This window comes from Leptidea sinapis, chromosome 13 (assembly GCF_905404315.1).
Source record: "Leptidea sinapis chromosome 13, ilLepSina1.1, whole genome shotgun sequence".
NCBI classification, from domain to species: Eukaryota; Metazoa; Arthropoda; class Insecta; order Lepidoptera; family Pieridae; genus Leptidea; species Leptidea sinapis.
In genome coordinates, this window is record NC_066277.1 from 11,987,060 (window position 1) to 12,045,201 (window position 58,142).

The 58,142-nt window shown below is 35.7% G+C and overlaps 2 protein-coding genes and 1 long non-coding RNA gene across 4 annotated transcripts; 2 read left to right on the forward strand and 1 right to left on the reverse strand.

Annotated features, from left to right (window-relative positions):
* The first annotated feature begins 554 nt into the window (after positions 1-554).
* LOC126967365 (facilitated trehalose transporter Tret1-like) lies at positions 555-11,815 on the forward strand. Its single transcript, XM_050811802.1, has 8 exons — positions 555-693; positions 2,845-3,074; positions 3,987-4,120; positions 5,410-5,596; positions 7,155-7,287; positions 8,710-8,933; positions 9,954-10,151; positions 11,568-11,815. The coding sequence occupies exons 1-8, from the start codon at positions 627-629 to the stop codon at positions 11,802-11,804; spliced, it is 1,410 nt and encodes a 469-aa protein (XP_050667759.1). The 5' UTR covers positions 555-626; the 3' UTR covers positions 11,805-11,815.
* Positions 11,816-12,615: 800 nt separating this feature from the next.
* LOC126967624 (zinc finger protein 436-like) lies at positions 12,616-47,182 on the forward strand. Of its 2 annotated transcripts, XM_050812182.1 has the most exons (19): positions 12,620-12,856; positions 15,563-15,694; positions 16,977-17,393; positions 18,687-18,806; positions 21,887-22,014; positions 26,537-26,611; positions 28,750-28,882; positions 30,154-30,254; positions 32,857-32,917; positions 34,378-34,500; positions 35,492-35,602; positions 36,937-37,055; positions 38,924-38,972; positions 39,067-39,089; positions 39,864-39,951; positions 42,119-42,241; positions 43,761-43,871; positions 45,037-45,152; positions 46,878-47,182. In XM_050812182.1, the coding sequence occupies exons 1-19, from the start codon at positions 12,746-12,748 to the stop codon at positions 47,047-47,049; spliced, it is 2,313 nt and encodes a 770-aa protein (XP_050668139.1). In that variant the 5' UTR covers positions 12,620-12,745; the 3' UTR covers positions 47,050-47,182. The 2 variants fall into 2 exon arrangements, with proteins under 2 accessions (XP_050668140.1, XP_050668139.1); XM_050812183.1 differs by lacking the exon at positions 43,761-43,871 and having other exon boundaries at positions 12,616-12,856.
* A 4,319-nt stretch (positions 47,183-51,501) lies between these two features.
* Positions 51,502-52,845, reverse strand: LOC126967682 (uncharacterized). The gene is made up of 3 exons (XR_007730063.1): positions 52,717-52,845; positions 52,249-52,363; positions 51,502-51,578 (listed from the first exon to the last, which is right to left on the reverse strand). It is a non-coding gene; the product is annotated as an uncharacterized LOC126967682 (long non-coding RNA).
* Positions 52,846-58,142: the final 5,297 nt, after the last annotated feature.

A 58,142-nucleotide genomic window follows, 5' to 3' on the forward strand; every position in this document is an offset into this window, starting at 1 on the left:
TGTACAACAAAGCGCTGGCACTCGTCACGTTAAAGATGGCCAGCAAGGTCAAAAGTTAATATAACATAATACAAGTCACACACTTTTTTAGAAACCCAACGAAAAAGTCCTCGTCCTGTTATCGTTTCACGCCACTTACAGTCACACACACATCACAAAATACACACTTGTAGTCTACACACACTACACGCATACATACATTCAACATAATCACAAATATACATACATACAACAGTTCGATGTCTCTTCAAACCTAAAGGCAACGGACTAATAGATAGATCGTTAGTGATCTTCTCTCCTACACGGCCCCCGCCCGGCCTCGCTGGAAAAGCTTTCGATCTACCAGCATAGAGGAGTCTTTAGTCTGTAGGGGGTGACCGCATAAGCGGGCCCAACATGGTCTATTTCAGGGTGTAAATACGCCAATGTATTTTCCCCCTCTCGAAAAAAAAACAACCAATTTGAAACATCAAAAAGGTATAAAACGCGCGGTTCATTTAACGATAGCTGTATGGAAATACATAGCCCGCCTCTCAGCTATCACAACGTTAATATAAGAAATCGTCGCAAATATTTTACATTTTAAATCAAGCCGTCATTTGTGTGTGTTCTATTATTCTTCAGCAATGAGTGAGATGGAAGAAAGAAAACAAACCGGACACACTTACGTACAATGGCTTGTAGCAATGTTAGGTAAATATTTAAATTTTAATACATCAATACTAATAAATGGGGAGACGTTTTTTTCTTCGGTTATACTGCGAACTGAATTGATCGGAATAATACTTATACCATTAGATGCATCGTGCTTCGGAGAACGTTTTAGTTATTAATAGTGATTATTATACTAACTTATTATAATATATTATTACTAATTATACCTTTATCTTTAACGAAGAAATCCCTATATATTCGCTATACAAATAATTCAGTCAATAACATTTCATTACGACAATTCATACAATGAGCGGGTGTGGGTACTTAATTTATATGGCAAAACAACGTTTGCCAGGTCATCCCTTGTATTATATAAACTATAATGGCATTATTATGGGTTCGCGTCACTGACATGCTCATGACTGGCGCACGCGACAGTTAATTAATTAAAAAAAAAATTAACCATAGATAAAAGTTAGAAACTTTTTGGATGGGTGAATTCTCGTGAGTTCGCGTCACCGAAATGCTTATGATAATTAAAATGAGTGCTGTACATCTTATAAGTGAAATTGAAATTGAAAATATCGTTTTTGTTTGAATTATTCATATAATTGAAAATAGGTTTTAAGAACAAATAGAAATTATCAATTTAATTGTTTTAAAAACATTATGAAATTTCAAATTTTAATAGTAAAAGTTCAAGTTCAAGTTTTCACATCTATCTGCAGTCTCTACAACCGACATTTCTTTTTAACTGAAGAAGATGGTGAGCAACGTGTTTATAGGACCTAATAGAGCCGAAAAGAAAGGAAAATCTCAATAACTTGCAATATACAAACGGATTACGAATTGAGACTTCGTCTGGAATACGAATCATATTCTACTTATATACAATATAGTACATATCCAGCAGATACTGCATATTCAATAGTTAAGAAAAGTTTAAAAATTCAAAACAAGCTCAAGATTTGTACAAATGTACAAAGTATCAATTTTTTTTCGTAGAGGAAGGGGTGGTAATTTGGAACCCTACTCTCTTTTCTCGAAAACTGAGTTTCTATACCATAAAACTTATTTACCAAATAAATCTTAAAACTGACCTGTCACTTTTACCCACCCTCTGTATTAATCGATGAAGATAAAAAAAATTAAAATATTAGCAAATTCTAAATTAAACGTTTGTGCGCGATCTGAAACTTGAACATTGTTTGAACCGTCAAACACAAAGCGAAGTTGACGTAGTGTCGATGAATATATTCAATCGTATCGGTTTTACGTAATAATGCACTTTTTCAACAGATGCCGCTATCTGTTTCTGAGATATTAAGGAGTTCCAAATAATTATCAGCATGACATGTATTTTTTAAACGCTTTTTAATAGTTTCACCTGTAGGTATGTACATATATTTGTTTGTAACCGACTCATTTGGGCGCGATGTTGAGCCACTTTAAACGGCTAGATTTCGTTCAAACTTCGTAGATTTATCGAGGACCGATGACAATACATTAATTTGATAAAATTATTCCATTTTTCAATTTGCAAAGTAAGATATTTGTTAATTTATATAATTTTCGAAAGCCTTTGATTCGATTGAGACCTGGGCGGTGCTTCAGTCTCTCCAGAGATGCCACATTGATGAGTGCAGCGCAGGACTGATCTTCGTGGAAATCTTTGGGGGAGGCCTTTGTCCAGCAATGGACGTCTTCTGGCTGATGATGATGATGATGATGAATGCAATTTTATCATTAGCTGTAGCTGTAAACCTTAACATTAATTTATTGAAGGTTATCACCGTGAAACCTTACGACTGTGAATAAATGTACTTTTTCTGACTAAATTGCAATTAACTTAAAATTTATGTTATACACCTTTTTGTGCAACTGAAAAATACCTCTTACAAATCCTTTTATCTTCCCGTTTCTATCTAATTTAAAGGGATAGAATATAGCGATCATATAAATATTAGATACAAAAAATCGACGCGTTGGCCGCGGCTAGCTAGCGACTGGCTTAGCATTAAAAAATACGTAGGTTTATTTAAATACTTATATTCAAAATGGGATTTTGAACTACAAAACCCACTACACATATGAAAAATATACCACAGAAGAAATTCACGGGTTCGCAGTTTCTTTTCTTAACTAGCCCATCTACAGTTCAAAAAAACATAATATTACATTTTTCAGTAAACTTGACTGTGTTCGCTTACGGAATCGAGAACAGTTGGATATCGCCCATGACCAAGAGTCTGCAGTCAGACCATTCTCCAGCTGGCGAGCCGCTATCAGACTACCAGATCTCCTGGATTGCCAGCCTTCTCTGCATTGCAGCTGTCTTTGGTGCACCTGTGTATTCGTACATAGCTGATAGGTTTGGCAGGAAGGCAGCTGTTATGGCTATCCTATTACCACAAGCGGTAAGTTTTTTCATTATATAGAAAGATTTATGATAGTAAACTTATCAAAAGCCAAAATATAATCGATATCTGTCCTCTTGTGTGGTAATTAAAGGGTTTATCGTTTAGTAGTTTATTATTTTTTACACAAATAAAATTTGAAAACATAATTTTATGAACGATGCGGGACTCGAACCCACGACCTCTCGCGTTCCGTGCGAGTGCTCTTCCAACTGAGCCAATCGTCATAAAATCTTGTATGCTTTGTTCAACTCTCAGGTTGTGGCTTCATCTACAGGATCTACTTTACAGTTGACAACCTGCTCAACCCCAATATTTGCATATTAGGAAATTGGCTTGAGATGTCGCTCTTGTAAATCTAAACAATCTGTTATAAACTTCTGGGATTAATACACAAATAAAATTTGAAAACAAAATTTTATGAACGATGCGGGACTCAGTTTGAAGAACACTCGCACGGAACGCGAGAGAGGTCGTGGGTTAGAGATTTTATTATTTTCTGTTCTGATGCCCTATGTTTTCATAACAAGATGATATTTTCTTTTATATTACCAATGGCTTTAGACGCATTCATATAAAAATCACAACTTTTATATTCTCTTTAAATAGAATACAGCCTGTCCGTCATCTACTAGAAATATAAAAATGTGATTTATGAACGAAAAATAATATAAAACGATAAGTAGTATATAATTATAAGTAGGTATCTATCAACTGGCTCGTTTAATATATTTTGTATTAAACGAATTGGCTAAATAAATGTCATTCAAGCTGTTTTGCGTTATGGCTCTTTCTAAGAGGCAACTCATAATATTTCACACTTCTCTACACAAATTCTGGATTTCTGCCACACCCCTTTAATCTCCTCCATAAACTACACAAATGTATCTATTCTTTCAATATAAACTTCAGATATCCAGTGCAATGAAACTGTACCCTACAATATACATGTTGACTGCTTCGAGAATAATCGCCGGTCTGTCTGCAGGGGGAATTTTCAACATAATTCCCATGTATGTCAAGGAAATAAGCCACGAGAATTTAAGGTGAGATTTTCTCATTGGTCCCAGTACGTCATTAGTAAGTAATATAACTACAATTTAGTAATTAAGACAATTTTACACATTAATGACCCTGAACCTTGATGGCGATGTTCATTGGTCCAGTATTCACGTAGCAATCGTAACATAATCGTCATTAATCTCTATTTACTACTGAATTGCATTTACACATACTAACATCTATTTTCCTAATTTGGTATCTAAAAGTATTTGCCCTTTATTACGTGTCCATGATTTAACAATGAAAAAGAATATGAAGAAATGACATAACTATGATATTAAATCTCATTAGCCTAGTAATGTCAAAACCTTTTTCAAACCAAGATACAACAATATTTGCAACTACTGCTCCATGACACGAAAAAGGCTCCGCTAGGGTAACTATGCTACTACTTACTACTCACCTAGCTGGAACCCTTCAAAAAAAACTTCCCATTCACATTAATTTCACATTTAGTAAATAATAGCAAGCTTTTAACAATTCCAACCAACTTAAGATACGTATTTATTAAAGACTACGCGTATACAAAAGTTAAGTTATTGGAACCCCACTCTGGGTATTGGCCTTGTCCTGCCTACTCCATGTATCCCTTTTTTGTGCTTTGCCTCTGCATTATTTTCCTGGTATTTTTCTTATTTCATCCACACATCTGTTCCTTGGGCCATTTTTTTTTTGGTCTTCCGAAATTGTCGTTTCAACTGTCTTTTGTACCCTTTAATACATAAGGACAAAAATTTGTGCAAGAGCATCACCATGTACGAAAATTATTAGATAAGACAGATCTAGTGAGCAATATTTATATATTACATAAATTATAACATATTTTCATTGTTGCGATGTGTTAAGATAATTTTATATAGTTGGCTTTAATTGTTTTGAGATAAATGGATTCACAGAGTAAATATTTTAGTGTCGTAATTAGGTCTCTGTCAATATTATTAGATGGGATTTAGTTTATTATAAATATACTATTGCTGATACTTGGCATAGTTTTTCGTTAGGTTACTCTTTAGGGAATTTCACCCTGGTGGCATCGAGAGGAATGGCGTGAGGAGGGGGAAAAATTTATTGCACCGCAGTCCACTTCAAATAAATTTCTGGGGGTTGTTAGTTCTAACATGTGAAGATTGGGGTCGTATTTTTCTCACGTGTCAAACTGACTTTAGTGCATAGTACAAATCTTGCGCTGAATCTATTCATGAACGCATATTGTGTGTCGTTGGCGGCTTAATTTTTTTCTTTCTAATCTATATTAAGATTTATTCTACACTAGGGGTATCCTGGGTTCCATACTAGTCATGGCTCAAAACCTGGGTGTTTTGGTGATGTATCTCCTTGGAGGATACTTAGACTACTACACGGTGCAATGGAGTATTATTGGCATTCCAATACTTGCTGCCATTGTGATGATTAAAGCGCCTGAAGCGCCTGCGTTCCTGGTGAAGAAGGACAAAATAGAAGTAAGTGAAATACTTATTTAGATACTTGTAGTAAATGCTAGTTATATTTTATGCAAAGTCCATTGCTTGTTTATTCTGTTGAATGAATGAATGAATGAATTTATGAATGAATGAATGAATGAAAACTTTATTAATAGCAAACACAAACCACACAGAATAATAAAAGTAAAAAAGAACTCACAGAGGTAAAAAAATTAAGAACTAATAACATAAAAATAATACAAATGACAAAAAAAAACAAGTATATGTATAATATTATAGGAATTCTGTTAATTTAAAAGTACTGTGTAGCAGTTATTGTTATTAAAAGGAGCTGACTCAGCGTCATGCTACGTTGGAATAATACCAACACAGCGCTGATTTTCAGCAGCCCCTTGGTTATTGCATCATTTTACATTTTAGATATTATATTGTAATTTGAAATGATTTGTAAATCGATGTACTTAGATGTAAATCTTGACATAAAAGAGTGGCAATGAGTTTCTTGCTACTTCTTCTCATTAGCTCAACCCTTTACGAAGTAGCGGTAGATTCAATAAGAAAAATATATATTTTTTTTGACAATCATAAGTGTCATTTCCGTGACCTACGTGAATAAACTGATTTTGATTTTGATTTTTTGATTTTGTTAAATAATAAAACTATTATGTAGATTCTATTCCTTTTCGTTGGGGTTGCTAGAAGTAAAGAGGTAAATTTTATTTTCACCATGGCCAATGGATAGCAATACTTCATTTCGTTTTCGGACATAACTAGTGGCATTTTGTGAGACTGTAAACTTTTTTGTTTTTTATGAAAATAAGACACGAGACAAGCTGGACGTTCAGCTGATGGTAATTGATACGCCCTGCCCTTTACAATGCAATGCCGCTCAGGATTCTTCAAAAACCCAATAAATTCTGAGCGGCAATACAATTGCGTTCCTCACCTTGAGACATAAGATGTTAAGTCTCATTTGTTCAGTAATTTCACTAACTACGGCGCCCTTCAGACCGAAACACAATAATGTTAACACATTTTTGCTTCACGGTAGAAATACGGCGCCGTACCCATAGTAAATATATATAACAGTAATCTAGCCGGCATTCTGTGCAAGGGAGCCTCCCACTGGTAAACTGAATAAGGAAGACTCAGACGAAGAGAAGGGGAGTATCAGACTTACAACTTAAGATCAGACAAGCGTGATTTACTATTGGTAGGAAATTATAGCGTATTCTTATAAATGATAACCATGAGTCGCAGAGGCCTAGAAAAAATAATGTATGAAAATCTGATATGTGATCGGTCGCCACGATAGATCACGGATAGGCTTTGATACCCAAGCTGATACTGTTGATATACAGAATTAAAATATGTGGATTCTAAATAAGTGCATAAAAAATCCGTAAAAATAATGTATCACAGAGATCTTTGTTTACCCTTTAGTAATTGAAATTAACTCAATAGAATTAATGAGGGTCAATGAGACCATTTTCGTAAGGCTATATGCTCTTATTGTTTGATTTTTTTTGATAATAAAATGCAGTGTACAAAATTCAATACGAAGTTGATATTGTAGGAAGCTATGCAGACGGTTGCGTTTCTTAGAGGCCTAAATAAAGATGACAAGAGGGTTCAGGACGAAATAGACTGCATGAGAAAAGAAGAGGAAGAATTCAAAAGCCTGCCTAATGTTGAACTGAAAGATCTGTGTAAGTAAAATTGTTAAAATAATACACCTTTTTAGTGTAACAATATCTATATTAATTTGGAAATACAGAACTTTATTTATTTTTATTAACCAAGGAAGCCATTCTTATCGATAATAATTAATAATAATACATTACGTATATATGTATATATATATATATATATATATATGTGACAAGATAAATGACAGTGACAGTGACAATGACGCATAAAGCCACAGAATAATAACATCATATCAAATGCATTTCTAACAAAAATATCCATAGAAATCTAAATAAAGTCAAAGTCAAATAAACATAATTAATTCTTCATACAATACTTTTATAATATAATTCTATTTTGTCGTAATAATAATCGTTGTCTAATTTGAAGATTTATTATAGAAAGTAAGAAGAAATATTTATTGTATAATAAGTCAGTATAAACATTTCTTTCAATTTTACTGAATCTACCATATGTTCGGAAAAAGTAAAGCTCGTGAGAAGAACATACAAGAAACTCGACCACTCTTTTAAATCAAATAAAGTATTTTGAGGATGTTATGCTCTGCAATTACATTACTTTACTAGGGAGATTTAAAAAAATATGATCTGCAATCTAAATGCTTAAAAATTTTGTAAAACGGTGTGAAGCTGCTCTCCACTTTAAATTTGCAACTTCTTCTAAAGTATTGGTGATATTTTTATGGCTCTTACAAGAAAAATAGCTACATTACTACTCTAAAAACTAAGCCTTTCTAAAGTTAAAAATAGCGTATACTTGGGCGTAATGAACATTCACTACTAATCACAAATTGTACCGAAGAGGCTGTACTCAAAGCTGTCGGAAATCGCCTGCTTACGAAAAATATATTTGACTGATAAAGGGAAAATTACCCTTATTATGTCCACCTAATAGGGATTTTTCACAAAAGTCAAACGAAGAAGATACCATAATATTAATAAAAATTGTGTATTTCCTTAAGATGACGTTAAAAATAAATATTACAGCTTCTGTGCGGCAACAGAAAAAAAAAGAAATGCGAGCTTAAATCACACACATTTTTTACTACATTTATAATAATACGAATAGATACAATTTCGCGCGCCATAATCGCTCGAAAATCAACGTAATGGAATCTGAGAAGGATCGATTTGCGAAGGGGAAAGGACTGAGTTTCAGATGAGCCGTACAGTTACAGTAAGTTTTAGATGTGCAGGATACGAAATGAATATTATTATATCTAGAAGAAGATCCGATTTGTAATTTTGTGGAACCTCAAAATCTAACCGGGAAATGTGGGTGCCTATATAACCTATGCGAAATTAATCAATTTTCTAGATAGAAAAAAATATAAACAATACTTTTACGTTTCATACTTTTTTTACTATAATTATACTTCTTTATTTATACTCTTTTTGAATTTTGCGTTTTATTTGGTACAGTTATGGACGAAAAATGGCGTCGCGGTGTCATCATAATATTGGTTGCGAGTACGGTCCACGCATGTAACGGTGCCTACGCGATTATCGTGTACGCGGTCACACTCCTCAACAAGGCAGGCGGTGAAATGGAGATCAGCACTGAACTGCAGTCTGTCAGCTTCCCCATCGTAATGATATTGGCTTGCGTCCTACTTGCCCTGTTCGTTGAAAGATTTGGCAGAAAGGTATGTATTACTGTTTCATTTGATTGCCTCAATTAGACCTTTAAGAGACACGTTGTTATAATATGACAAGTTGTTATATACATAAAATAGCGATAATATCCTAAGATTTTGATTTTGTAAGTCGATAAGTAGGATGAACCATAAAAGAGTCGTGTGATATTTTTGGCCAATATTTTTGATAGGAAACCACATGGTGGGCAAAATAGATTGAAAATGTTTACATCAACAATTATATAATAGTAATATCAATTAATTAGGTAAACATATTTTAACGTAACAATAATAAATTGCGTTCGAAATGAAAAATTTTAGACGAGTGATTTATTAATGCATAACGTGACGCTCGCGTACGGCCGGCGCGCGTACCGAGTACCCAATCAATGGGTGAAATTAATACAACTCAAATTGAAACTTTTATCAGCTGTGACTTGACGATGAAGATAGGATAAAAACCGGTCTGAACCGGTTTGCCCAATGAAACTAATAAAGAATAACCATTAACCGTAAGAAGTGGTTGTAGAAGAAAACCGAATATAAAATCTATGTTGTAGGTACAATTAACGTTAACCTATTCGAATTTTTTTTTGATCTTCCATCTTTGTTTTGTATAATGTTAATGTAGATAAAAATGATATACGTAATATGAAAAAATCAGGAATGGCCAAAGTAGATTAGGTATAACCGGCATTTTTAAGATATGATTGTATTACAATTTTAATATTACTCTAATTTTACCACCTTCACAGGTTCCACCACTAAGGTTCCTTTGCACAGGATGCCGGCATGATTATGGGTACCATAACGGCGCCTATTTCTGCCGTGAAGCAGTAATGTGTAAATATTACTGTGTTTCGGTCTGAAGGGCGACGTAGCTAGTGAAATTGTAGTGGCGCTCATAATTGTTGGGTCACTGCATTGTAATGAGCATGGAGTATCAATTACCATCAGCTGAACGTCCTGCTTGTCTCGTCCTTTATAATCAAATAAAAAAAATATTCCTATATTTATTTATTTTTTTAGCCTCTCCTGGCCGGCGCATACTTCATATCGGCTTTATCATTCGCTTCGATTGCCACTGCTATCCTGTTAAAAGAGACTGGGACATACGTAGCCCCAGCCTGGTTTCCTCTTCTAACCATGATTGTCTGCGTGTTTGCATACGCTGGAGGAGTTTCCTCGCTGCTGTACATCATAATGACGGAAATGTTTAACTTTCAGGCATGTTTCTTATACGTCGTATTTCCCATTCGTTTTATTATCTTGATACTATCTGCTGGAAAATATGAAAATAGGAGTTCGTCCAGGGGCGTGCATATCATATAGGCAATTAGGCAGTGCCTACCTCGTTATTAACCGAAATAAACATTGCACTAGTGTAAAGTTGATTTAGTTTAATTTGGTTACGTCATTTTATAATCAAACTTCTATTGAACACCCACTCATAAAATTTTTCTTTACGCTAGATACTAGATACCTACGGTAAGCAATCTTTGCATAAACCAAACCTCAATTACTGCTAGTTAGATCCACAGTGCCTACTTTGCTAGAAAACCAATGCACGCCCCCGAGTTCATCCCACAGTGTGTTTAGACGTTTGAAGAAAGGTGCTTCAAAACCGCATTGTAAATTAATGTCACAATTCCAGATGTAGAGAATGGTATTTTATTTTGTGGCGTAGGTAATATTAGATCTGGAGTCTTGCGGCAGGCATCAAGTAAATAGAGTTTTGAGATACTCTGCGTGATGAATGCAGAATGAAGCGATGTACCTTCATACTTATGTATAGGTATGTCACAGCCAACTGGTTAATTATAACACGAATGGTTAGTTACTAATGCATTCATTCAATACTGGCAATTAATGAAATCGCTGGAAATCAACAATCTAAGTCATTGAACGCAACTTCTACATGTCTTAATGTCGTTTAGACATTTGGGAAAATAGAATATTAATGAAAATTGTAAAATTTATAGAAGTTAGGTTAGTTGTTTGGTAAGGTTAATTTTGGGGTTATTCAAGCAACATAAAAAGACATTATTCGCTGTTTGAGATAGCGATGCAATATTCTTGTTTTTGATTACTACTCGCGCAGTAACAAATTCATTTAGTATTTACAAGGCTCACTCTGTCTCCAATTCCAACGTTCGCAACGCTCCTTTGGAAAAGCCAAATCTTAAACGTTGAATAGATAAAAATAGTTCAGAGAGGGTAAAATATAATATCATTCTCTGCGTTGAATTTATTAAATTTCTTAATATATATAAACTACGTGACACGTTGTTTGTCCGCGATGGACTCCTAAACTAATGAACGGATTTTAATGGGGATTACTTCATGGAGTACAGTTTAGTCCAACTTGAGAGATAGGATACTTTTTATTTCGATTGGGGACCCATTATTATTTTTATTTCCAATATTTATTTTGTATGGACATATTTTCTATGAGAGAATTAAGTGACGCATGTTTTGACAGTTCTGCTGTGAAACAATCTTATTAAAGCAACAATTTTCTGTGATAATTAATCATGCATTGGACATACTGTATGAAGTAACTACCAACACGCGTTCATATTAGTTTAAAAAGTAATATTTTATCTAACTGCTCCTAACGTCTTGCTATTTAATATGTTTCAGATTCGAGCAAAAGTGTTGGGTATCGTGGTAACATACATTTGGCTCCTAGAATCCATCCAGCTCTTGGTATACGCTCCAATATCCAACTTATTTGGCTTTCATACTCTTTTCTTCATCTTCGCAGCAATAAACCTCCTTGGTTTTACGTTCACTTGTATCTGTACACCAGAAACTAAAAGCCGAAGTGAGGAAGAGATTCAGAGGATAATCAGGGGGCATGTGAATAAAGATTGTTAACATTAAATTGATATTTTTGTATTATTTTCCTACGTCGTATAGTTTATTCTGATATTATTTAGCAGGCATTGAGAAAAAAATAATTTCTGTCTTTTGTTTATTATATAAAATGGATTCTACATTATAATTGCGGCGTCTACTATTGGGTTAAAACAATATGATAGATTAAAAATGTCTCGATAGAACAAAATCATGAATTACCTCTTATTTTCATTGTAGCTTGTTGAGTTATTGTTGTCTGACGTTTAGCAATTTTAGGAAATACTCTATATCTAACAAGTTATTGAAGTATGCTTTTGGCTCTTATTAATATTTTATACCATGAGCCACGCCGTCGCGTTTGTTTAATAAAAATTAGCATAATAATTAATTTGCTGCATGCGTAGGTACGTAGTGAGTAATGGCTACGCAATTTGTATCGCATGTTTGCTCTGATACTCTCTATATAATTATTAGCCTGTGCTAAATTGTATGAATAAACGAATAATAAATTGAGTAAATCATATTAATAATTTTATTATCGTATTGATATTTTATTATTAATTCAAAAGATAACATAACGTTCTAAATCCCAAATCCAGACAGTAAAATAGCAATTCTCGATTGCAAGTTTTATGGGCGTTGTTGAATCTTAGATACAATATCTAAGATTCAACAACGCTTATACACGACCCCATCCCTAATAACAGCGAGCTGTCAAAATTATCAACAAAATTCGTAACTTAAAAATCGAAGTTACCATGTCATTAGATTTAAAAAAAATCAACTAAAATTCATGCTCTTTGTAAATTTGACAGACCAAAATTCTAATAAATAATAAACAAATTTTTCTAGTCTAAGAAATTATTAAGAATTATGAATTAATCTGTAATCAGAATTCACAATATATTAATTAGTTCAATAATTAGTTTCTTTCACAACTTCAATTGTTATTGTTTAACATGACGTCTGAGCTAAAAATATGCAGAATATGTCTAGCGACAGATGTGAAATTTTTTCACTTCGACCAATATAAACTTCGATCATTATATGAAGAAACACTGGTTGTAAAAGTAAGTACTTAAAATAAATTCTTATAATAAAATATAACTCATTATGTATTCCTAGGAAGTAAGTAAATTATATTATAATATTTAATATAATTATTTATTTTGGCTTAAGCTTGTTATGGCTTTAGCCTAATATACATCTATTTAGGAAATTAATTGGTATCATTACAGTCGTTTGGCTAGTGGCTATCTCTCAGTTTATCAGACACAATGTTTGTATTTTCGCTTATGTAGCCACCACTCGTGGGATAAAAAGGATCTTAAATAGTACAGAGTAAATTATTGATACTATTGGTAATGAAGATTGTTGCAAAAAGTTATAAACTCCAGTTTTCATCATTATTCACAGAGATACACAATAATATTTGTTTATAAATAGGCCGTTTCACTTACAAATACCTTCAGACAGCTCATACAATAACAAAATGACTACAACAGAGTCATCTTCTTACCCTTCATACATTATTTCAAAACCATTTCATTTATCTCAAACATTATTTTTTATGGTAGTCTTATGGAGCAGGGTTCCAGGGGGGCTTATGTAAACAAAGTAGTTTAGTCAGGCTCGGTCAAGGAGACACCAAAGCTAAACTGAACAATAATCTGATTGTTAGTGGTCTGTTGTTAGTAGTGGCACCTGTAGGTTTATTGAAATGTAAATACCGCCTCTGGAATGTTCTGGCCCTGTGTGGTGAATTAGCTTACCTCCATTGGCTGGGATATACAACCTCATCTTATCCATGGCATCAACAGTTCCCAAAGTTCAGCCATTGATGTTTCACTATGTTGGAGGTTTATTTATATGACAATGCATTTTGGAGGAGGAAATGACATATTTGGACAGCAAAACTTCCATGTTTTTGCTGATGTACAGCTCTTCCTCATCCTTGTTGATACCTAAAATAATGAATTGATTAAAATAAAATAGGTTGAAAAAAGAGGGTTTTAAGATTTTACTGACATACAGAAGTGCATGTGTTGAATGTTGCTTTACCATGTTAAATCTGTACAGAAATAAAGCAAGTAGAAATGTGTCATGTGTTGAAAAGTGGGCTGTATATTGTTATAATAATTGCAAGCAAACTTGGCAGTGGCTGACTCCAGGTCAAATGTCTCAACAACTTACCTATAGAAAAGTGATGGTAACTGTTTGCTGATCACTTCATGGTGTGGTTCACTACAGTTTCCTCATTCGTTCATTAGGTATTTATTAACTCTTAGCTCAATAGGCCACAGGTACTAAACAAACCTGGCTAGAAACTTAGTTTATTTACTAGCTGACCAGACAGACATTGTTCTGGACATAATAAATAAAATACTGTTTTTTTTTATGAATTTATCAATAACATTTCATAGCATTAAGAATTATTTCCTAAAATATGCTTCCTGTTGTTATAATGTTTCACAGCAGAACTGTCAAACCGTGTGTCAATAAATTCTCTCATAGAAAATATGTCCATACAAAACAAATATTGGAATTAAAAATAATTATGGGTCTCAAATCGAAAAAAAAAAAAACTATCCTATCTCTCAGTTGGACTATACTCCACTCAATGAAGTAATCCCCTTTAAAATCTGTTCATTAGTTTAGTAGTCTATCGCAGACAAACAAAGTGTCACATAACTTATATATATTAAGAAAACTCAACATTCTACTTTTATTCTTTATTTTAGACTGTTGGCCATACTAAGTATGTAATTCTTTATCCTTTTTCTAAGAAGTTCTCCTCACTGTATTTGAAATACTTGAAAAATATTTTATATTAGTTTTGGAAATTATTCTATTTGCTCAGGTTGACTGCAATCAATTATATTATTTCTACCTCAACAGCAGAAATGTCTATATAAGAATTGAAATACAGTAAAAGCTCTTTATTCGCGGGGTATATGTTCCGTAAATATGCTGCGAATACAGAAACCGTGAATACGGAATGGTAATTTATACGAGATTATAGGGGTTACACTCCTAGGTGACCAAATAGAAAACAAACTTAAAAAAAAAACAATTTAATTGAAGTTTTTGACAATACTTATTAATTATTATCTTCAGGCTTAGGCAATGGCTCAAAGAATTTTGTAATTTTTTCTTGCTTGGTAGTTTTTAAAAGCTTTAGTTCAAACTGATATTCAGCAGTGGCATTGGCAATGTGCCTCTTAAAAATAAGACTTCATTCCATAGACGGATCAATTTTCATAAAGAAATCACAAAGCTCATTTGCCATTCTTAAACTTTCACTAGATTTGTCTAATTAAATGCCACATTTCCAGTGCATGTTGAAGCCTCTTCTTCAATGGTTTGTGAATTTAAGATATCCTCCAAGTTGATTTCAGTCAAATCTTCATCTTGCGATTCAAGCAACTCCTGAATGTCACTTGATTCTATCTGTTCAAACCCATCTCGTCCTATTCCATTCGCAATTTCGGCTATATTGGAATTCTTTTTATTAATATGCATATACTATGTACCGATTACATCCACGAATAGAGAAATCTTTACCCGCAAATGTAGGAATTGGTTCACAATTTTTTAATCCGCGAATATTGAAAACGCGAATAAGGAGCTTTTACTGTACCTACTTCAATTAAATATATTACAGTAAGAATGTTTCAACTTTTGAGAATTCAGCAGTAGTTCCATACTTAAATCCCTAATTAAATTTAATTATGAAATCAGTTTAATGTTTATGTGATGTATTTTGTGTATTATAGATAATAGAAGGAGATGAGCTCCCACATTACTTCTGTTATGAATGTGCATCTATGTTGCATAAAATTCAAAAATTTAAACAGAAGTGTCGCAGAGGATGGGACTTCCTTGGCAACATGCTCTGGAAAAGATCAGTGAGTATAAAATATTTAACGTTATTTAAGGATGAACCTCGGTTGGTTACGAAAATGGATGATTGTTGAAATTATTATCATTCATCACTTTCATTACTGCCAGAAAATGTCCACTGCTGGACAAATGCCTCGCCTAAAGATCGCCATGACGATCATTACTGTACTGCCCTCATGCAACCTATTCCAGGGATCTAGACCAGATAGTCGGTCCATATTGTGGGGGGCCTACCAACACTTTGTCTTCCGGTATGTAGTCGCCATTCGAGGACTACAGTCCGAACGACCATCTGTCTATCGAGCGATGTGCCCTGCCCCCTGCCATTACAGTTTCGCAATCATCTAAGCTGTTTATCCTATGGATCTCCTCATTTCTATTGCGATCTCGCAGGGAAACTCCTAGCATAGCCCTGTCCCAATGTCCTGGGAGTGACCATGAGCTTCCTCATAAGGCCCATTGTTAGTGTTGAAATAATTAATATCAATTATATTAAATAATTTATATTATTAAAAAATTTGGAATATTAATAATTCATTTCACATGTTGATACAATAACAAGATAATATCCTTATTTATTCATTGTGTGTAGGTTCTTATTCTTCTTATTATCAGTTGATGTTACTTTATCTGCTCAATTGCAGTTTGAAAATTTAAAAAAATTGTGAATTTTTTTTATCAGTAAAAAGGATATTTCTATACTTTTCACCTGCGAATCCGGACATGTTTAGTTGAGTCATAGCTGGTTTTATGTTTATGGTCTTGTAGCTTTAAATGTACTTTTGACAATCGCTGTCACTTTATTAAGTATCTACGTGTTAACACAACCTCTTTCTTTTTTTACACGGGTAATGCGTTAATAATCTTGAAGATGATCCTGACATATTTTCTTCTATGACTTTAACGTACCTACTGATAACGAACACGTTAACTTGTAACCTCTTGTATCTCGTCGGAACCGCAATTATATACCGGTATTAGGTATATAGTAGATTTCCATTTTTTCTTTCAAAGATGTCATCATCATCCTTTTCATCTCTTATGTGTGGCGTTCCTCCTCAGTGCGCTTGTCAAGAAACTTTCTTTTACGTAAAACCGTACTGTGGATTCCTTGCGCGGCATTTCCAAATCTAATCAACTTTAAAAAAGACTCGTACACTCGCCCAAAGGTCTGGCAACACCTATGTGATTCCTTAAAAAAACTTTACACTATGTTTAATGTATACTGATTATCTAGGTTTTATTTATTTTGCAGTCATTATAATAAACCCTACCCAACTATTTCAGCTGAAATATGAGACTGTAAAATCTTTGAACAGGAAATCATATAATCTCACCTCTTTGGAAGTGTCTAATATGATTTACTTGGAATTACCAGAATTAATAAAAATAAAACAAGAAAACGAAGAAGAAGTAATGAATGAAGAAGAAACTATAGAATCCGAAGAACATTATGAAATTGAATTGGATATTAGAGAAGAGGAAGTCAAACCGCTTAGTATACTTTCAGTGGCAGAGGTTGATATAAAAGTTGAGGAAGATGAGCTTAGACAAGTAAATGATACAGAAGAGCAATACGAGGAAATTAATAATAGGGAACAAAGATCAGTCGACAATAATTACAAAATTAAAAAAAATACTACAAACATTTATAGTTCGAAAAGTTGGAAAATTCTTATCTTGGATGAAGAAACTGCAAGACAGGTATTGTATTTATCAATCCCAAGAAAATTTATAAATTTAAATTAGAATACGAATTTTTACGACATGGTTGCAAGACATGATGAAGAGCCACAACATGGGGGTTGAACAATACATACCAAGATTTATGAACGATATGTCACTCAAACGGTTGGCTCAGTGGAAGAGCGCTCGGATGGAACCTGATAGGTCGCGGGTACGAGTACCGCATCTTTCATAAATTTTGTTTACGAATTTAATTTGTTTAAATAAACAGCAGAAGTGAGGGTATTCTATAAAAAATACAAATTGTATAGTTGCTATATTTTTATTGTGTTTGCTTTTAAAAATGAGAAATACTTCCATCCCTTATATTATATCGAGAAATTGAAATACAAAAACGTGCGATTGCACCGCCTGCCTCGACTTCGGTCTGTTTCTCGATGGTTCTGCGGCGCACCTCCCCTTAAGTTTACTTTAGTACCGGTACTATGTCGCGCTTATTACGTGACTGTTACTGTTAACGATAAAGCTTCTACCAACTTTTTTTAAATGAAAATAAGGGACGAGCAGGTCGTTCAGCTGATGCTAATTTATACGCCCTGCGCATTACAATGCAGTGCCGCTCAGGATTATTGAAAAACCCCAAAAATTCTGAGCGAGACTACAATTGTGCTCGTCACCTTGAGACATTAGATGTTAAATATCATTTGCCCAATAATTGCACTAGCTACGGCGCCCTTAAGACTGAAACACATTAATGCTTACACATTACTGCTTCATGGCAGAAATAGGCGCCGTTGTGGTACCCATAATCTAGCCGGCATCATGTGCAAAGGAGCCTCACACTGGTAACTTTTCAAGTCGGATCATGATTTGACCTATATTCGTGGTATGATCTGGTAAATCGCGCTGAAGGCCATGTTGACATGGCGTTAGTCATTCTAACAATCCACAAGCTTATAACTATAATAATTAAATTGAATTCACATATTATCAAGGGGATCATCATACGTCAAATAGCTCTCCGGAACACTCCCCGTTATTACTGAGGTAGAAGTCACACAATGAAGCGAAGGTTCTACGCAGCTCCAAGTGCCCGAGCCATTCAGACAGTGTTGGTTCGGCGACAATTCGAGCTCTGCATTGCACGAGGTCAATTGTTTCTCCATAGCCAATTTTGCTATGCCTTCGAGAGGACTGAGGGAGGAGAGGAAACTAAGCGATTCACTAGTCATTAGATCCTAATCATTAGGTGAGACGACAAACTAGGCATCGTTAATTAAGATCAACTCTAATATATTTAATTGTTTTCAGAATTTCACTGCCCAGAAAGAGGACAGCAAATATATAAGAAGGCCATTTAAATGCACAGATTGCTATACGAGTTTCGCAAGCAAAGAAATACTTAAGAAACATATGGTCAGATTGCACGAAGTAGGTTTTATTTTTTAATTTTATTGACAACTTTTACATATTATTATGTGTTTTCAATGAAAATCGCATTTTGAATGCGATAAGCTGCCCGTATCATATTATAACACCTCTCTATTTAAATAATAAGCATTTCTTTTAGGTCATTTAATAAACCGTAGTTTATAGTTAGATGATATTATTTTCAGACGTTCTCTCCATCTCTAACGGCCGTTCCCAATATTCAGTCTATCTCCGGTTGTGGCCTACTTGAGATAAAAATCGTAACTATCGTTGAATTTTCTGTCCCAATAAACTAATCGACGGTTATTCACCTTATCCGTACACGCTGTCTGTCAACGGGACGACGTATAGCTTACCAGAAATAGAAGTTTGTATGGAAATTGCAACAGGGTACTGACGATAAGTATGACTTATCGGGTATATTGGGACAGCTTCAGATTATTGACAGCTAATTACTGACCGTAGAAGGTAGTAATTTATCTCTATCTGTAGATAGTGTATTGGGAACGGCCGTAAGTGGACAAGTGGACTATAGTTCCGAGTGGCTATATACACTTCTACACACTATAAGATACACTACTATATTTCTTGGCAATACTCTTGATTCAAAATCACAATAAGCCCCATATTGTTGGATTGTCCAATAACAATTGGCTAGTTACAACAAAGAAAATAAACACTACATTTTTTTTACTAAAGAGAATTATATTGTGTTCCTTAAAACGAATGAAAGTCTACTTTTAAACTGTCAAACTTTAGGCAAAAGTTTTTCTTTTATGAAAAAAAGGGACGAGACGAGCAAGACGTTCAGCTGATGGTACTTGATACGCCCTACCCATTACAATGCAGTGCCGCTCAGGATTCTTCAGTCGGAAACACAGTAATGTTTGCACATTACTGCTTCACGGCAGAAATAGGCGCCGTTGTGGTACCCATAATCTAGCCGGCATCCTGTGCAAAGGAGCCTCCCACTGGTATATCTCGTCTGGTATATAGTATGTTCCTATATACTAATAACGGGTCAAATTTTATGTTTTGCATAATTATTTGCTGATTGTATGATTAAAAAATAAATTTTTTTTTTATATATTATCTTAATTTAGTTATTATAATATTAACAATTATTTTTGCGAGTAAACGAATAAATATATTTTACTGGTTAATGATCGGTTTTCTCAAAGCACTTACACAGATTACTAAACAGTGACTACTCTACGAATCTTTCACTTAACTGGGTGACCTTTTCGTAAACCCTATGATGATGAGAACTATTTTAGACTAGGGATAGTTTTAGGAAACGCTTAAACGTAAGAGTTCCCTAGCTAAGTGCCCGCTTAGAGCTTGTTGGTGAAAATAGATGTTAGCCGTTTCTCAGACCTACCTGATATGCACACAAAATTTCCTATAAATCGGTTCAGCCGTTTCGGAGGAGTTTGGTAACAGACACCGGGACACGAGAGTTTTATATAGTACTAGCTGACCCAGCAAACGTCGTATTGCCATATAACATATTAAAAAAAAAACAATTATTAAAATTTTGATGCAACCGATTCTCAGACCTACCAAATATAAGTTCTACGATTATTGTAATCGATTGCCATCTTGCAACCCTATATCGGTTTGGTGGATGGAACAGAATAATATAAAATCGTGATACAAAAATAGTTGTAGATCGTAGAAGGGCGAAAATTTAAATTGCTGAATAATAATAAAATAAAAATAAAAAATAAGAAAGAAAAAGAAAAATTTAAATTTTTTTTTTGAGGTGGACTTCCCTTAACATTTAAGGGGATGAAAAATAGATAGTAGCCGATTCTCAGACCTACTGAATATGCATATAAAATTTGGTAACATTGTGACACGAGAATAGTATATATAAGATTATTATTATTAGATTATAGGGATAATGCAATCGATAATAATACTATTTATTCGGTGCTGCATAGATGGCTATTCGTTCTATTTAAATACATTCAGTGTTCCGTGAACGGCTGGATCACTTGGCGTTGCGTAGAGACGTCGCTTTATTGTGTATCTTCTACCGCATTTATCACGGGGAGTGTTCCGAAGAGCTGTTTAACCTGATTCCTGCCGCCGAATTCCACCTTCGCACGACACGCCACAAGTTAGGATATCATCCTCACCATCTGGATGTGTGGCGGTCCTCCACAGTGCGGTTTTCGAGGAGCTTTCTTCCACGTACTACAAAGCTGTGGAATGAGCTTCCTTGTGCGGTGTTTCCGGGACGATACGACATGGGTACCTTCAAAAAAAAAGCGCGTACACCTTCCTTTAAAGCCGGCAACGCTCTTGTGATTCCTCTGGTGTTGCAAGAGAATGTAGGCGGCGGTGATCACTTAACACCAGGTGACCCGTACGCTCGTTTGTCCTCCTATTCCATAAAAAAAAATTGTTCCCGTTCAATATATTGCTAACTTTAACTGATTCGATGACCCGTATAGCCCAATGGTTAGTGACCCTGCCTACTGCGCTTGAGGTCCCGGGTTCGAATCCCGGTAGCTACAAACTTATATATGATGAATATGGATGTTTATCTTTATTTATGTATGTATATTGTGTTAAATATATCGTTGTCATGTAGCCATAGTACAGGCTATGCTTAGTTTGGGGCAAGTTAATTTGTGTAAAAGTCCGTCGATATTATATTTAGATAATATATAAAATTCTCATGTCGCGGTGTTTGTAGTTAAACTCTTTCGAAACGGCTTGACCGATTCTCATGAAATGTTGAGTGCATATTGGATAGGTCTGAGAATCGGACAACATCTATTTTTCATTCCCCTACATGTTAAGGGTGGTCCACGCCAAATTTTTGTTTTAATTTTTTTGACATTTTTTTTTTAAATTTGATTATGAGTCAACATTAAAAAATACATACAACTTCAAATTTTCACCCATCTACGATCAACAGTTACTTTTGTATCGCGATTTTAATATCGGCAATACAACGTTTGCTGGGTCATCTAGTTGTTATATAGTTATGGATATGCAGACATTGAAAGATTGCAACTGATTGATTTTATTATTATTAAATATGTTTCATATGAATTTGATGACAGATAAAACACGGATTTCAATGCGACTTTTGCAAGAGGCGTTTCAAGCTTAAGTGGGAAATGAGAAACCATTTGTTGAATCACTACAGACTGTTTGAATGTTTGCGGTGCGGATGGAAATGTCGCTTTATGTAAGTAAAACGTTTTTTTTTAAGATTTTTTTTATGATAATACGGGACGAGACGAGCAGGACGTTCAGCCGATGCTAATCGATACGCCCTGCCCATTTACAATGCAGTGCCGCTCAGGATTCTTGAAAAGCCCAAATATTCTGAGCAGCAATACAATTGCGCTCGACACCTTGAGACATAAGATGCATTTAGATAAATCTCATTTGCCCAGTAATTTCACAACCTACGGCGCCCGTCATACCGAAGCGGACTGCGGGGCAAAAAGTTTGCTCCTCCTCACGCCACTCCTCTCGATGCCAACAGAAATTACTGGGAAAATGAGTTGCCCAGTAATTTTACTAACTACGGCGCCTATCAGTCCGAAACACAGTAATGTTTGCACATTACTGCTTCACGGCAGAAATAGGCGCCGTACCCATAATCTAGCCGGCTTCCTGCGCAATGGAGCCTCCCTCTGGTAGAACTTTCAGTAAGTGATATTATGTACTATTTTTGAATAAAAATATTTGAATTTGAATTTCACTTGAGTGTCATCCATACTATATATATATTATATATATATTTATTAACGACCATCTTACAGCTCGGAATAAACAGCTCCTTTCACAGACCAAGGCACTAGCAAAGGAAAAAAACTACAAGTATATTTGGGTACAGCATGGCAAAATACTGGTGCGTTTCACCGACAGTTCTCCCCCTTTACATATAAGATCAGAGAAAGACTTATCAAAAATCAATTAGTATATTTAATTCTGTGTATAGTAACCAATAACCAACATTGTAATTCTTTTCTTCATGACTACTCGCATTCCTATTGAAGTTTTATTCAATCACTAACGATAGACACTTTATTTGGTAATCACTTCGTAATAATACAAACAATTCTTAATTTAATTTCTGGGTGCTTCTTTGTGTATGTGATTTTTATCCGTAAATATTATTTAAATCCGAATTTACTTTTATATCTATTATATTCATTGAGCGAGATTTCGTGTGTCGTAAACACTCGGTCAGATTATAAATCAGATAGTGAACTTATGTTACACTTAACGATGACTTTTTATGTTGTTAACAACTTACCATTCAAGACTAACGATCGTGCTATTTACCTAGTTGTCAGTGACCAGTTTTGTTATTATTATAGTAAATTATTTGTATATCCTTTTATTGCATTAGTCTGTTATATTAACACCTTATTTGAGTTTGTGTCATACAGCTATTATAATTTACTATTAAAATGAGTAACTTAAAGATATATTACCAAAATGTTCGAGGACTGCGGACAAAGACGGATGTTTTTTATCGCAACGTCTGTATGAGCGATTACGATATTATCGTCTTAACTGAATCTTGGCTCAACGATATGTTTTGTGACAGTGAACTTTTTAATGGAACGTATAATGTGTGGCGAAACGACCGTAACTACGATCTCACTCGTCAAACAAAGGGTGGAGGTGTACTCATTGCTGTTAAGAACACAATACATGCCCGGGGCAACCCGAGCTGGAGTTCATCAGCTGAAGATCTGTGGGTTACGTTATTTATACCTCGTACTCGAACAACCACAGCCACCCACATTCACTTATGTTCAGTCTACCTCTGTAATCAGGCGGAAGGTAATTCCTTTAATGTTCAGTTAGCAAACTTTCAAAACCAGCTACTCACACTTATTAACACCTACAAAGATGACAAATTTCTAGTACTGGGTGACTTCAATCTAAGTGAAACTCAGTGGGTTTCTTCATCTTCTGAGGATGGACTTATTCCGCATAACCAAACAGATTTACTTCGATTTTGCTGATAATATTAATATGTGTAGTTTGAAACAATATAATCACGTAACAAACAATATCGGCCGTATACTTGATCTCGTACTCTCAAATGACTCTGTATCAGTATTCCAGTGTGCTACTCCGCTTGTACCTGAGGACTCAACTCACAAAGCTATATGTGTAGTCCCTTCCCTGGATTTTAAGCCCTTATCACCTCAAAAAACCGAATTTTTCTGTTTCAAGCGTGCCAACTACGACAAAATTCGTAAAATATTGTCAGAGGTCGACTGGGAGGAAATTGTCTGTTCAGGCGACTGAAGGAGGATGAAGCACTTGACTCTTTTTACAAAATAATATATAAATTGCGAGATGAGTTTGTCCCTAAATGTAAGTCGCGCAATGTTAAATATCCCCCGTGGTATACTTCATCTCTAATCAGAATGATTAAAGAAAAATTCAAATTCTTTAGAAAGTTCAAAGTCTATGGAAACAAATCAGACGAAGCCTCTTTCAGAGTTCTCAGAGAACGTGTTGATGCAACTGAAAGGGAATGTTATGATAATTATATGAACAACATTGAGCAATCCATATGTACTAATCCCAAAAAAATGTTTTCATACGTCCTAGATAGGCGTAAGCGTGGTACCATTCCATCCATAATGACATTTAAAGACAAAAGTTGTACTAAAGGAGATGATATTAGTGAGCTGTTCTCAGACTATTTTTATACTACTTTTTTATCCAGTTCATCGCCTAGCTCTCAAATGCCTCCACCATCATCAAATCCGGCCTGTGAATTGGGGAACCTAGAAGTCAGTTGCAACAAGTATATGAACTCCTTAAGTCATTAGATCTGAAAAAATCTTCAGGACCTGACCATTTACCAGCTGAATTTATCGTGGCATGTGCCTTCGAGCTGTCATTACCAATATCATTATTGTTTAAGAGATCCTTCAACGAAGGTCTGGTTCCCCTCAATGGAAAACTGCTTATGTCTCTCCAATACATAAAAAAGGTTCCAGGGAAAATGTAGAAAATTACAGGCCAATATCCAAACTTAGCTTATTTGCAAAAGTTCTTGAGAGACTTATGTTCACGCAAGTTTACAAAACATTTAGTTCGGCTTTTGATCAATGTCAACATGGATTTTTAAAAGCACGCTCTACCGTCACAAACTTAGCAGTGCTAAATGACTACATATCTGAACAAATGGTACAGGGTAATCAAGTTGATGTTATTTACATGGACTATACGAAAGCATTCGACCGAATTGACCATTGTATTCTTCTCAAAAAGCTTACAGCACTTGGTATCCGTGACGATTTATACAATTGGTTTAAATCTTATCTCTCTGATAGAAAATAGGCTGTTGTTCTCAATGGCTACTGCTCTTCTTGGAAAAATATACCCTCTGGGGTCTGGGGTCCCTCAAGGATCATTACTAGGACCTCTGCTTTTTATAATTTTCATAAATGACATCGGACGATTCATTAAAAATTCGAATTACCTTTTGTTTGCAGATGATATGAAAATTTTTGGTACAGCAAATAATAAGACAGATACATTACGCATTCAAGAAGATTTGTATAGACTGGATGACTATTGTACCGTGTACAAATTTGACCTAAATGTATCCAAATGTTTCTACATGCATTACACTACTAAGCCTACCCCTTTCCCTCATACGTATATTTTAAAACACGAACCTCTATCCGTGGTAAACGAAACAAGAGATCTAGGTGTTGTCCATGATAGCAAAATAACTTTCGTACCACATATTGATCAGGCTATTAAAGCGTCTAAAGCACTAGGTTTCATAATACGTACAGCCAAACCTTTCAAAAGTATGAAAACATTAAAAGTTCTTTCGTTCGCAGCCATCTTGAATACGGTTCACAAATTTGGAACCCAATGTATGCTGAACACATTAATCGAATTGAAAGGGTTCAGCGGAAGTTTACACGATATCTAGGCTTTAAGTTTAAATTACCTAATGTAAGCTATGAAGAACGTTGCAAGCGCTTCCACCTTCTACCACTTAAAGCACGTAGAGATATTTCTGATATAATCACCTTAATCAAAATACTAAGAAGTATGATTGACTGTTCTATATTACTGACCAAAGTCTGTCTGGCAGCCCCTAGTAGAATGTTAAGACAACAGCATATCTTTGCTGTACCATTCTGTCGCACAAATTATAGAAGGAACACATTTATTTTAAGAGCTATGCAGTCATTCAATGATTTTTGTGACACGGATAATATTGATCTCTTTAACTCCAGTTTTAATTCAATTAGAGCCCATTTGGTAAAACAATTTAGCAGTGATTAACAAATTAACATTAGGAATGAAATTACTCTTTTTTGATCATGCTCTCAACTGGCGATAGGAGTGCGAGAAGATTTTATTTAATAATTTTATGAAGCTTTATTTAATAAGTTTAAATTATACTTGTGTTGTTTGTTTGTAATTAATATGTTACATTTAATAATAGTATACTTGTTCCTATGTACATGTGAAAGCCTATTATTAGCTCGAACGAATTATGTTTGTTAATCATTTTAGTGTATGTAAAACCAGCTGTTGGCTTTCTTAAAAATATTAAAAAAAATATCTATACCCTCCACAGCTATTATAGTTTTCTGCAAACAAAGTTGAAAATTACATATTTTTTGCGGATTTCTCAATATACAATAGGTACTTTATAAGTGCGACGAGACGTTTATACATACAAGTTTTTTAAATTTCAGAAGTACAGCGACGTTCCACGAAGAAATGCACACAGGTGTGTTGATGTCATGCAAACATTGTAATATACAATTTAGGTGAGAACATTTTTAGTTATTCATTTTTTTTCGGTTTTTGATTAATTGTGTTAAGCGGTTTGAGTTGAGTTAAATGTAACAACAATTATATTATAAAATCATCAATCAATAGTGTAGCTAATTTATAAAGTTGTAAATCCATAGAGGATGCTCTAGCACAGAGATTATTAAACTTATTTCTTTTATAGCTAATTTTATGTCATCATACAGGACACAAATATAAACTAATTAGAGCGTCTGTGCACTTATCCGTAAATCTTCAAAGTGGCTGTCATACAAAATCGTAGGTACATTCAGATCGTATTTTTTCATGGATTCGTAAAATAACGGATGAGTGCACCAACACCCTTATTTGAAAATTTAAATATAAAGTATCTAAATGACATTACAAATCAACTATCGCTCCCCAAAACCACGTCAATGATGCCCATTTTTTTATGGGCCCTTAAACGCCCCTCTCTAGGTCTATAATGCCCACAAGGTGGCGTTATCGCCCACCTTGAGAAAAACTGCCAGTCTAACAGCTATGACTGTAGAGCAAGTAGATAAGGAAAATATAGGGCTGCACACATCTACATATTTAGAAAAACCTTTTTATATCGTTTATCTCCTGATCCTCTTTACTAAAACTTAACTAAAATTTGAAGTATCATTAAAACTTAAAACACAACTAATAACCTGATTTCAGGAGGTCTACTCGCAAAATCGACAACGATACATTCCGAACGATACGATAATACTCCGAATATATCGCACCTACCCTACTCTAACAAATGCTCGTATTTGGTATCGTTTATCGTAACAACATCGTAACCATAGACAAATATTTTGATTTTTTTACGATATTAGACTGAATGAATTATGCGCAAACCTTGAAAAACTTAATATTAACTGTGTTATGTCGCTGTTAAGTGTCAAAAGTCAAAACATAGTTTAGACGCTAAGGACCATGCCAGACTCTGCACCACCAATTTGGTATCATTTACACAAAATGTAAATATTCAAAAATTATGTAATGAATATAATATGACCACTTAAAATTTAATAAATAATACAAAACTTGCAGATGATTAAATGTAAAAAAAAGTAACTCAACCCTTCTCGTCAACTTCCTATTTCTCAGGCGGCCATTTGCATTACTTTCTACGCATAAACGATCAACAAAGTGACTTAAATTACTTGGTAGAAAAAAAATCCTCTTGAATAGTAGTATATCACATATATTTATTTTAATTTTATTTATTAAGTGTGTATATTATATGGCAAATATGTGTGTATATTATATGGCAAATATAGCTATACAACTTGAAACGATAATAGAAACGACAGCCTAGAAGATGTTGTTGAGATTATCGTAAAAGTGACGTTTAATTGTTTGTCGAATTCGAATATTCGTCTCTGACATTTTCAACTAAGAGTAGGGTTAGGACCGATAATATCAAAAATGTTTTGTTTGTTCAATCATCGTTTCGACATCGAATACGATGTAACTAAGAGTAGGATTCGACACGACTAATGCCACGATATATCGAATATCGATTTTAGGAGTTTGCCCCCAGGATCTGTAAGCGAATAGGATCTCTACTTTAAATTAAAGATTATGGTTTGTAAATCGTAAATTAATATTATAAACAATACCGTTTTCATTATTTATAATTTATTTATCACCACCCTTTTGATTTTACTTCTTTTAAAGCCTCGCCGAGTATAAGAACACTGGGTCTTGAAATCTAGAAGGCAAAGCGAAAATGCGGAACCAGTGCTCTGCGAACGGCTCGATCACTTTAGCGTTGCATAAAGGCTTGCTTCATTTTATGTCTTCTACCGAATTTATCACAGGGATCAGTTCTAAGAGCTGTTTGACCTGATTCCTTCCTCCGAATACCAATTTTGCATTACACGCCACAAATAAAAATCCTCATCATTTGGATATGTGGAATTCCTATAAACTTTCCTAAAAGTCCGGCAACTATGATTCATCTGGTGTTGGAGGTGAAGGCGGCGTTGATCACTTAACAACAATAACCGTACGTTCCTATGTCCTCCACTTTAAAAATAATGCGTTGTGATCGTTGATTTGTTTGTACGTGAGCGAGCTGAAACAAATTTTTCATATATTTATAATTATCTGTCAACAGGAACAAGTCAACGTACTACAAACATATGCGAAAACACAGACCTCCTAGACATAAATGCACTATATGCGGCTCTTTCTTCAGCAGTGAACACAGACTTTTGCAACACAAACGAAAGCAACACGTCTTAGAGAATGTTAGTATTATATACTTATTTTGTAAAAAAAGGTGTAGCGTATTAACGATTTTCTAAATCTCACCTATGTCGATCAACCCCATGCTATTTAACTCAATAATCAATACAGTTTTCGTTAGGGAAGAGGAGAAACGAGGTATACATATCAGTCACATGATGATGATGAAACTAGAGGAATCACAAAAGAGATTATACACAAGGGGACATTCCGCTAGCTCGATACTAGATATTGTTAAATTATAACCTATGATAATTTGCAAGGTTCTCTTGGGGTCTTTACCAACTTATGCAACGCATTTGACTGTGTTTAACTATATATATCTGGCTGGGAAATTATACCAATACGTGTAAATATAATGCTCTGGATCTTTTAAAATCATATTGGAGTTGTAAGATTCAGAGTGCTGATGTCACTGACGTATGAAATCAGCAGGTTCAGTATTCACTATGAGCGTGGCACAGGGTTCAATTGTGGGTCCCCATCTTTATTATTTAGTGACTATATTATATTAATGACAATTGAAAATTGTGTTTTGACCAGGCGAATGAGGTTTTTTCTACGGTGGTCAATTGGATTAGTGTAAATAAACTTTTGCTTAACGGAAATAAATGTATTAAATTTAACAGCAACAGTTAGGAACTATTATTTATTTAATAATAACGCAACAAAATATAATTAAGTGGAATTGAAAATATTGTGAGGCTATAGCTGTTGATTCTTAGCTTTTCAACGGGGACCGCACATTGTTTATCAAATCAAAAAATATCTAAGTTCTGCAGCATATGCCATCAATAATTCAAGTTTGCTAGCATAGTTTATTTTAGTAAGTTTCATAGTGAAATTACCTACTTTAATATAAATATTTAGCTGACCGCTGACATAAATACTATAATTGCGCTGCAGAAACGGGCGATTCCGTAACAACTGTACTGTGGTAAGATGTCTCTGTCGGAGTCTCCATTAATATAGGTAATGCTTTCACGGAAACAAGTACTCACTTGTCCGCCAGATAATAGAGCAAGCAGAAGTCCTGGACTATTTGGAATGTCAAGTACGCTATATCTTTAAAAAGGTGACAGGTTTTTCATGAAATCTTCGAAACGTCTGTTATTGCAGATTTATATGATCACACAAATCATCAACTTGACGTGAGCCTAAGAGGCAAATTTATAGCAAATATATACAAAAATATACCATCAAATTATATAAATATCACCTTATATTATATCACATTATACCTTTTTTATCAATAATTTATCTACTATTTTAGGAGAATCAAGGTGATAAAGATAAGAGTACGTTCTGTGAGACGTGTAACACGACCTTCAAGACTCGCCGGGCGTACGAGAAGCACCTAACTTACTTTGACGAGTGAGTGACAATTTGTTAAGACCTTGTTATATCACATGTAGAATTATAATTTATCACCACAATATTAGCTGCTGCTAAACTAGGTTTTAAAAGCCTTGTATCTTTCTGCCTGTACGGGCGCGGAAATTGTGCCATTTCACTCGGTGCGAACCTTCTAACTTTGTTAATATTTGATATATAAAAACTTCGCGACGCTTCGGGCATGCATCAAGCACCACAGTCTCAGATATCATCACCACATATATCACAGAATCCCCTGCGATATATTATGTGGCGTCTCGCTTTCGGTACATCACCTTCTATATTGCTATCTCACAACCATACATTGGAAAAGTTTTTAAGACAGTAAGGGACGAGACTTGCAGGTCGTTCAGCCGCTTATAACAATGCAGTGCCGCTCAGGATTTTTGAAAAACCCAAAAAATTCTGAGCGACACTACAACTGCGCTCGTCACCTTGAGATATAAGAGGTTAAGTCTATAAGGTGTAAAGAAAAAAATTTTTCTCCTGTAAATCGGACGTTTGCTATTTTTGTATTTTTGCCTTTTCAGTGACGGTATGTTTTGCGAGAATATACTAATTCGTCCTTTTGATGAATTTTCGTATCTTCTCCAGCATCCATCTACGTACAACAAAGCTGTGGGATGAGCTTGCTTGTGCGGTGTTTCCGAGACGATACGACATAGGTATCTTCAAAAGAAGCGTGTACACTTTCCTTAAAGGGCGGCAATGCTCCTGTGATTCTGACACTTTCAATTAGATTGTTTCAGCGTCTTTCGAAAGCTTAAAAATTTAAATTGGATCGCAATGACCTTTCTTATTTTTTTTTCTGCATTTTTAAAAGATCGGTCGGATCGGTGTGTAGTAACGTACCGAGCAAAGCTCGAGTGTGCGTCACTTCTTGCTCGTGAGTCCCTACTGGCTGGCCTACTCTGTAGAGGCCGCCGCGCGTACTTATGATTTCGATACCTACGCGGGGTGTGAGACAGTGAGACAGGCCTGACCATACTGCAAAATATCAGTAGGTGCTTACTGCAATTCAGATAAATAATTAAAAATTTTTTCATTTACTTCGAGCATATAGTGTGTCATTTTTCATATGTCAAACAAAAATCTGGCTTCCTGTCAAAAAATAAATGTCATTCTACCTCTCAAAGTCAAAGTAATCGGTACTTCTAATTAAAAACACAAGTTGTACAGGGCGGCACTGAAAATTTCGGGAATCAAGGAAGTGACACAAAATTACTATTTAAAATGTATTTATTGCTTTTCGAAGTATTCTCCGCGAAATTTTTCCATACGATGGAACCAATCATTGAAGCAACCATTCCATTCGGAAGTTGGGGTCTCCAAAATAGCCGTTTTGTAGGCGTCCACAGCTTCTTCAGGTGATGAAAATCTCTGATCACGCAATTTATTCTTTATTTTAGGGAAAGTAATAAATCATTAGCGCTTAGGTCGGGGCTGTACGGCGGATGGTCTAATAATTCTATGTTTTCTTGCTCTAAAATCTTTTGTTCTGTGCGCGGTGTGAGAACCCGCGTTCTCGTGATGGAGGATGATGCGGCGGTTACAGTTCTCTTTGCGGAGTTCAGAAACGACCTGTGGCAAACAAATGCTAGCATACCATTCTGCATTAACCGTTCTTTGTCCCTCAAGAGGAATAGTCGCAACATGGCTGGTTTTGGAGACAAACGTGGCCACCATTTTTTTTGCAACACTCCGTGAACGAACAATTTTTGTAGGCTTTAACTCATTTACGAACACCCAAACTCGTGACTAGTTTTTTGTTTCGGGTTCGTACGCGTATATCCAGGATTCGTCACCTGATACGATGTTGTATATAGCATTTGAGGATCCTGCGTGGAATCTTTCGAGAGTTCTGACGCACCAAGTAACGCGAGCCGCTTTTTGCTCTTCACAGAGCAAATGCCGTATCCATCGGGAAAAGAACTTTTTTACACCTAATTGTTTATGCAAGATTATTTGTATATGACTCATGCCAATGTCTAAAGTTGCCTGAATTTCGCGGTATGTCACATGTCCATCTTCCTCAATCAGCTTACGCACAGCATCAACGTTTTCTTTGGTGACTGCAGTTTTTGGGCGACCTTGACGGGGATCATCACTGAGCTTGACACGTCCACGTTGAAATTCAGCAAACCAGCTGTAAATTGTGGTTTTGGATGGGGCTTCATCACCAAATGCAGAAATCATCCGGTCAACACACTGTTTTTGTGTTAAACCACTTCGAAAGTCATAATAAATCATCGCTCTAGAATTTTCTCGAGTCAATTCCATTTTCTCAACGACTAAACAAGTTTGACAAGACCTTGTGACGAGACCGAGAATCTTTTTTTAAATAAATAAATGGTATTCGATTTTTAAAGCCAACGAGTTTTCAATTAAAAAGATTTAATATGACAGGAACAGTGGAAATATTCCATTCCCGATACTTTTATTGCAGCCCTCGTTTATACGAGGTTTATACAGTAGATTATTCTACTGTTATGGACGGATGATGTCGCCTAACGTTATGTGGGTCATCTACTAGTTCTATTGCGTAATCCCTGAAATAAATTCAAGTGTGTGTTAATTTTAGGAATGCCAAACAGGGGGTCCGAAAGAAGAGGCCGAAAATAAAACCGACTACATGCTACCAGGTAGGGCATATTATTATATTAGTTCTATATTGTAATATTAATTTTGTATCAGCTGTTGTGTGAAAAAGATTATGATTTCATACATTCTCGGGCAGACGATGCTTAGTAGCGATCTTACTAGTATTGTGTACTACAGCAAGGAATATATAGTAGTACAAGTACAGAAGTCTCACTCTGCAAAATCAATTAAGGAAATAGGGCTCTTGCGGCCACACAATAAGGTGTAATTCAGATCGCACAGCGTTACTAACCTACATTTTTATTCTTCCTTGAAGTTGCCTCTCTTTCTATCACGTGTCTCTTACCTCTTCTGACGACATTAGAGATGTCTTCTTTACCAAAAACTGTACTTAGTATAAGGTCATCTTTTAAAATATTTATATATATAATTCATCTGTACGTGTGTGACCTCTTCCTAAACGGCTGGACCGATTTTGATGATCTGTTTAGAGTGTTCAATCTCAAATACACTATTTGAGATTGATTTAGATTCTCAATACAGTCGACATATAATTCTCCTAAGTATGTTAGTAATATCCTTCTAACGTCTGGACCGATTTTTCAAATTTAACACGTGTGTACAGGACAACGTCTGTCGGGTCCGCTAGTATATTATATAAATAGGTACGTAATAGTAATTTTAAAACAATATTCTTTCGTTGTTAAACCTAACAAAACCAAAAACTAATGTATTGTTGCATAGTCATTCTTACTTAGTATAAGAAAAAAAATAGCTACCTAGCTATCATGGTAATTTAATAATAATAATTATCACTATCAATTAGATTGTTTCAGGCGTCTTTCGGAAGCTTAAAAATTTAAATTTGGATCGCAATGACCTTTCATATTTTTTTTCTGCATTTTTAAAAGGTCGGTCGGATCGGTGTGTATTAACGTAGAGAACAATGCTCGAGTGTGCGTTATTTCTCGCTCGTGAGTCCCTACTGGTTGGCCTACTCTGTAGAGGCCGCCGCACGTACTTATGATTTCGATACCTACATGGGGAGTGAGACAGGTCTGACCATACTGCAAAATATCATCAATTCTTACTGCAATTTAGATAAAAAATTAAATATTGTTGTTTTGTTATATTACGAAACAGTAAAATGAAAACCTCAAAATCGACGATTCTGTGTTATGCTTTCTGTAATATTCATAAAAGAACATAATTACTTTTATTTACTTAGAAGTTTCAACGCATACTGTAAATTATCTATTTACGTCTAAGTCACACTACTGACGACGTCCATACTTTCGGATATTTTTGTTGCATTTGAACTGCAGAGAGAGACCACGGAATTCCATGTTTGAACATATAAGAAACTCAACGGCCACATGATAATACTTGATAAATTTTTATTGCATGGGCGGTAATTATCTATTGAAATAAGATGACAGTAAAACAGTTTATATTTCAATTTTATAAATCATAATATTCGCGTTTGCTTATTTGTTGACAGTGCGGCAAACACTTCGCGACGCTGCGGGCATGCATCAAGCACCACAGTGCGGAACACCCCTGGAAGTTGTTCCACGGACCGAGCGACCGAATCCCCTGCGATATATGTGGCGTCTCGCTTGCGGTACCTCACCTTCCATATTACTGTCTGACAACCATACATGGAAAAGTTTTTTTATGACAGCAAGGAACGAGACGAGGCGGAGGTTCTGCTGATAGTAATTGATACTCCATGCCCATTACATTGCAGTGCCACTCAGGATTCTTGAAAAACCCATAAATTCTGAGCGGCACTACAATTGCGCTCGTCAACTTGAGACATAACATGTTAAGTCTCATTTGTCCAGTAATTTCACAGGCGACGGCGTCCTTCAGACTGAAGCACAATAATGCTTACACATTACTGCTTCACGGCAGAAATAGGCGCCGTTGTGTGTACACATAATCCAGCCGACATCCTGTGCAAAGGAGCCACCCAAAGTTATCAATACCCGGCCGAATCATTCTACTTTTGTTCCTCCAGAATAATTTCAAATTAAATCAAAACAAATATTTTTCTTTTGCAAAATTAACCTTGTTCTATACATTTCTGCCTTTCCCTCGCAAAGGACATTTATCCCTTTGTGGAAGAATAAAAAGTCAGTGAAGGCATTTCGTATTGCTTTTTCAAAATAAAAAAGGCATAAAAACTCATTTATTTTCTCAAAATTGATGCTTTTTTAAAGACGTCTTACTACTTATTAGCCTAACTTACGTTTTTTTTCTTTTGGAATATCATTAGATTTGACTCAGACAAATACCTATTAATTATATTATTATATTATTTTGTATCAGACAAATACCTATTAATTGTATTATTATATTAATAATCTTTAATGCTATATTTTGTAAACGTTTCCCTGTATGTGCAGTGTTTGTCCCACATCTAAATAATTTCTTATTTTTAAGTGATATTCCTCACTTTTGAGATTAATTATACAAAAAGTCCCGCATCTTTTGTATAGTTTTTGTCCCAAATAAAAATTGATTTTACTTTATACTTTTTTTTTATCAAATTCGTTGTTTGTCGCGCAATATAGAAATATAATAAAAAGTGTGTAATATGTTTGCAATAGCCTCGCAGTATGACCGCTCACAAGAACCGACACACCAAGGAGAAGAGCTACCCGTGTCTGATCTGCGGCAGGGTGTTCTACACCAGCATGATTCTGAAACGGCATCAACTGGTAATTGTGAAATAATTTACCAAGCTCCTTAGGCTACCTTAGATAAAATGGCTTAGTTACTCACATTCACTCACACAACCTACTCACCATTTCATTTACTCAATATGGATGCGATTTCTTCTTTTCTTTCTATTTATTTTTTTTGTTGTAAGATTTTCTTAATTTTATGTAGTATTTTTCGTTTTTGTCTTAAACTACAAAATTTTTCACATACTACTATTGAACTGTTATTAGTATTCCTTTTAATTGGCGTATCTATAATATATAAAAAAATAGTTACCAACAAGATTATAGTTATTTATCTACACCCATGCTTTAAATCATCTATTAAAGGTTCTAACACAGCTAGCTTATTGCCAACATTAAAACACCCAATGTCCTTATAACCATCACATCAACCAAACGAGTGTTGTAATGAAATTCAGTACAACATTACATCATCCGTTTTCATAATAACACTCCTACGGATGATATTATGGTTACTAGTACTGGCTTTTTTAATGTTAGCAATAAGCTAACTGTTTCAGAATCTTTTATAGAGGATTCATATTATGATGTATTAAAGTCAATAAAGCGGTCTAATTTTGATCCGAATTACATGTCTTGAACATATACAACGTTTTCCAGCTATCAAACGGCAGGCACCGCGTAACTCCGAGCCAATATTTTTCAAGGGGTCGTTTACATTTTATTCCATTCGCAGCCACCGTCTCATATATTATTTATATTTGAATACTTATGAGTTTCTCCCTTTTAATGACATTTACGTACCATTGGAGGCATTCAATTCCGTGAAACTATTTTTAAACTGTAAGGATGTAGGAAGTTAGACCGTTGTATATCATACTGTAGTTTAGTTTGGTTCTCTCAAACAAGGTAAACGGGATAATTATATGTAGGTAATAAATACAAGACTGAATATTTTATGGCTTTAAAGAATCTGGCCTTTATAGGACCCGCCACGTGCGTCTAAAGGTTTGTCGCAACACCTTGGATGACTGTCCCGGACAAACAATTCTGTAATGAGCTTAGGTTAAGATCTATAGAGCGTACTCGGACTTTGCTCAGACTTCACTTATGTAAAACTTAGCTGAGTGTTCGCTACATAATCTTTAATTATTTTTTGTAGTCATTTGATAGATGAAATTATGCTGGGCTTAGACCGCCCAATGCAAAAGTCAAGTTCGCGTTTTATCCAAGCAAGGTGTTCCGCAAGTAAAGTCTGAGCAAAGAACAAGCACGCTCTATAGATCTCAGTCTGAGTCACAAAGAGAACATATCTCGATGAAACTAATTCACGGTAGCTGTTAATAAATATTATTGTTTGTATACAGACGCACACAGGCGAGAAGCCGTTCAAATGTACGTTATGTGACAAACGGTTCACACAGAGCAACAGTAGGAAGCTGCACCACAGACTCGTCCACCTCAAGGAACCTCACCCCTACAAGAGGTAAGAGCTGCGCGAATACGTGATGACAGATTTTGGATTACTCTTCTATAATGTCGATAAGCTTAGATCATTTTTACGTCTAGTTATACTGTAACAGCTGTGAAAACGTCGAAAAAAATTACGACGTTGACAGGTAACTTCTATTTTGAACAATGCACTCACACTAACACTAAGTGACATACACGTCGCGTGTGTACGACGCAGCTTGTCACGAACACTAAAGTAATAAACCTGGCCTGTTTTCGTTGGTTGTCTAGCAGCAAGAGACTCTATCTTGACGTATGAATTATCTAAGACTAACGAAAATTACTGTACTTTTATCAATCTACTAACTACATTGAACTACGCCCGATACGCAGGTATCATGGTGGCCGTTTATCGCCTATAACACGTAATATAAATAAAACTTCTAGTGATGCGGTCATGATAATTGAGAAGTGACGTCATGGCCATCAAGTAGACGCCCTTTATTTTGATTATCGCAAAGCTTTTGATAGGGTAAATAACGATATCCTTCTCAGTAATCTCAGTGCTATTGGTCTATCTCCTCAACTTTTTTACGTAATCGCTGACTATCGCTGACTGTCAGAAATTCGTTCGATATGGTATATATAAGTCTAAACCATATCATACGCGATCCGGTGTAAGTCAGGGTTCTATCTTAGGACCCATGTTCTTCCTCATCATGGTTAACGATCTTTCGGAATGTATTAAATATGTAAAATGTCTATTATATGCCGATGACCTAAAGCTTGTCTTCAAAATTACTTCTTGCCTCAAGTTGCAACGCAATCTAACAGCTTTATGTCACTGGAGTGAAACGAATAAAATGGAATTCAATCGTGACAAATGTTCAGTCATGACTTCAATCAGAGTTCGGCGTCCTTTCATATATGAGTACAAAATGGATGGAATTCCTATCCCCAGAATAGAGAAGATTTGCTTTGGAAGAAGCGCCATACAGGCCTTCAATATATCCAGGCTAACTGCCAGCCCTTCCCCCTTGTTTTCGATAACCGCCGCCCATCTATGTGTTAGGCATACCAGAAGATCGCCTGCCGACCGACCAAGGCGAAAGCCGTACTGTCTCTCTCAAGTGATGACCCTTTAGGTATATTGTCTCCTTTTTGGATCGGATGGACAAGGGCTTACTTCCATGCGTCATAGACTACGCCCTTTGAGTATGAGTGCCGGAATAAACTTGTTAGTACCGGCGTCAACTCAGGGGCGCACGATTGGAGAAATTTCATCCGGGACGCTTGACTTCCTTAGATCCAACGAAAACTCAGCTCGCCGAACTGTTTTCTTTCTGGCCAATTACCGTATTTTATACTTCTACTATATCGAATATTTTTTTTAATCCTTTCACCCTATTTTTTCTTAAAACTATCTATTATTTTGAGGACTAAATGCTTTAATCGGCTGAATCTGAATCTGCATCAACGGTCAGCTCTAGTCAACAAGCCTATTATTACAAGAGATGTTTTACTATTTTGAAGTAAAACTTGACTCGGGAACTCAGCTGGCGAATGCGTGACGAGAGCGTTACGCGAACGGTGATTTCTTGATTATTTTGTAAATTCATTTCGTTCATGAATAATTTTGTACATTAATGTTTTGTTTACTTCATTCGTATGGTCTAAAGCACGCTCTTTTTTTTAAATGACAGGGATTGGTGGATAAATATGTGAGGTTCACTCAACCACGGCGATACAATAATATGTCGCTGACTCACAATAGCTACACACAGTGTCCATAGATGTCGCTGTTTTAGGAACGGAAACAGAATGTTTATTATTTAAATTACTATCTATTCTAAGATTATTATTTAACAATCTTATCATAAAGCACTTCTGCATTTGTTTCAGAGGTGGAAAATATAAAAGAAAAGTGGTTGGGGATATAACACAAAAGACGGTAAGCGTCTTAAAATAAATCAATTTGTTTAGCGAGTGCTTGAGATAAATGTCATTTGTAACTGTTAAAATAAATTCCATGTGTTTTGTTTTAGATTTCGGAGCAGCCGAAAGAACTGTAAGTGAATACATAATTATTAATATTCTAGCACATAATATGTATCTAAAGCTTGTATCTTCCTCGCCTTATTTCTATTCTAGCCTTTAAACCGTAATGGTGTAGTCAGTAGCATATATAATACACTATATACTAGAGATTGATGTGCCACTGATGTTTTTGAGTTGTACCCAAGCTAAGAGATGGCGCTGCGTTATTATTACCCTCGTAGCGTAGGTACCATCGCTAGATGGCGCTCATTTTGTTTATAATATTGTTGACCGTATTGATTAATTGCAGTCAAAACAATTCAGGTTCCGCATAAGTAGGTAGCTAATCATCAACATATCATATACTAAAACCTACTCCGAAACACGCTGCATCTAATCGTACAAGTATTATTCCGATCGGTTCAGTGGATTTCGCAGTATAACCTAAGAATGCTCCCCATTTATTATTGTTATAAAATAATGTTAAAACCAATGGAACTTGTTTGTTTTACCTACTTCTCGGTTAAGTCGAGCTGATAAGTATGTACTGAATTTCAGTACAGCACTCGCTTTGATGATGAAATGGTTATTAGGACATTGGGTGTTTTAATGTTGGCAATAAGCTAACTGATTTAGAATCTTTAATAGAGGATTTAAAACATGGGTATAGATAAATGCTTTTACAATATGATTCCAGAAAATGTTCAAAACAAATGTGTTCCGAAATTGAAAAGAACTGTCAAAAACATTCGAGTGGCGGTAACCTTAAGGTTTTTATAGTAATAACTTTTTTTGGTTATTATAGGAATGAGTCTGAGGATACAGAGAGTATAACTGACAAACAAGGGCTCAGTAAGCGGCGCTGGAAAATAAAACCGACGACATGTCACCAGGTATGATATTCATATATTATGTTTGTTTTATAATCAAGGAACATAGTAAAAACTAAAATAAGGGGTAGTGCGGATGTTATTTTCAGATTTTTATATAATTCCGAAAAACATGATACATAATGCAGGTATGCCGTAATCCCTGCCATATTTTAAAGACTAAATTGTATATAATCCGCATATGTAGTTATTTACAATAATTACTGTCTTTGTTTCAACATGGTAGACCACTTGGTTAAAGATTACAATGACTTATGACTAGGTCCACAATAATTTATAAAATATAATACAATAAATGTGAGTACTTACTTAAAATTTAAATGATGCCTATTTTCACTGATATGAAAAATTACAATGTCATAAATATTATAAAAAAAATGTATGTATGCACGCAAGAAGTTATATTTCTTTGGCCTAACAAAGCAAAAATCCTTAAAAAATTTTTTCCTCGTGCTATTCTACGTTTGCAGAAAGAACAATAGTGTCAAAATCTTGCAACAATGGCTTTGACAATTAATTATTTAATAACGAATATGGCTGTACGGGCTTGAACCCTTTGCATATCCTAGTAATGGACGAAGAAACCCAAAAAGAAAAAACGAATGTAGCAAACGCCAGAATTTTTTAGGAACCAACGTCATCATATTTTTATAAGGCACATAAAGAAGTATATCTTCAAAAATTTAAACATGATTTTCAGTTGAATTGGTATTATTAGCTTTAAATATCAATCTTGTAACAATTTTGATTAATATTTGTCCTCCATCTTCATTTGAGTTATTTGATTTTTGAGGTTATTTACAGATTTTTCGATTTGCTTCTGACGACACTTTTTTCAATCTATCTGATTTTTTTTACTTTCAGTATACTTCTTTCTGTCATGTATTGCCCGACTGCGTTTGTTTGAATACATACATAAAGAACAGGAAGCATGCAAGTGTCAAATAATTTGCATTTCATAATGTATGAAGCTGTCTATCTTTCATAACCTCTCTCAGGCCCCAGTACCTTCTTTTATTTTAAATTCTTCTTTCTACTTCTGTGAAATGTTTTAAAACAATTGTATATTATAATATGAACTCTCGGACACTCGAATCCTTTGTCCATCCCCACCATGTTTCTGCTTCATCTTGGCCGGCAACGCTCTTGTGATTCCTCTGGTGTTGCAGGAGAGTGTGGGCGGCGGTGATCACTTAACACCAGGTGACCTGTACGCTCGTTTGTCCTCCTATTCCATAAAAAAAAAATCTTTCAGGCACACCGCTGGCAGACGATACTCTCATAAACTCTGTTCGTCATTCATGTTCTTCCCAGATGCTGGCTAATATTCATCCTTTTCAAAAAGGAATCTCCAGCTGGGATTCCTCTTGTATCCCTATAGTATGTAGATTTTTGTTAATCCTGCAATGGCCAGTGATTGCATAGTGTTTTTAATTGATAGAGTGCCTTTTGAGTTCAATGTCAAAGCGTTTAAGTATTGGTTTTACCAGTGGGAGGCTCCTTTGCACAGGATGCGGGCTAGGTTATGGGTACCACAACGGAGTCTATTTCTGCCGTGAAGCAGTAATGTGTAAGCATTATTGTGTTTCTGTGTGTAGGGCGCCGTAGCTAGTGAAATTACTGGGCAAATGAGATGTAACATCTTATGACTGAAAGAGACGAGCGCAATTGTATTGCCGTTTAGAATTTTTGCGGCACTGCATTGTAATGGGCAAGGCGTATCAATTACCATCAGCTGAACGTCCTGTTCGTCTCGTCCATTATTATCATAAAAAAAATTGGTTTTGAGTGTTTTTGTCTGGAATAGGTCGATACCATACAATCTTGGTTATTATTTATAAAGTGAATAGTTATTTTTATTGACATTGGTCGATGTTAGGTTAGGTCGAGGCGTCGCTCATGTTTTAAAGTTCGCAACAATTCTCCGATAGCATAATGATGAGCCTGGTTCATCAACGATTCATGGATTCAAAGAAAGCTATGGAACAAAAGAGAATGAGTATATGCAGAGAATTGAGTGAATGAGATAGGAGATCTTTATCTGATTACCATTCGCCGTCGTTCTTTGTATTTTGAAAGCCTGAAGCGTCCTTCTCCACGACATGAACATGGAACAGTGTATGTTATTATTTCATTAAACAAAATATTTTCGTTTTAATATTTATAACAGTGTGGAGAACACTTCGAAACGCAGGCAGCGTGCATGAAGCACCACACCAAGGAACACCCCAGGACTTCGTTCTATCCGGAGAGCAACCGACACATCTGCGAGATATGTGGTGCATCCCTTGCGGTACAAATATATTAATATTATAAAACCTAAAGTGCCACAAAGATGTGAATGTTCTGTGTGTTAATTTCGCCACTATTTGTCTTTAAACAATTCGACACGTGTTTTGCCTCTACACGAGGCATCCTCAAGAGATGCTGACTCGCCAAACTGGCACGAGACTGAATTGAATGAGCTAGAAACCGCTCTTTTATACCCTCGTCGCATGAGTTGGCGCGCTGTGATTCGTCGGCTATTGTGACGTATTACCCCCGGAAGAGATACGTAACAATGGTGAAGAGACCAAATTTGTTTGTTCATTCAAAACAAAACTGATTTCAAGAAAACTTAAAACACTCGAATAGTTATGGATTTCCGCAAAATAACGCCTACTTCAATACATTTTCCGTTGGTAGTTGTTTTGCGTACCAAAAGAGCAATTTTTTTAACAAATACTTCGTGTCGGCAACGGATCAATTATGAGTGAAATAAGTGGATTTTTAATCCCCTAAGCAGACTGATTTTAATAATGTACATAACTTTATTGAGACATAACATTCCTTCGAATGTTATGCTAAATAAAAAGTTCAGATACATTATTGACTGAAAAAAATTAAATTACCTTTACTTATTATCCTTAGTACAGTGTGACAATATTTCCGATGACAGAAAATTTAACCTTTACGCCACCAGATTCTTAATTTTTGAAATGAAACTTCTTTAGAATCGTTGTGATTTGAAACTCGATGAAACGAAAAAGCGAGACGATAGAGGCGCCATTGCCAGCCATTATTTATAAAATTTTGGCCGCCGCTGTAGATCTATTTCACTGTGTCATTCTTATGAAACTTAATGTAAATTAAGTCTATTAAGGAATTGAAACTTCTACCAGTGGGAGGTTCCTTTGCACAGGATGCCAGCTAGATTATGGGTACCACAATGGCGCCTTTTTCTGCCGTGAAGCAGTAATGTAAGGATTACTGTGTTTCGGCCTGAAGGGCGCTGTAGCTTTTTTTATGAAAATAAGGATCGAGACGAGCAGGACGCTCAGCTGATGGTAATTGATACGCCCTGCCCATTACAATATAGTGTTGCTCAGGATTCTTGAAAAATCCAAAAATTCTGAGCGGCACTACAACTGCGCTCGTCACCTTGAGATGTAAGATGTTAAGTCTCAATTGCCCAGTAATTTTACTAGCAACGGCCTCCTTCGGGTCGAAACACAGTAATGTTTACACATTACTGCTTGCAGAAATAGGTTCCATTGTGGTAAAAGCAGCTAGTGAAATTACTGGCACATGAGACTTATCTTAAGGTGACGAGCGCAATCGTAGTGCCGTCATGAATTTTTAGGTCTTTCTAGATTGCTAAGCGGCACTGCATTGCAATAGGCAGGGTGCATCAATTACCTTCAGCTGAATGTCCAGCTTCTTAGTGTTATAAAAATCTTACTTTTTTTTGTTTATTTCAAGGTCACTTCGATTGTCTCCGAGGCTAGCTCTTGTGTAACAACTTGTTGTACTTACAATATGCTTCTTAACAGCCTGGCAGTATATTAGCTCACCAGAACATTCACACCAAGGAGAAGACCTTCAGGTGTGACACCTGCGGCAAAGAGTTCGTGACCAGCGTGATTCTGAAACGACATCTATTGGTAATAATTGTGAAATAAATACAAAAGCATTGTTTACTATGCTATTGCATATATTTGGTAGTATTTGTTACTTTAATATAAATACAAAATTTAACTTAAATTATGATAAAACACTCATAATAACAACACACTCACCCAAACACACACACACACAGAAAACATTATATTATGCGTATATTTTTTTCCTTTCTCTCTTTGCTACCTAAGTTTGTTGTACCTCGAGTAGATTAATTATAAATTTATGATAATTTTTTATTGTTTTGCCTATATTATAGCATAAAATCACTGTTGGCCAATATTTTTATTTTACCTAGCTAATAAGAGATGTAATGCGCTGTAGATTTTATGAATTAATAAAAAAAAAATTTTTACTGATTTGTTTATCGTCGTTGTTAAACTTTTTACGTACATACATACATAGATACTGTGGTTATTTATTACTTTTTGAAGCTTAAATTTTAATATCTTCAAAATAACTGAATTTGACACTAAATTGGTTGAATCTCTCTTTTTTTTTACTTATTTATTGTAATAAATAATTTACAAAATATGAACAAATAATACACAAATTGTACAAACACCAGAGGCTTGACCTCATTTTCTTAGTCTACGCCATAAGTTAGTTTCTACAAAATATTTATAATGTAAGGTTAAATTTATTAAGTTTAATTCTATTCTATTCTAACCTACAGACAATTACTAATATCTATAAACAGTCTCTACTTTTAGCAGGTAATCTTACGCCGCACAGTTCGTTTTATTTTTTTTTAATAATTTTTGTTACATTTAATTTATTACTTTAAGATTTATACTGTAAGTTGAAGGTGTGCGTTTTTATTGTTAATAAAGTGTTTCTATTTCAATATACGCCCTGCCTATTACATTGCATTGCCGCACACAGTTTTTGGAAAACCCACCAATTCTTAATGGCACTATATTTGCGCTCGTCACGTTGATACATAAGATGTTAAGTCTCATTTGCGCAGAATTTTCACTAGCTACGGCGCCCTTCAGACCGAAACACAATAATGCTTGCACATTACGGCTTCACGGCAGAAATACGCTCCGTTGTGGTACCCATAATCTAGCTGGCATCCTGTTCAAACGAGCCACTACACTTATAATTTACATCTAAAATGATTAAAATATCATTCTTTGTAAACAGACGCACACGGGCGAGAAGCCGCATAAATGTTCGTTGTGCGACAAACGGTTCACACAGAGCAACAGTATGAAACTCCACTACAGGACATTCCATCTTAAGGAACCCTACCCCAAGAGGTGAGTATTCTGCTATCTGCAATTCAACTTAGAATGTTTCCTTGAAGAAAAAAAATCTTACTAGACTTTTCTTACAGAGCTAAGGAGACGACACTTTATCTTCTTTTCTTTAAACTTTTACATCGGGGTGAAGTAAACTAAAATTAAACTAAAATCGTTAATGTTACTTTTTCAAATTCAAATTCAAATATTTTTGTTCAAAATAGGATGTGACATCACTTATTGAAAGTCAAAAACTACCACCCATTCCAAAATGAATGCCTCAGACCTGAGAAGAATGGCCGCAACAAACTCAGCGGGCTTTTTTTTTCGTCATATAAATATGTTTACAAAGTAATATTGTACAATTAAACTAATTATTTAATAGCCTGAGGGCGATCACTCTATTCCCAATCTGTGGTATAATGAATTTCTTAATGATAATTAAGAAAGTCATTTATGTTATAGTAACCTTTACCACACAAACGTTTTTTAACAATTCATCAGTATCAGTTTATTCAATCTATTACCTATTAATCTCGCCTATAAAATCATTAATGTATCGCTGTTGAATAAGTTGTTGTTTTATTGCTTTTTTATGGAAAAGTAGGACAAACGCCCGTGTCCGCTGGTGACCCGTACAAGCGTACGGCAAGAGCGTTGCCGGCCTTTGAGGAAGGTGTCCGCGCTTTTTTGAAAGTACCCATGTCGTGTCGTCCCGGAAACACCGCACAAGGAAGTTCATTCCACAGCTTTGTAGTACGTGGAAGAAAGCTCCTTCAAAACCGCACTGTGGAGGACCGCCACACACCCAGATGTTGGGGCTGATATCCTAACTTGTGGCGTGTCGTGCGAAGGTGGAATTCGGCGGCAGGAATCAGGTTAAACAGCTCTTCGGAACACTTCGGAACACTAAATGCGGTAGAAGACACACAATGAAGCGACATCTCTACGCAACGCCAAGTGATCCAGCCATTCACAGAGAACTGGGTCCCCGACAATTCGAGCTGCTCTACGTTGCACGCGGTCAAATGGATCTGGATCTGGATGGAGTTAATACTGGGGTGCGCCAGACCAGAGATGACAGCAATACTCCATGTTTGACCGGACCTGCGCTTAGTACAGCGCTAGAATGTGGGCCGGCTTGAAGTATTGCCGTGCTCTATTATGACGCCCAGTTTCTTCGAAGCCAATTTAGCTTTGCTTTCCAGATGACCTGTGAAATTGGCAATTGATTTATATGGAAGAGACGAATAAGCAAGCGATACCTGGAAGTGATCACCGCCGTGATTAGATTTGATTTGATTTTGATTTGAATGCTTCAGTAGTACAATCTATACGTAATTATATTACTTAACTAACATTTTAATATGAAGATACATGCAAAATAATACGACGCACCTAAATAGTTTTACGGCCGTTCCCAATATTCAGTCTATCTCCTACTTGAGATAAAAATCGTAACTATCGTTGACTTTTCTGTCCCAATAAAGTTATTGACGGTAAAACACGCTGACTGTCAATGGGACGACGTATAGCTTACAACGATAGGAGTTTGTATGGAAATTGCAATTCACGCGTCCCAATATAAGGCGATAAGAATGACTAATCGGGTATATTGGGACAGCAATTCAGATTATTGACAGCTAATTTCTGACAGTAGAAGGTAGTAATTTATCTCTGTCTGTAGATAGTATATTGGGAACGGCCGTTAAAGAATACCTTTTCATGTAAACTTATTTTTAGAATACGAAAGACGAAGAACAAAAATTCGTCTGATATCTGCGAGACATCAAGTGATTGCGAGTCCCGAGTCCCGTCACAAGATCCCGGAGCAGATGAAGCGGAAATTCAAAACGGCGAACTAGATCAATCGGCGGAATTAAAAGACAATGAAAATATACAGAGTTTTGCCTAGTTTCATGTTTATACTACCTTTTTTTGTAGTTTCAATATAACGGCTTTATAAGTATATTCATTATATAAATTATTATCTTTATAAGTCTTATATTAGGTAATAATATAATTTAATAAAATTATTATTAAGAAAACCAGTTTTTATCATTTTTGACTTTCTATTTGTTCCTGCATTTCATTGAATATGTCGCCCCCCCATCTTTTGTGACCCCGCCGCCTACGGTTCTCCTTGATTGCCTTCAGCGCTCAGTTGCGATAACAAGGAATTTTATTTTTACAGCGCGTGTGACTAACCTATATTTTTTATGTTTTTGCAATATTATATGTGTGTATAAATATACTTTAAATATAACATAATTGCCTGTGTGAAAGTGCTTGTTTTGTTGGTAACTAAAAACTAATTATGTATTAACATATTATTATATTTTATATTAACTAAGTATACCTTTTCGGAAAATGCCTTCGAATTTACAAAACGATCAAAAACGTCTTTAATTACGTACAAAATATGCGGGAGAATATGGTATATAAATCCATTACTAAAGAACATAGATTGTAATCATTAGAAATAAATTCCAACGACTCGGGGAATTAATAATAATATAATATTGACACACTTTAACACAAATTATCTTGCCCCAAACTAGGCATAGCCTGTACTACATAGGCTGCACTAAAAGTATCGGGAATGGAATATTTCCACTGTTCCTGTCATATTAAATCTTTTTAATTGAAAACTCGTTGGCTTTAAAAATCGAATACCATTTATTTATTTAAAAAAAGATTCTCGGTCTCGTCACAAGGTCTTGTCAAACTTGTTTAGTCGTTGAGAAAATGGAATTGACTCGAGAAAGTTCTAGAGCGATGATTTATTATGACTTTCGAAGTGGTTTAACACAAAAACAGTGTGTTGACCGGATGATTTCTGCATTTGGTGATGAAGCCCCATCCAAAACCACAATTTACAGCTGGTTTGCTGAATTTCAACGTGGACGTGTCAAGCTCAGTGATGATCCCCGTCAAGGTCGCCCAAAAACTGCAGTCACCAAAGAAAACGTTGATGCTGTGCGTAAGCTGATTGAGGAAGATGGACATGTGACATACCGCGAAATTCAGGCAACTTTAGACATTGGCATGAGTCATATACAAATAATCTTGCATGAACAATTAGGTGTTAAAAGTTGTTTTCCCGATGGATACCGCATTTGTTCTGTGAAGAGCAAAAAGCGGCTCGCGTTACTTGGTGCGTCAGAACTCTCGAAAGATTCCACTCAGGAACCTCAAATGCTGTATACAACATCGTATCAGGAGACGAATCCTGGATATACGTGTACGAACCCGAAACAAAAAACCAGTCACGAGTTTGGGTGTTCAAAAATGAGTTAAAGCCAAGAAAAATTATTCGTTCACGGAGTGTTGCAAAAAAAATGATGGCCACGTTTTTCTCCAAAACCGGCCATGTTGCGACTATTCCTCTTCTCAACAAAGAACGGTTAATGCAGAATGGTATGCTAGCATTTTTTTGCCACAGATCGTTTCTGAACTCCGTAAAGAGAACTGCAACCGCCGCATCATCCTCCATCACGACAATGCGAGTTCTCACACCGCGCGCAGAACAACAGAGTTTTTAGAGCAAGAAGACATAGAATTATAAGACCATCCGCCGTACAGCCCCCACCTAAGCCCTAATGATTTCTATACTTTCCCTAAAATACAAAATTGCGTGGTCAGAGATTTTCATCACCTGAAGAAGCTGTGGACGCCTACAAAACGGCCATTTTGGAGAGCCCAACTTCCAAATGGAATGGTTGCTTCAATGATTGGTTCCATCGTATGGAAAAATGTGTCAAATTTCGCGGAGAATACTTCGAAAAGCAATAAATACATTTTTAAATAGTAATGTTGTGTCACTTCCTTGATTTCCAATTTTTTCAGTGCCGCCCTTGTATGGGTGCAATACAATGATATATTTAATACAATATACTTACTTAAACATACATAAATACATATAAACTTCCATAACATCCAGGTGTGTAGTTAGAACGTGATTAAACCTCATAGTAATTAGATTAAGAAAGATAAGTGGTAAGATTGTTAGTAGCAATATATGAAGTCATTTGTTTTCATCGCCTCATGTGGATGGGTTTGTGTTCCATTGTTGTCTTAAAATTTGGCCATTAACTTTATGTATATCTGCTGTCATTTGGGTACTAACAAAGTATGCATTTAAGCAAAACTCTTAATTATATAACGGGATTAGATTGAAAGTTACGAGGATCAGAGACTTCAACAGGTTGCAGCACAGGAGATAAGTATCTAGAATAGAATAGAAGTATCTATATGGCAGAAATAACCGAAATTAGCCGTTTATATATTAGCTGATAGCTGATATAAAATAGGTATTATAATATCAGAAAAACATAACACATAATTTACATATTAATATATTGTTAAACAAACTAAACTCATTTGCAAAAAAAACACGGGCGGTCTTTAATTTTCTCCGTCCCTTTAGAAAAAATAATACCAAAAGAGGTTTTAATTGTTTGTGCATATTAGGTACTGGCATATTTTATGAAGTGCATAAAAAAATTTATTCCAAATTAAAATTTAAGATTTAGTCGGACTTTAACAAAAAATGCAGTTAATTGCGTATCGTGGCGGGAATCGTTGATAGTTCGTATTAACTCTAAATCATTATTAGATATTATTGTCGGATTGTCCAATTTCCTTGATATTCTTTACTTCTTAGCGGTCTCTAAAATGGTTGATAGAACGATAACAGCGACCAAAATTATTTATTAAGGAAGGGTGTAGTCAATGTTATGTGTCCCAGAGGCTAAATTTGAGTAGGTCGACTGTCCAGAGGACTTGGCAACGATATCAAGAGACTCGTTCCGTCAGTAGAAAGCCTGGGTCTGGAAGAAAACATGCACAGAAGCTTCTAATGTTGACCTCAAAAGACTAGAGGAAGTGAGAGGTGTGCATGCCAGCTTATGGAATGTCAGGAGGAGGCTTCTCGCTGAAAATATATGCAGTCGCCGTCCAGCCCGTGGCTCTAAATTACACCGCGAGCACAGAGTTGCTAGACTTATCTTTGCTTGAAATTGTGCGACGTGGACCTAAGAGGACTGGGTAGAGAATTATTCTCGAATGAAGCCAATATATGGTGAGGACCGACGTCGGCGAGTACTGCGAAGGCAAGGAGAACATTTCGCAGAAGGTTGCTTTGAAGAAATAACCCCTTATGTATAGGTGGAGGCTCAGTTATGTTTGGGCAGCGATTAATGTATTGGACCGTATAGAGTAGGTCTCCATAGAAAACGGCAATTTGAATGCACACCGGTACCCAGAAATCTTAATTCCCTACGTACAACCCGCATTAACGGTTCTTGGAGATAATTTTATTTCTATGGACGGTAATGTTCGCGCTCACCATTCTGGCAATGTGGAAGCGTATATTCAAGAGGTAGGGATTCGTAGTTTGAATTGGCCAGCTCGAAGACCCGACCTTAATCCCCATAGAGCAGATTTGGGACATTCTAAAACGAAGAGTAAATTCGATCCGGTCTGCTCCGCTAAACAAGGCAGCTAAGGAATGTAATTGGCGCGCAGTGGGAGCGTATTCCACAAGAAATAATTAAGGATAACATCGATAGCATGCCCGGACGAATACAAACTGTCATTTTAGCAAGAGGGGGCTACACTCAATATTAAACTTTAACTTTTTTATTTTTATGTTAAAGAAAACTTAATTTTTAGCCTGTTTTTTTATTTAATGAACAGATACGCAACTACCGGTGTATACTCTGGGTTAATTTTTTATTAATCATGAAGATGTACCTAATGACAAAATTGACAGAAACTACTTTTTGCTTATTTATTTTAAGTATTATAATACAAGCTACAACTTAGAACTACGAAATAATCTGAAGATGCCAGTGAAACAGGCTATTTATCAAGGTGCCCGTTTTTTGCAAAAGAGTGTATTTATATTTAAAAAAAAATACAATTTCATCGACTTAACTTCTCTGCGAACTTAATAAAACTGAACAATTCCTCCGAACACTCGCCGAAATGCGATAGAATATGCAGAGACTCTACATCTCAACGCCACGTCAGAGAATCAGGCCGATCGGAGATGACTTGATCGAACCGCTCTTCGTTTTAGATAGAAATGAAAAGTCCCTGTAACTTTCATTTGGAAAGAGTTGGTGCTTTCGGGGTGCTTCAAAAGTGAGAACAGCACTCCACCTGAAGCTGAATTTACTGAGAACACGAAGCTGTTCCGCGGCATCTTTCGCAGGTGATCAATAATCGTCAATCGCTCGATCTGTCCCTGATTTTAAGATGTATGCTGATACGTAGATAGCGGAATGTTCTCAAATCAAGGGGATACGATAATATTTCTGCATGAATATATTAATACTTTGTTAAAATAATACAATTGCAATTAAAGTTAAATTTTTAATGGACAGAGACACTTAGCACTTTCCAACATGGCCAAATTTTGCGCCGTCGCAATTCAAGCTGAAAAAAAGAGAAACAGGTATATTAGAAATGTAACTGTATTTGGAATCTTGGTTTACTGCTGTTACTGTTACAGCGGAGAGGGTATCTTACACTGTCTTTTGTTAGCTTTATATATTACCAGCTCTTCCTCTGTGTGTGCAGCGTATAAATTCTCTCATATCACATCAGTAGTACACTGACGGGGCAGTGCGGTTGATGTGAACTGTTTGCAAAGAGTTGCTACTACGGCACTGAGAGCTGACATAAATGCCTTTCTTATGTCAGCCAAGGTCACATATAATAAATATACGGACGACCGAGCCTTGCTCGTATATTTAAGAAGGTACAAAACTTGAACCAAAAAAACTAATAGGACATCTGGATTCGAACCGGGGTCTTCTGCTTTCCGGATCACCCAATGTCCCATCTGAGCTAGTAAAGTGTTGAAATTTACCTTTGTATTCTAATTTTATTGTAGCAGTTTCTCATTAAAACACGGATAAAACTACATTTTTTAAAATTGAAACCATTTCTCGCTCCCGAAACTACCTGTATACTAAATTTCATTAAAATCGCTGGAGCCGTTTCTGAGATTCAGATATATAAGAATTGCCCGTTTAAAGATATAAGATAACAATGATTGGCAATAATACATACATAAGAGGAAAAGCAGAGTCAATGTACTCACAGGCATCGATTGTTGTACGTTCTGCCGTTGGTGGCACAAACAGGACTATACTGATCAGAACAGGCACAATTCTTAGCAGCAGTCGCGAGAGGCCAGAAGAACACCGCCACTATTACTGTTATCACTGTGGGTAAATTAATTGGTTATGAGAAAGTAAAAAAAGCATGGAGGCAAAATAGGTGTTTTCGCTTTTCAAAGTCATATTGTAAGGTCGGCAACGCCGCAATGCTCTTGTGATTCCTCTGGTGTAAAAAATGCCTGTTCAGCAATCACGCATAACACAGATAGGACACATAGGAGCGCTGCCAGGCATTTTAGGAAAGTGTGAGAGGTTTTTTTAACGGTTACCATGTCGTATAGTCCTTAATTGGATTAAAATATTTCATTAAGAATTTTATTATTACCAAGCGCCACACGTAACACGCCACATAAAATATCCTTGGACATAAATACTTAAAATATACTCACACCAGATGAATTTCATTTTTGTTCGTTGTAAAAGATAGGGTGCTAGATGATCAAAAACAAAACTATTATTACATACATCTACTACACACATTAGTTATTTATATGAAAAATTATAAGTATTAAGAGCAGGTTACACACGGCAGGTTGACAAGTATATCTTTTTTATTCGTGGTCGCATTTCATATTTCTGCCAATGGTGGCAAGTTGGTTCTAGGTATTGACTTTCTCAGTATCAATCCCGTCATCAAAAGCTGGCAGCACAGAGCTAATGGTTCTACTACTGAAGTGGACCGCTTAAACGTGGAAAGATTGAAATAGATATCTATATCAAAAGCAGTCGAACGAACGGCTAGAGTGAGAAAATTAATATAGATGTGTGAAAGCTAAGGTTAAATAATTTATAGAGCAGGGGCGTGCATTAATTTTCTAGAGTACTGTAGCTAGGTTAAGTAGTAGGATCTATTTAGGGTAAGGTCAATGGGTGTTCAATAGAGTTTTGGATAAATAATGACGGAACTAAATTAACTAACACTGTATTAAGTTACTAACCTTTATAAGGTAGGCATTTCTTAATTGCCAATATGGAATGCACGCCCCTGGTATAGAGAGGAAGAAGAATGAGATAAAGAAGAAATATGACTACAAGTCGGCGTTTCCGAGACAATATAAAACTGTTTTGGAAACATGTGCGTGGGGCAAAAATATAAATACCTCGATGAAAGTGATTAGGAATGAACGAGGTGAAAGTAAGATACTATACGTCTGGAAAAATTATTTTGTGGGAATGTATTGGGTGGACAATTTTCTTATGAGGGCTCTGAAATCTCTGGGGATATCGTAGGGATTCTAAAGCCTGTATTCGGATTAATGCTAACTAAACGAGCTGGTTGGATATCTCCAAAGGTGTCATTAAATAATATAATAAACAATGAGGTGTCCCATGCAGTTTTCCTCGGACTGTAAGGCATAAAAGATGAGCCTAAAAAAAACAAACAAAGCAAGATGGCGGCCGGGAGCGATCGCCAGTCTACCGAGCTCATCTTAAACCAACTGGCAGACAACTGTGCACACGGCAGATATCTAGTTAATATCCTTGAAATAAACACGGTCACCTCGGAAAATTTACTTCATTTGTTAATTGGCTTGCAATGTGGAACGCACTTTATATAACTAATTATAAATTGCTAATGAACTCGCTTCCACAGCTGTATTACTGCCTAATTACACCAGTGTATTGTTTGTACCTTTTTTCAAATATTTTTTCGATTAAATCGTCTTTAAGCGTGGGAGTGTCTTTTTTCCAAATCTTAAAATTCCTTTAATGTTAATCCTTCCCACCTAACAACTCCAATAATGCAGAGAATACGGTTCCATCATCTTCGAAGTTCTGATCTTTCAAATATTCCTTCAAAGAACTCATTGGGGGCTAGTTCGGTTGTATATAGAGAATACTCAAGTATTTGAGGCCAGCAACTCGAATTGGCGGCCCTGTGAGCCGGGCTGTTATCTTGATGGGTCAAAACAATACCTGATAGTTTGCCTCACCATTTATCTCTAATCTCGTTACACAGTATTTTTATTCTTCATATTCACTCAATCATAACCCCCCCCCCCCCCCTTTTATTATTCCAGAAAAAAGCCAAACAATCGGCCTAAATTTCTAAGGGGTAAGGGATATATGAAGACTTGCTAGCCTTTCATTACTGTTTCCCGCTGCGCTTCAACTAGATACCGCAGGCGTAGTCGCAACGTGACGTCAAGTGCGGCAACTAATAGCTACTACGCCCAAGCGGGCGTACTCGAGCCAGTCTGGAACAAGGTTTTACGTTGACCTGCTACATGTTCTGTTAAACTTTGCTAATAATTGAAACTAAAATGCCGGGTTGCGTAGTAAAATTTTGTAAAAATAATACTTCGAGAAATAAAAAAGACAATTGGATCACATATCATCAGTAAGTATTTTGTATTTTATTAATTTCAATGGAAATAACACGAAGCTTTGAAAGATGCCATTTGACAATCAATGCCACGCACATAAACATCTAATAGTTGCTGTAATAAAAAAGCTATTATTCTTAAGTAGCACGGTATCTAGGTGGAGCACAGCGGAGACCAATCCTTAATCTAAGGTGCTATCGTTAGCCTAGCCTAAACGTCTAGAAATTAGTATAAGCTGGTTGCACTTACCTGACGTCACGAGCGAATCGCGCGCTCCGCTAGTTCGACGTGAACAAACACACAAACAACATAGGTTTGTTATAACCGCTAGCGCGCCGCACGCGCCAGGAGGCCGAAGTTTTGGTCCGAAACGAAAGAACGACGAACTTCGAATTGAATCCTATTACCAAAGCACTTCGGATCCGAAAAGTGCGGATGGATTTCGTTTCGGAACCATACACATAACCATAAAAAGTGAAGTACTAGTTACGATCAATAATGTCAAACTATGAAAATGTAAATATTAAGTGAATTTGGGAATAAGGTAAACGGAAGACAAAATGTCGAATCGCGAACTTCGTATCGACCTGCGGATCCGAAACAATTTTGTAATAGGAAAATATACGACCCGTACACCGAAACATCGTATTTCGATTTTGGTAATAGGGCTACAGACACCAACTTGCCCGCTATTTTCGCCGCATCTGCGTTTTGTGCGTGAACTCTTGCATACTATGCTGTGTGTTTGATATTACGTAACCACGCCCGAGAGTCAACATGAGCAGGCATTGTGGCTTCAACTCCCTTGTTGAATGTCAACTGTTGACACGTATGGGACTCGTAAATTAATGTAGATACTAGACCCGACAGACGTTGTCCTGTACACATGTATTAAATTTGAAAAATCGGTCCAGCCATTAGGAGGAGTTCACTAACATACACATGAGCAGGAGAATTATATTATATGGACGGAATTGAGAATCTAAACCATAGTTTCTCAACTATATTTTGCTCACCGCCCACTTTGAGAATATGTTTTTTTCTAGAGTATTTTCGTGTATTTTTTGCCTTTTTAGACTATATTTTTTAATCTATCCACGGCCCATCTGCGCCATCTCAATGTCCCCTAATTTTCTCTGGGTCTTCTACTGCCACCACGAAAGTCTCAAACGCCCACAAGGGGGCGTTATCGCCCACGTTGAGAACCTATGATCTAAACCAATCTCAAATTCACTGGAACACACTAAAAAATCATCAAAATCTGTTCAGCCGTTTAGGGGGTTGTTCAATTGTAAATATAAACAATTCTCGACTCCACCTGTTTGTCTACACAGAAAGTTTCATCGGTCCAGCCGTTTAGGAGGAGTTCAGTAACAACAGACGCACAAAAGAAATATATATGTTAAGATTTATTGAAAATCTCTCTCTCAACAGTGGGAGGCTCCTCTGCCCAAGATGCCGGTTGCAGTAAGTAGGTTTAATTATCATTTATTCTGATTAAAAACATATAAACTGTCACTTACATGAGAACAATATTTATAAGTAATAGAGTCAAAATATTTTATTGACATAAAATCAAAAGAATGCTCGTCAACGTAAATCGCAAAAAATACGATTCAGATACATACATATAAATTACACAAAAGTTTAAACATATACATATTTTTAAAATAATGCAATTCAGTAAAACAATACAAGGCAGAACCAAAAATCCATAAAAAACAACTATAATATTATTCAATTCCATATTGTAATATCGTTTACGTTATCTTCAATACTGTAATAAGCCTTCGACATAAGTCTGCGTTAAATAAAAGATTTAAATTTATTTAATGATAATTCAGATACACTTTTTAGTAATTTATTGTAAAATTTAATACCATCGCATGCAAAAGAATTGTTTATTTTACAGAGCCTAGTAGGGGGCACTATAAGCTTGTAGGTAGTTATTTCTAGTGTTCAAATTATAAATAAAATGAATAATCTATGAATCCTCCGTATAAAAGTAAGTATAAGTGTATGCACTAGACAAAGGAAATGTCATCTGTAATACATTTGGCTAAATGGAGCTTAAATAAATTAAGAGTGCCTGCATCTTTGATACCCAAAGTAGTAAATAAGCAGTGTAAACGTAGCTAGTGAAATCACCTGGAGAGATGAGACTTTTAACATCACATGTCTCGAGGTGAGAGCGCAATTTTAGTGCCGCTTAGAATTTTTGGGGTTTTCAAGAGTTCTGAGCGGCACTGCATTGCAATGGGCAGGGCGTATATTGATACGCGATGGTAATTGTACCATCAGCTGAACGTCCATCTCATCTCGTCCTTTATGGCCAAAAATGAACATTTATTTTGTATTTGTATTGTTATACGGAGAGTCGAGAAAAGAAACCCCTAATGTTAAAGGACATAGTAGGTATTTGATCAAATTATATTCGGAGGCCAATTTTATATCCAGAAATATTATTTGATTGCCAATTACCTCACAAATAAATAAGATTATTCCAATCTAGGTAGAGATCTGGATTCTTTTTCGTAGGGCCGAAATCCAGTCATGTGCCCATAATGGGCTTTATTTCGAGATTCTTACCTAGTTCGTGCTTAAATCAATGTTTTAAATAAATGAAACAACAATATAATTTAAAAAATTTACTATCACAGTACTATTGTATCATTAAATAGCTTTAAGTTACGTTACATTAAAGACACAGATAAGCTATTTAAAACTATATGTACAAAGTTCATTAGTATAGTAAAATATGGAAAACACTGTTTTTAAACTTATTTCACAGAAAGAAGATGAAAGAAAAGAAAGAAGAAACACATGGAATTCTAAAGTATTCGCATTCTTTATTCGTCTTAAACGGCTTTACTCGTGGTTTGTTGGAGTATTGGCCCGAGACAAGAAATTTGTGTCTCTCAAGCATTAGGAAGCCATCGAAATCAACCGACGGACGACCTAACTTTAATAGAGACAACGGTTGGTCTCTGCCACCTACTTGGTATCCCGTGATGTTAAACGCATCTCGCAATAAGACCCATAGTGCCGATGGCTACGTAGTGGACATCATGAGTACATAAATAACTACTAAAAAAGCAACTTGCTGCGGAGAAATTGAACCACATCCACTAGAAATTCCTTTCTCTAAAAGATTTTTTCAGTGTGCGGACATAAACACACGCAACACACTTGCAAGAGGAATAAGAACACTTTTTTTAAATATTATATTTTATAAAAAAATATAGATTAAGTAGGTAACTACCTTTACCTTCAACTCCATAGGGAAGAGGGGATGGCTGAAAAAAACGCTGAATGGAAACATAAATCCATGATTCAATGTCAGGTGAAGCTGAGCCTTTTCCTTTTGTCTATTGTTTCATCGCGTAGCGTAATAATTCATTTTATATTTGTAATGATTTATATGACAATAAAGAATTTATTAATTCTATAATTTATTTATTATTTTGTGCATCCTTGAACACCAATAG

Excerpts from the sequence above, each read along its gene's own strand:
- LOC126967365 (XM_050811802.1), top strand. The coding sequence starts at position 627 with ATGAGTGAGATGGAAGAAAGAAAACAAACCGGACACACTTACGTACAA. Across the intron at positions 5,597-7,154 it reads TGAAGAAGGACAAAATAGAA|GAAGCTATGCAGACGGTTGC; the intron begins GTAAGTGAAATA and ends TTGATATTGTAG. Across the intron at positions 8,934-9,953 it reads TTGAAAGATTTGGCAGAAAG|CCTCTCCTGGCCGGCGCATA; the intron begins GTATGTATTACT and ends TTATTTTTTTAG.
- LOC126967624 (XM_050812182.1), top strand. The coding sequence starts at position 12,746 with ATGACGTCTGAGCTAAAAATATGCAGAATATGTCTAGCGACAGATGTG. Across the intron at positions 26,612-28,749 it reads CATTGTAATATACAATTTAG|GAACAAGTCAACGTACTACA; the intron begins GTGAGAACATTT and ends ATCTGTCAACAG. Across the intron at positions 38,973-39,066 it reads GGGATATAACACAAAAGACG|ATTTCGGAGCAGCCGAAAGA; the intron begins GTAAGCGTCTTA and ends GTTTTGTTTTAG.